Raw genomic sequence first — 72,089 nt, forward strand, 5'->3', positions numbered from 1 at the left:
GCGACATCACCTTCTTCACAATCCAGAGCGATCTTTCTATCACCGTGCACCGTGATGGTGCCTTTATGACCCGACATTTTAAGCTGTAAATAAACATAACAAGGTTGTACCATAAATTTGGCAGAAGCCGGCCGCCCGAATAAAGCATGATACGGGTTTTTGATCTTGGCCACCTCAAAGGTCAATTTCTCAGCTCTAGAATCATGGTCATTTCCAAAGGACACCTCCAGGGTTATCTTACCCACTGGATATGCCGACTTATCAGGCACCACCCCATGGAAAACTATAGAAGACGTCTTGAGATCTTTGTCAGTCAAATTCGTACGACGAAAAGTATCATAGTAAAGGATATTTATACTACTGCCCCCATCCATGAGCACCTTTGTAAGCTTGTACCCTCCTACCTGAGGAGCAACCACCAATGCCAATTGAACCGTATTGTTAACCCGGGGAGGGTGATCCTCATAGCTCCATGTGATAGGTTGCTCAGACCACCTCAAATATCGAGGCACCACCGGCTCAACTGAGTTCACCGCCCGCTTATGGATTTTCTGGTCTCCTTTGCAGAGACTCGTGGTGAATGCATGATATTGACCATTGTTCAACTGCTTTGGATTGCTCTGATAACCGGATTACTGTTGTTGATTCCCTTGACCAGATTGCTGATTAAAGCCACCTTGATTGCCTTGGCCCTGGAAACCAGAGCTTGAACCGCCACCTCCAAAGCTGGGCCCATGAGAGTCGGATCCTGAGCCGTCATGCGGGCCATGATTATTCTGGGAAAAAATAGAGTTTCTATACTCCCTCATGATGAAGCAATCCTTCCACAAATGGTTGGCCGGCTTCTCTTGGGTGTCGTGCTTTGGGCAAGGCTGATTCATAATGGCCTCAAGGTTGAACTTCGGCCCTCCAAATCGGGGTGCTGATGTTTTCCCCTTACAACGCTGATTATTATTCTGCGCATTGTTGTTAGCCACAAAATCTAAAATGCCGTTGGCCTTGCACTTACCGTTGCCACCTTGACTTGCCGCATTATGCTGCCCTTTGCATTACCACTCTTTTCCCTTTGCCGTCTTTCTCCTCATCAGACTCAGGGTCTTTAGTACTATCAGAGTCGGCATATTTGACGAGAGCCGCCATGAGCTCCCCCATATCATTGCAGTTGCGCTTAAGCCGCCCCAACTTCTGTTTAAGAGGAAGAAAATGGCAATTCTTTTCCAACATAAAGACGGTTGAACCGGCGTTGATATTGTCTGACGAGTGGATAACGGCTGAGATCCCGCGCACCCAATTGGTTGTTGACTCGCCTTCTCCCTGGACACAAGAGTCTAAGTCTAGAATCGACATAGGCTGCTTGCATGTGTCTTTAAAATGAATAAAGCGCGCCTTCAACTCAGCCCATGATCTAATGGAGGTAGTGGGCAATCCTTTCAGCCAGGTACGCGCCGGCCCATCCAACATCATGGTGAGTACTTAGCACATGCAGCATTGCTAACATCCAGCATCTCCATAGCCATCTCATAACTCTCAATCCAACCTTCCGGGGGTTGATCCGCCGTGTAATTAGGCACCTTACAAAGGGCCCTTGAAATCCTTAGGCAAGCGCTCGTTACGCAGAGTCGACACTAAACATGGCACACCAAGGGTTATGAAGGTCACACCTGCTTCTAGAGACGCCGATGGGTAAGCCGGAGATTGTTGTTGAGCCACCAACTCAGCCTCATGCCGCGCTCTGCCCTGGTCCACCAAAGCCTGAGCGTCATTACCAGCACGCGGTAGGTCAGGCCTACACGGCTGGCGCCGCCGCTCACTACCCGACACAACCGGCAAATCTATGTGCCTGCTATAACTTCGGCTTGGACGCGGGGTTGAGTGAATCCGTTCACGACTGTATGAATAAGCCGCCTGTTGAGCCACAACCGTCTGAAGAAGTTCTTCGGCTCGCCATATTTCCATCACAGCTGGTGACTCATCTTGAACAGGGAGATCCTACAATCAAGTAGTCGCGGCTATCATATTGTCCAGAGGGTTAGAATAATGACCCGGTGGCGTTGGAACATGCTGAGGAGGAGTCAAGTTCATCCGTGGGGGCTCTACAGCACGTGGCTGAACTGGCGCTCCAGCTGCCGGCGCTTCAATAGCCTGGTCCACCACGGGCGGGTTACTGGTTGCTGCCCTAGGTGTGTTAAAAAGGTTTCATGCATCGTACACCGGGGGTAAACGACTTGTATGCCTTCTTCTAAAGACAGCGTTCGATGCGTCCCGGTCCAAGCTCAAGCGAAAATTATCTGGTTGAATCCGCACTGCTTCCCTCTCCAAGGCAGCTCATTCTGCCGCCATCCGTGTGTTTTCAGCATTAAGATCCTCCTTAGCTTGAGTTATCTCATCACGTAATTTGCAACATCCACACTATGTTGCGCTTGGTTCGTCGGGGTTACCTCCACCGTCCGCAATGTTGCCAGAGCCTCCAACAGTTCAGATAAAACTTCAGCCGGTGGGCGCACAGGGCCTCCTGCCCCGACTGCCGTAGCAGTCGCTGAACCGGAGATAATTGCTGCCACAATTGAAGAATCCTTCCCCGGCTGCGTACCGGCCATGAAGATCGCAACACGGTTTGGCGGCTCATGGGGGTCCGGAATACTGTCGTCATCGGAACAGCCCCAAGCCTACCATCTTGCACTTGATACATGGAGTTGTTCGCGCCGGTTGAGGGCTCATCGCCTGAGTAGACGACCGTCTCTCCACCGGACACAAATCCTCCTTCCAAATCCACTCCTTAATAAAGCCAACAAAGACATGCTTCGAGGCGGCTTGAATCTTGGCGGCTCACGCGCGCTGAGCCGTTTCGACGATGTCGGTGCAGGTGCCTGGCTCAGCTTCCGACTCGCCGATCTTGCCGATGAAGACATGAATTCCGCCGAAGGGGACCCGGTACCCGTACCCGATTGAGTCGGCCTCGGGGCCCCAGCCTGCATCGTCGATGTAGACCTTGCGCGGTGACTCTTAGTCATCCGAACCACAGCGTATCCCTTGATCCCTGTGAAGTTGCCCTTCAAGAACTCAAACCACCGTGCACTGGCCCCACGATGGGCGCCAACTGCCGTGGACATAACACGGCAAATACCCTAGAAAGAGGACTTAGGTGTGAATCCATCACCGCTGGGTTAGCCAGAATGGGTTAAAACGGGACAAATGACACAAAGAGTTTTACCCAGGTCCGGCCCCTCTCAACGAGGTAAAAGCCTACTCCTGCTTTAGGTTGTATTGCTTGTGTTTCGATTACTAGGGAGCGAATACGCTTGACCTAGTTCTCGATCTCTTCTTTCTCATCCTAACCCGTTGCCGGATCACCTCTTTACATACACAGGCTGATACCCGGCGGCTTACAGAGTCCCGGCCGGCTCATACACAATGTGTTCGGCTCGGTGACTATCTAAACCTGCCTTACAATACAAGTTACATATATGGCGGTTTATCCTCTTGGGCCTCAAGTCGCCTCTGGGTCTTGGGCCTTCAACAGGCTTGCTTCATAACCCGCCATCTTCATCCTTGAGTCGCCAACGGTATGACCCGGCTCTCCTGGGCGGGTCATGCCCAATAGTTATATACCCAACAAATGACCACCGTGTTATCTGACTCGATTACTATTGGAAGATCAAAGCGTCGAAAGCTCGTTGATAGCCCCTCCAGAATAGCATTGACCTTCGCCTCGAGAGCATCCTTATAGTGGAACAAAAATCTGTAAGCAGAGAAAATTACAGAGCCATCAGAATTCCGGAGAACCATACTGGTACCAGCCTCACCAGTTTTGACATATTTGACCAAAGTTTCCACGAGTAATCATCGTATGTATGCAAAGAACACTGTCTTCATTGTGAGGGGCCTTGGCATGAAAAACTAAAAATTTCAGTAGATTTGGTAGTTGAAGTAGTGAAAGTATTATTCCAATATTGAAAACCCAATGTATTTTTTCCCTTCTACAGTTTGAGTGGAATGATGCTCGTTGCATTTTTCTTTCAACATTCATACACATCACAAAGAGAATAAGAGATGGGCACGGGATACGTTAGAAAATGTGTTGGACATGGACACCTCTTTTTCAGCGGCGAAGAAAATCGAAGTCGTGCGGGCTTGACCGGTCGTCCTCCCTAAATTCCGAGGCCTGAACGCTGCCGAGGCAAATCTTAATGATTGTCTTCTTCTATGGACTATAGTACGGAGTAGATCTTGTGGCAATTACTCCAGCCACAACCAGTGATGAACTGGAGCAGCCAGTTCCTTGGCCGGCTTTAAATAAAATAGTAATAAATCAGCGGCCTTGGAACCGAAATGAAATGAATTCCACCATCGTCTCAACCCTCAACCAGTGGGAGCGGGGGCAAATTTTACAATTTTGACCTCCGAACGAAATCAATTCACAGAATGAACTGGGTGTGAAACTATTTCACACCTCTGACCCTTTTGTGTAGCGCCCGCGACGCCGGCGCCACACCCTATGATGCAGCGCCCAGCTAGCGGGCGTTGCACGCCAGTCCACCGTGGCAGCCCTGGGCCCCGCACCCAGCTGTGCAATGCCTCAGTGCTAGGCGCCACACAATGTGCAGCGCCTAGCCGTCGGGCGCTGCACTGTGAGTTATGTCTAGCCGCGGCGGCCCTCTCCTCCCCCACCCACCCCATTGCAGCAGTTCCAGAAACAAAACAAGCCGTGGCGGCGGCCTTATCCACTCCCCCTCTCAATCCCCTCTCTCAAATCCTTCAAATCCGACAATTTGGTCCGTGGATTTCGTCACCAATCCATCCTAGAAGGTACTCTCCTCCGATCTGCTTCTTTCTATCCATAGAAAATATAGTATTTTGAAGATTTTGAAGATTTGGGGAACCTTTGTTTGATTTGATTAGATTATAATCTTGCATGTATTAGAACTCTTCATTGTTTGATTTCGGAACCCTAGTTTAGTTTATGTTTTCGAAAAAATATGGTTGGATACATAGGTTGACATGTTATTTCTATGGAAAATATATTTGTATGAAGTAGGCCTAGTTTAGTTTACTTGTGTGGAACTTATATTTGTTTTGACAAGAATGCTTTGGATACATATGCTTTGAATTTTGCATCTAGTAGGCATAGTTTAGTTTATTTGTATTGCAAAGATAATTGTGTTGACAAGAAAGTTTTTTTTTAAATTGTTAGGATGGTTTGCCTTCTCGATGATCACTGGGACAAACAACACGGGTCATATGCTATGTCGGTGGAGCAGCGAGTAATAATGAAAGTTGTCGGTGTTATGAATTTAATGTTTATTTAAACACAAATGCCCCATATGTAATGATTTGCTTGTTTGTTTGTAGGAGCTTGCACCTTTGAAGATTCGGTCTCACGGGGTCACCCTTGGGTGGATGCACTATGATGAGCGGTACACACCATATGTAAGGAGACAGGACTTCTCCCTTTCATTCAGTTGGTCAGCCAGTCGACGCCACCCAACAATGCTGCAGCACTCACCGCGCTTATTGATCATTGGAGGCCGGAGACACACACTTTCCATCTTCGGACCGGGGAGATGACTGCGACGCTCCAGGATATGGCTATGATCACCGGTCTTCCTATCGATGGGAACCCTTTGTGTATGAACACCGACTCTGAAGGCTAGCGTGCGCAGATGCATGCCCTTATCGGTATGGTTCCTCCGGAGCCTCGTGAACCATAAGCAGAAGACAAGAAGAAGGAAAGAGTCGCAGGCGGTGCTCCTTTCATGTGGATTCAATCGAACTTTGGTACTTTCCCTGAGGATGCTAATGAGGACTCGGTGAAGACATATGCTCGTGTCTACATGTGGTACGTGATATCCAGGACTATGTTTGCTGATGGCACAGGCAAGAATGCTCCATGGATGTGGCTGAAGGCGTTGACCGTCTTTGATAGCAAATGGAGTTGGGGTTCGGCGACACTGGCTTATTTGTATCGACAGGTATGAAGTTGTTCCTTTTTCACTTCATTGCTACATTATCAATGTGATCTTGCTGCTAATTCAACTATGTTCTCTTTTATGTGCGGCTGGATGAAGCCTGTTGTAGGCCATCTGGAGGTATTGGTGGTTGTATGCTCGCACTTCCATATGGAGCTGGGAGCGTTTGCCGGTTGGACGACCGAAGATCGTGAGGTATGAAGATTGGGACGACAAAAACGACCCATACGGCTCCCCACTTGGGCTCATAAGTGGGATGTGTTAAATGAGATGACGGATGATCCATCGTCATGTACAAGATGTACAAGAGCGAGCTGGACGCGATCACGCCTAAGCAGGTGAATTGACATTGCATAAGTGATTATCATGCTTCTATCGCAACTCGATATCAATTTTGCATTCTATCCCATTTTGCAGGTGGAATGGGAGCCGTATGGAAAAGGAGAGGGTTTTGGTAACCCTATAGAGTTCAGGCTGAATCCGATGTGCACTAGGGATAGGGATCTCTGGCATATGCGATGTCCACTCATATGCAACTGGGCGGTTGAGCTTCACCTGCCACATCGGGTGTTCCGCTAGTTTGGCTTGTTCCAGTCATTTCCGCCGCAGTGGGTGGACACGGACAAGGTGCTACACGGGTAAGATATAATTAACTGTGAGCACTTCGCGGTTTCTCGGCGGTTTCAATGGTGGTAATATTCTGTTTCTAACTTGCAGGTTGGATAGGAAAAAGCAGCGGAAGATCAAGGATTGGGCCTCGCATCACAGGAAGTATGTCGTAGAGTTCGCGCTTAGTGTGGAGCAAGCTAGGGCTGGAAAACGAGCGAAGCTTCGTGAGCACTGTGAAGACAACATATGCATAAAGTACTTCACGACAAATAGTAGTTCATAACACATAGTACTTCAACTTGAGGAGTAGTTCATACAACCAAATTTAGGAGGAAATACATAGTACTTCACGACACATACTAGTTCACAACCAAATCGAGAAGGCGGCATAGTTCATGACACATAGTAGTTCACAACCAAATCGAAGAGCATAGTCCACAAGCAAGTTGAAGTTGAAGATGACATAGCTCTATTGCGTAGAGCAAGGCCCCTTTCCCTTCTTCTTCTTCCTCTCTTCTTCCTCTTCCTCCTCACTTTTCCTTATGAGGTGAGCCTCCTTAACCACCCTCTCCATGAATATCTTGTTCTTCCTCTCCTCTTTTTCAGCTGCGAATGCCCAAAGTTTCATGGTTCTTTCTTCAAAATCCTTTTGACGCTTCTTCTGTGCCTCCTCACATTTCCTCACCAACGCTTGCTCCCTAGCCCACATCACATGTGTCGCTCTCTCTGTTTCCTTCCTCTCCTTCTCAATCTCCTCTTCCTTCTTCTTCTTTAGTGCGGCTTCATCTTCATCTCTAAGCTTCTTCGCAGCCTTCTCCCACCATCCCGCCATCTCATCTTCGCCATCCTCCTTCATTGTTGGTTTGTTGGGTTGGGAAGCCGCCATACCTACAATGAGTGAAACTAGGGTTTCTCCATGCAAATCTGTAGATCCAAACAAAACTAGGGTTTCCCCAAACTAGCAACAAATGAGCAATTTGATAACATTACTTGGATCAAAACAAGGGGATCAGAGAAGATTACCTTGAGGGAGGGTTTGACTTCGAAATCCACGGACAAATTCTTCAGATTTGCAAGATTTGGAATAGGATTTGAGAGGGGGAGAGAGTGGGAGAGGGGGGAAAGCTCGGGTTTGGAGTGGGAGGGTGTGTGGTGTGGGGGGGTGGGGAAGGGGGGGTCAGCCGGATAAGTCACAGTGCAGCGCCCAAGCACTAGGCGCTGCACTTTAAATGTGTGGCGCCTAAGCTGTAGGCGCTGCACATTGTGTGGCGCCTAGCGTCGAGGCGTTGCATAGCTAGGTGCGGGGCCCATGGCTGCCACGGTGGAATGGCGTGCAACGCCCGCTAGCTAGGCGCTGCACCGTAGGGTGTGGCACTGGCGTCGCGGGCGCTACACGAAAGGGTCAGGGGTGTGAAATAGTTTCACAACCAGTTCATTCTGTGAATTGATTTTATCCACAGGTCAAAATTGTTAAATTTGCCGAGAGCGGGACGGATCAGACGAAAACCATGGACGGACGTGCGTGCGTGCTCGCTTTTGCTGGCGGCGACGGGACGGCTCACAGCGTGCGTCCCTCCATACTTTTTTCTTACTAGCAAAAAGAGCCTGTGCGTTGCAACGGGAGAGAAAACATAACACACACTCTTAACCCAACAACCATCACCCAAGACCACAATAGGTCCATCTCCTTTATTTTTGCGAGGCATCATATTTGTGTTGCCGCTTATCCTCCTTCTCACCCTCGTCGGTGATGGCCTCGGTGTTCACACAAAACAAAACAAAACGTGTTTGAATATGTTTAATCCTAAGGCGTCTCTCTCTCCCTCTCTCATCCCTCTCCCTCCCTCCCTCCCTCCCTCCCTCCCTCCCTCTCTCTCTCTCTCTCTCTTTCTCTTTCTCTCACTCAGCAATGAGAAATATGTTGTTTTCCCCTGCGATATTTTTCAGAGGTATACATGTGTAGTTATCGATGTTTTCTTTTCCCTATATTGTTATAGTGGGGTATTTATTTGCAATTCGGGTCGCCGCCGGTACGAAAGGAAAACGGATCTTACGCTATAAATTATAAGTTTGCTCCCAAAACGATATTTTAAAAATATTTAACAGGTAAAATAAACATCATTTTAGATTCCACATATTTTTCTAATAAAATTCCATATATAATAATCGAAGTTACGGTTTAAAAGATACGGATAATTTAGAAAATCATTTATTTGACTTAAATATATTCCAAAATAATATCTAAAATTACTTAACAGGTGAAAGTAATCTCATATTCATATTCTACATATTTTTCTAATCAAATTTCATATATAACATGTTCAAATCGAAGTTACGGTTTAAAAGATATGGATGATTTAAAAAAACATTGTTTGATTTAAATATGATTCGCGGATGAATTACCTAAAACATCAGGGGGGTTTCGAAAAATGTAAAATAACGGTTCGGGTGTGACTTAAATCCGGACTGCGGGTTGATTTTAACAAAACACGGGAACTTTTGTGTAAAATATGAAAAAACAATTTGTTTTAACTTAAAACAAGACTGTGGGTTGAATTCTCTAAAATAGAGGAACTTTTCTAAAAAATGCCATGATGGATGAAAGAAACCCAATTTATTTTAGGGAAACGTTCTCAGCCGGCGCGCCGGTGGAAACGCTGTGCCGGACGCGCGCAGTCCGCGTGATATTGTTTAGATCGTGTGTTTCGTAACCGCCCGCTCACACAGGCCAGGCCCACAAATCTATTTTTTTAACACAACCTTATCTCATCACCAAGCAGCCATGTCCGTTCCTTCTTCTTCCTTGTAGCAACACAATTTCTTTCAGCTCACCTGAACCAGTGCTGGCAACGGCGGATGTCGGCCGCGACCGAGCCCCCGCTGACCCACCACCACGGATGAGCGGAGACACCGGAGTCGAAGCTCGCCGGCTCGTCAGTGCAGATGCAGCAAATCGGGGCAGGCATGGTTCTAGCAAAAAAGCGCCAAGTGACGGATGCAACAAATCGCATCCACCGTTCCAGCTCAGCGTGGTGACTTCGGCAGCTTGCCGCAAGCATGGTCCCAAATGCCATGGTGACCATCGCAGCTCTGCGCAGTGACCATCCCAGCTCGCGGTGCGTTGTAGCTTTTCCGTTTGCTGGTTGTAGCATTTTTGTCTGCGGGTTGTACCTTCCCTGGTGGTCGGTTGTAGCAGTCTACCGCCGCCGGCCACAATTTTCACCGTCTCCCATTGTAGCAAAAACGTTCGCCGGTAGTAGCTTTTTCCATTGCCGGTAGTAGCTTTTTTGCAGGCAGGGTTGCAACTTCTGTTCGACGCTTACAGCCGTCTGGCATCGTCGGTGGTAGCAAATCAATTTGCCGATAGTAGCTTTTTCGGCTGCGGGTAGTAGCTTTTTGCGGGCAGTTGCAGCTCCGGGCGCATGAGGTTGTAGGCTTGTAGCTCCACTGCCCCACTCCCCTTTCCAGCTCACTGACATGCCGGTTCCAGCAATTGGTTTCGCTGGTTCCAGCAAGATGCCTCGCTGGTCGCAGCAAAATGATGCTGCTGGGTCATGTCGCCTGCCGTCGTCAGCGTTGGAGCATCCCAGCATGGTCTCTGCCCTCGCAGCATCTCGGTGACAGCTGTGGCATCTCCGATGGGTGGAGGGTTGCAGCACTGGGCGGCTGCGGGCACGAGCGCCGCGGGCAGCCGGGGGCGACGAGCGCGGGCGGCGCCATGGCCGGGGCGACGAGCGCCGCGGCGGGCGGCCTGGTGATGAGCGCGGGCGGCGCCATGGCCGGGGTGACGAGCGCTGCGGGCGGTGCAACCAGCACGGGCAGCCCCATGGCCGGCAATCTTTTCAGGAAGACGATGAAGAAGGACAAAGCGAGGAGCGAGGAGGCACATCTGACGGCTAGCGCGTAGGAATCATACGGTCATAGATAGACCGGCCGAATCGTTGCGGCGGTGCGCCGGCGCAGAGTAGTGGCCTTTATTTTATTATTAGGTAAAGACTAGCTGCAGCTGGCAAGGCTGTGCGCGCTTGTCCTGTCCACACGTCGTACCTGCGATCGGTCGATCCATCCATCAACTTCCTCTCCTCTCGGTGCAGTTGCTTTCTTGGCGCCGGCCTCCAATGTCAGACGCTCCTCTGTCCGCCGTGAAAGCGCAATAAAGCGATCCACGTGAACAGGAATTGCACGTAGAAATGGAAGGGGGGAAAACTTGTGGTGGTTTGTGTAGCTGCAACCTGTGCCCGAGCATGCAGGCGGGTCATAGATGTGAACGGAGACGGATTCGAAACTGGCGCGGCTGAACCGAATGTATCTGCCTCTGTGATAAAAAAAGAATGTGTGGACGGCTTAGGTGTGATTAGTTAGAGCAAACGGTGTCACCTAAGGCTGGTTGTAATGGTAGTATCATAACTAGGATCATGCATGCCAACTAAGCAATTTTGGTGAGGTGTCGTAGCATTAAATGAAGAAAGAGAGGGTATACTATCATATCATGATACCGTATATATATTAAATGTTATGCTACTTTGTGTCATGCATGACAATAAATAGAGTACTACATGATACTAATATATAATACTATGCATTAGGAAGGTAGTATCATACACTAGTATCGTATGCATGATACTAGTATATGATACTTCCCGTTACAACCCGCCTAACAGCTTGGCAGCTAACATAATAAGAGAGTGTTTTCTTTACGGAGAGAGATGGGGTGGCGGCTTATTATAATCGCAGGCGCCTCGGGATAGGTGCTGACAGTCACATGCATGCTTGCCGGTGCGGCGATCCATCCATCCATCGCCCACAAATCTTATTTATACTCTTATTAATAACATAACACGGTACGATTGGCGAAGAGGTAGACAGCAGACATGTCCCTGCGACTACGATGGAAAGGAAGGAAGGAAGCGACTGCAGCCAACAATGAACCAAACCGATCCGTCAGTCCTTGGTTAATTAATTAGTAACAACTATAATAATGGTGCAATCATTTTTACTCCCTCCCTCTGTCCTCTCTCGTAGCACATAAATTCTTTTGTACCACGACACACACACCACAGTGCGCGCGCACAGCTTCAACGTAAAAAAGCAGCGAGAGAAGAGGAGGAGGAGGACCATCAGCCCGCGCATGCATTGCATGGCTCTGCAGAGTCCCGTCCTCTAAATCTAAAAAAGCCGACGTACTACGCAAAGCTTTTGTTTGCCGGCCGCCCCGCCTCCAGACAAACAAACACGCCGATTATTCCGTCCTTTTCCCATCCAGCCGAAGGAGGAGGCGCGTCGGCCTGCCTGCCTGCTCTAATCTCGCGCGTTTCAGGCCCCTTCGGGTACGCTAGATCGGGCGATCGCATCGTCCGTCCGTCAGTCCGATCGATCGTACCCAACAGACAGGGATCGCCGCTTATTACACCTCTGTTCTAAACCACTTATTGTCACGGCCGGCCCGGCCCGTCATGCATGGACCACCATCGTCTGGCAGGGAGGAGATCGGGGCCTGCCCCCTTTGGTTGCAGCTCATCATCGTCTGCTCCTTTGGTTGCAAGCAAAGAGCTCGATCGAGGCAGCAGGGGCAAAGGAACTGCCGGGGTGGTGGTTAGTTGCCATCTCGCCGGCAATCATTGGGACCCGGAAAGCCCAGCACCAAAAATTATGCTACTGCCTCCGCAACACCAAAAAAACGTCTTACATTTTGATGTAGAGAGGGCACTGCTAGATGGGAGTGACTGGGGTAGCTCGCCGGAGTGAGCCACAAGCAAGCGTCGTGAACAGGATAGGCAGTACTTGGGGTTGATGCCGGCTTTACATAGAAAAATGGCCCTGATCGGCAGTTTTCTTGGAGTTGATGCCGGCTTAGGGTTATTCCTTTGTACCCCTACTAACCTTGCATGATTAAATTAGGGGCCTGCATCCATTATACTACGTGTTTGCATGTACGTGCTTCCAATATAAGTATGGGGGTTCAAACTTGGGGAACGGATCTGGCCGCCATCATGAACCTTCTATCAGCACCGGGGAAGCCGTTGCCACTATTTGTTTATCAGAAGAGGCGTCTGTGCAAACTACTCTTAGAGCATCTCCAACAGACGCACGAAACGACGCGCGCGCGGTAAACGCTGCTTTTAGCGCGCGTGGGGCGTTTTGCCGCCAGGGCCAGCTCTATGATTTCGAAGGCCCCAGTGCGAACCCGACCAGTGGGCCCAATAGAGAGAAAAATCCAATTTGATACATGAAAATATAAAATTGCTATACAATCATAAAACTAATTTTTTTTACTAGAATCAAGCATATGTTATTTTCCCTGTCTTTGTTCCAAACTAAGATGTCTCCAATCCTTCAATCCCTCGGATGCTAGTAGACTTTTGCCTTTTCCATATTTAAACAATTTGCAACAAAGTAGACTTTATTCACGTGTTTAGAGTACACTAACCACCTCCTATCACTGAACTCGCCATTCCTTAACTTTCTTGTGTAGTAATCATATGAAAAATGCCTGCCACTAATTTCATCTTCGGGAAACACAAGATTGTATTCCCTTATAGGTCCTTTTTCAAACAGAATATCTCTTGATTTATTGTCGAGAATATTCCAAGTTCTAGGATCATATATATCAAAAGAAGAACCCTGCTCATCTGCATTTCAAAGATTCTCATGGTCACTAAAATTTTCCGTGTGCTGATCGGCATCATTTTCCGCAGCATTATTTTTCTCGACATGATTTTCCTCAACGGCATTCTTAGTATCATCAGGTTTTTCTTCACCATTTGTGATATATAATTGCTCTGAATTTGTAGCAGCACCAGTCCTCAAGACAAACATATCCATAGCGCCTTCCTGAGATTTAATCAACTTGTCTACTCTTTTCTTGTTGTTTCTTTTCACACAGCCAGATAGATGTTTTTTAGGTAACATGATTATGCTGCAAGTGAGAAACACGAATACAGCATCAGAGATTGAAGATGTTATGTTTTTAGATGAGAAGTTTCAGAATTGAGACCACCGGAAAATATTCGCCTATAGATTAGGATTTATGAATAGATTGATCTGAGAATTATTACCTTCTGAATGATGATCTTGATCAGTTGATCTCTTCCCTGAATTCTTGCCGATTTGATCCCCAAACTCAGCTCCAGGTTCGGTGCGGTGCACCGGTGTCGGCGTCAGGCGGCGTGCTACTGTGTCGATGCGTCTCCGTGCTCCGGTGTCGGTGCGTCTCCCTGGATCCAGGCGAACGACAGGGCAACGTGCGTTGCCTGGGCTTGGTTGGGCAGGCCCTAGTGGTGGTTGCGTGCTGCTTGCTGGGTGGGCTCAGAGCTACCTGGGCTGGACATTAGTCATTCTTTTTTTCCACTAATCCGTAATATATAATATATACTGTATATATACTATGGGCCCCCTTTTAGTCTGGGCCCCGGGCCATCGCACCTCTCGCACTGGTCCAAAGCCGGCCCTGTTTGCCGCGCTCCAGCGGTGGCGGTATAATCGCGCGCAGGGGAATCGTTTGCGCGTGCGCGAAAAGGCGCCAGCTCGCGCCTCATTTTTTGGGCACCGCTTCCGGCGCGCCTATAAAGTGCGGCGCGCGCCACGCGCCTCTCCACGCCTCTTCTTCCTTCCCTCTCTGCCACGCGCCGCTCCCGCGCTCCGCCACCGACGCGCCGCTCCAGCGCCCCGCCATGCCGCCGCGCCACCGAGCAGCGTCCGGCTACCGCGGCGTCCGCCTGCGCCCCAACGGCAGCTACTACGCGGAGATACGCTCCGGCGATCTCCGGCTCGGCCTCGGCACGTACGGGACGGCGCGAGAGGCCGCCCGCGCGTACGACGCGGCGGTGTGGCGCCTGGGCCGGCCGCGCGGCCAGATGAACTTCCAAGACGTGTACACGCTCCAGCAGGCGCACACCGAGCGGCAGCGCCGCCTCCTCGTCGCCCAGGAGGACGAGCGAGCCATGGCGGAGTGGCGCCGGCGCCACCCGGAGGACGTCACCGACGAGCATGCCTACTGGGCGGAGAGGACGGCAAGGCGCCGCGCGGAGCGGGCTGACCGGCGTCAGCGGAAGGCATTGGCGAACGAGCAGTGCGACATAGTTTCAGCAGGTGGGAGGTCGTTCTTCACCGCGGACGACGATCGTTGGGACGACATATGGATCTCAACCTCGGACGAACGAGGATGATGGTGATGGTAGCGACTTGGAGTAGTTTCTATCGCTGTATGCCGTAGTAGTTTCTATCTATCTATCTATGCCGTAGTAGTATGTCGAACAATCTATCTATCGATGTAAAATATCTTGTATTGTTTTTTTATCTATGCAAAAAAATGTTTTTTATATGAGAAATGAGCGCGCGCGCTGCATTTTTACCGCGCCTGCAGGAGCTGCGCGCGCGCGGCTTTACAGCGCGGCTGCTAAAGCAAACGCTGCACTCCGTGCCAAACCAGACGATGAACGCACGCCAAATCAGTTTTTAGCACGCGGCGCGTTCGGCGCCTGTTGGAGATGCTCTTAACGTTTGCTTCTTTTCTTCGCTGAAAACTTGGCTTCGGTCCCCATCCCTGGTTGGTCAAGCCCTGGTTTCTCTCCCCTTTGCCGGCAAAACCCTCAATCCCTTGTTGCGCCCCAGCTGTTTGTTGTGAGTGCCGCTGATGCATGCTCAAATTCAGACAGTTCAGTGGACTTTCTTGCGTCCTCCCGGAATTCACCATCCTTCACTTCGTCGCCTGTTTTTTTTTAAATAATACTTCGGCGCCTGTTTAATTAGCCGAGGCCCTATGGAATCTGGATGGACTTTACGTGCAACGGCACGACGACTAGCATGAATAATCATCAACCTCATCATCCCTTTCCTTCAGTAGATATATAAATTGGAGTTCCATCGGGAGTTCGTGGTTTCTGGCACTGCCACAACAGGCCGGGCACGCAGTGCATCCGAACGATATTAAAATGGCCCGTTGATCTGTTGCGCCCCTAGATGTAGGGGATTAGGGGTTAGCACTAGAGTAGTACTGTACTTTCATTAGGACAAGAATACCACCTCAGGCTCTCTCCTTTTCAAAAAAAAAAAGGTGATAGCAGCACTACCATCTTTGTAGCGTAGCTCTTAGTCGTATCAGTGTAGCGTAGCTGCACTTCCTCAGGGCTAGGCAACGTCCACCTCTTCTTTTCTTTTTTTTTGCGGGAGAAGGCAACGTCCCCCTCTTGCTCTGCGGAACAGCAAAAGCCAAGTTAAATCATGCAAGGGAAAGAAGAAATCTACTCTACCAGCTACGTCTTGATCCTACAGTACATGCATGTAGGAGTACGTAAGAGCATAGTAAAAGCCCATGTACAGTTACAATTACTATGAAGTACGTACCCTTGTAGTACCACAAACATGACAAGGGGACCAGGTAGAGTAGCCAGCCAGGCAACGTACTACGCTGGCGCGGGCCCGCATGGCAGCGGACTGGACGCAACAGTGGACACAGCTGGTCAAGGCACAGTAGATTCTCTCAGCACCGGGCTGGGCGACTGCTGAACTTGAGTGCATGGCCTCGCCTCTGCATGCATGCAGAGGGAGGGTACGCGTACACTGATACTACGCACTACACCGCGCGGTCCTTTTGGGCCTGAAATCAAGCCAGCAATCTGAAAAGAGGCCTTGGATCGTAGCCCAATCCGAGCTTGTCAAATTGATTTGACTCCACCAACCATGCACAGCACGCCCCCCGGCCCTGTCCCGTCACTGTAGCACGCTCACGCTTGTCCCGGGAACGTGAGGCACCCGAGACCACAGACTGTTGCTGGTTATGTTACTCTCTTTTCCGGGTAAAAAAATGTGTGGCATGGCCGAAGTTTTGGTGAAGATCAGCTTTTTGGTGGCTGATGGATGGACGGATAGATGCCCGTAGCAGTGGCTCTTGACGTCTGCGTGCATGGCTAGTTGGAGAAGGGAGGAGGAATGGCAGGAAAAAGGAGGTCTCGCAGCATCCACGAGAAAACGAGCATGGCCGCACATGAACAGGGCAGAGATCGATCGATCATGGTGATGACTGATGATGAGAAGATATCCACCCACAGTAGCAGCAGTGGCGCCCGCACGAAAAACAAGCCGGCGATCAGGCCATCTCCACCGCGCGATCCAAATCGTCCGCAAATGTCCGTTTGTGTCAAAACACGGCCCAACACTAGATCCCAAACGGACAAAATTGTCCGCAGATGTCCGTTTCGGTTAGGCCGACCCCAAATCTGGAGCAAAGTTGGGCAACAAATGGGTCTATGCGGACACAAACGGACGCTGTTCTCGTCCTCTCTTGTTCGCACCTGGCCCACGTATCAGCGACCCATGCATCGAGCCGCTGGTGACCTCGTCGTTCTTGTCTCCCCACGCCCGCCACCGCGCTCCGCCCGCCCACCACCGCGCTCCGCCCGCCCACCACCGCGCCCTCGCGCCCGCCGCCGCGTCCGCGGGGACGAGGCAGAGCGGGACGGGACGGGGCGGCGGGCGCAGGGCGAGTGCGGCGCCGAGGCAGAGCGGGATTGGGAGCGCGGGCGTGCGCGGGCGGGTCGGCGGCAATCGTGGAACGGGCCGGGGCGCGCAGGCGCGGGCACAAGCGGGCGGGGCGGCGGCGAGCGCGGGACGGGGCGCGGTGCGGGCGCGGGCGCAGGCCAGGCCGGCGCGGCTCGCGCGGGCGCGCGTGGGGCGGGGCACGCACGCACTGGCGAGCGCGAGGCTGCGGGGCGGCCCGGGAGCTCGGGGTGGGCGCGCTCCAGCGAGCGCGGAGCTGCGGGGCGGCCGAGGAGCTTGGGGCGGCGAGCGCGGGGCTGCCTGGAAGCTGGACAAGCGCGGGATGGGTCAGGAGCTCGGGGCGGGGCACGCTCCGATGAGGCAGGGCGCGGCGGCAAAGCGGAGCAGCTCGGCACGGGCAGGGCATGTCCGTTTGCGGTAAATTGCCTTCTGCGTTGGGCGTAGATGCTTTTGTTCGCCTATCCGTCGTCGGACGTCCACCAAATCGCACCTAAATGGACAGAAACGGACGTCCGTTTGAAGCGGTGCGGTGGAGTTGGCCTCAGCCTCGTCGCAGCCGAGCGATGCTCCGTCTCCGTCTCCTCTTGAACGCCTCGTGATCCGTGCATGTTTTTCGAGGCGATCGCGCCACCGGCGACGTCACCGGCTCTCTCGATCGGCGTCTCCTCTATGTAAATGCATGCCTTCCGTGTCGTTGTGCCTCTGCAGTGTGTGGCGTGGGGCCGGGATTAACAGGATCATTTGTCCTGCTTGTCCGTCAATCCATGGCGTCCGTGCGTGCGCGCCTCATTGTCGTCGATTTGGCATGTTCCGTACCCGTTTCCTCGATCAGAGGCATTGTTGAAGGGATCCTCCTCTTTATCATCATCATACTTAGGGGGTGTTTGTTTCCAGGAACTTTTTTGTGTAGGGACTAGAAAAAATCCTTTTTAAAGATTTTTTTTACCAAAAGGAAGAGACTTTTTAGGGACTAAACTAGGTATTTGAAACTAAATGAAGAAGACTCTCAAAGAGAGTCTTTTGGGACTTTTTCAACAATGCCCCTCCATGCATCTATTGACCCGCCACCCCATGGTGTTGTTTGATTGTTATTGTTCTATATACTAGGGGCAACATGGTCATTTAATAACCTTTAAAAAGGGAGTAGGGACTTTTTAGTCGCTGGAAACAAACAGGGAGGGACTTTTTAGGGACTAGAAACTTTTTAGTTGGGATAAGAAAAAATCCTAAGACTTATGAATCAAACAGGGCTTTACTGTCCTCTGCCAATTTTTGACCGGATGACTATACTGGGGCGACTATACTGTACAATTCTTGACAATTTTAAACGTGTTTCAGTGCTTGTTCGGATGCCCCTAGGGTGGCTGCATGCAACATCGTTTTGGGCTTTTGGCCACAATTTTTGACTGATCTGACTAGTACGTACGTGATGGATACTGAAAAGAAATAGACATCGGTGTGTGTGGCCTCACCAGCCACTAAACTCGTCGAGTTTCCGAGCAGATTGCGCCGATAATTTGACGCATCTATATAGGTTGTTGTACAATACTTCAGCATCACTAAATTAGAAGTGAATTTATTGGGTGTATCGAGACAGTCGACCAGAAAAAAGGATGCGTGGGACGTGGTGTTCACTGTACCCGCAGGCAGGCAGAATCAGGGCCGGCTCTATGATTTCGAAGGCCCCAGTGCGAACCCGACCAGTGGGCCCAATAGAGAGAAAAATCCAATTTGATACATGAAAATATAAAATTGCTATACAATCATAAAACTAATTTTTTTTACTAGAATCAAGCATATGTTATTTTTCCTATCTTTGTTCCAAACTAAGATGTCTCCAATTCTTCAATCCCTCGGATGCTAGTAGACTTTTGCCTTTTCCAGATTTAAACAATTTGCAACAAAAGCAGTAGACTTTATTCACGTGTTTAGAGTACACTAACCACCTCCGATCACTGAACTCGCCATTCCTTAACTTTCTTGTGTAGTAATCATATGAAAAATGCCTGCCACTAATTTCATCTTCGGGAAACACAAGATTGTATTCCCTTATAGGTCCTTTTTCAAACAGAATATCTCTTGATTTATTGTCGAGAATATTCCAAGTTCTAGGATCATATATATCAAAAGAAGAACCCTGCTCATCTGCATTTCAAAGATTCTCATGGTCACTAAAATTTTCCGTGTGCTGATCGGCATCATTTTCCGCAGCATTATTTTTTTCGACATGATTTTCCTCAACGGCATTCTTAGTATCATCAGGTTTTTCTTCACCATTTGTGATATATAATTGCTCTGAATTTGTAGCAGCACCAGTCCTCAAGACAAACATATCCATAGCGCCTTCCTGAGATTTAATCAACTTGTCTACTCTTTTCTTGTTGTTTCTTTTCACACAGCCAGATAGATGTTTTTTAGGTAACATGATTATGCTGCAAGTGAGAAACACGAATACAGCATCAGAGATTGAAGATGTTATGTTTTTAGATGAGAAGTTTCAGAATTGAGACCACCGGAAAATATTCGCCTATAGATTAGGATTTATGAATAGATTGATCTGAGAATTATTACCTTCTGAATGATGATCTTGATCAGTTGATCTCTTCCCCGAAGTCTTACCGATTTGATCCCCAAACTCAGCTCTAGGTTCGGTGCGGTGCGCCGGTGTCGGCGTCAGGCGGCGTGCTACTGTGTCGATGCGTCTCCGTACTCCAGTGTCGGTGCGTCTCCCTGGATCCAGGCGAACGACAGGGCAACGTGCGTTGCCTGGGCTTGGTTGGGCAGGCCCTAGTGGTGTTTGCGTGCTGCTTGCTGGGTGGGCTCAGAGCTACCTGGGCTGGACGTTAGTCATTCTTTTTTTCCCACTAATCCGTAATATATAATATATACTGTATATATACTATGGGCCCCCTTTTAGTCTGGGCCCCGGGCCAGTCGCACCTCTCGCACTGGTCCAAAGCCGGCCCTGGGCAGAATCGACACCACAACCTCCGTTCCCTCCCTGGCCTGTCGATCCGTTCATAGATCACGTCATCGCAACACCAAACCCGTGCTACCCTGTCTGATGCGTATAGGTGGCGATAGAGCACACTGTTTGATGTGATCCTCTCTTGTTTTGGGACGATAGCAGCCGTGGCTGATAGGCTCTGGATTTGGTAGTCATGAGCATTTAATTCGGAAGGGAAATGGGCAAGAATTGTCTTTCATGCCTCATGATTATACCCTCATTTCTCCTACGGGAAAAAGAAAGGGATTCATCTTTTGTGCATCTGTTTCTTTATATGGAATGGCTACATGCAAGTCGTCTGGCTTTTATATTTGGATTAGTCGACCATTTCAGACCGTTGGATTAAGATCCTACGACTTCTAACCATTTTTCTTCCTCAGCAGACTGCCGCACGGGCCGCCGGCCCCTGCCACCCGCGGCTGGCGGCGCTCCTGCGACCGCCTCGCGGCCACGCCCTCCCTTGCCACCGACGGTCCTAGGGCCCCCACGTTGAGTCTTCCGGCGAAGCCCCTTTCCCTGAACCCTAAGATAGATAATGAGGTGATGAAGGCGAGCCCTTCCTTCTCCTTCCTCCCCTTCAGCATTCCTCCGGCGAATTGCTTCGAGAATCTCAAAATCGACCGACCCATTGATAAAGTCAGTCGATTGACGTTCAACTAATGTGTCGAAAACGGAAACTTCTAAGACAGATGGTAGTAGTTTCAGACTGTGTCGGACGGATCGCAGTAATCCTCACTCTGAAGTTCTGTATTGTCCTTAAGAAGCTTATAATAAAAAGATAATATCCTTCCGAGGGGTGTTTAGATTTTAGAATGCACAATTCAGCTAGCCTAGCTTGCTTCCACTCGCTGCCTCGTTGGCGTGTCAGGGTCTCATCTCATGGACGGATCGAATTCGCCAGAGCGCGATGTAGATATACTGCTACTTAATAAAGCCGCGCCATGTTCGATTTTTTGTCTAAAAGGACTACCTGCCTAACGGTATTGACAAAAAGAACCACCTCTGAGATGAATTGCCAAAACAGACCAGTCTAGACGTGGCGGCAGGCGCGCCAGCCGACACGTGGCGCCTGCCGCCACATGCGGAGGCGGCAGCCCCTGCCGCCATGATGTGAGGCGGCCGGTGGCCGATTACAGGAAAATTACAACCCGGCGAGCCGTGACGGAAACAGGGGCAGAGCAGGCAGGCCCTGCCGCCATGCAGTCAGGCGGCATGCACTGCTGCCGTGCGCCAGGTCACTTTACTTCACTCCTCGTCGAAATAGACAACGATGGCAAAGTTGCGTGGATACATGCATGCATCAGGATTCGTTCTCTAGCGAGCAAGTGGTCCATTCATCAGGACATACATGCATCAGCAATGGCCCAAAACAAGGTACAGGTGGCCCGGCTCCCGTGCAGCTGCACCATCAGCGCATGCCGCCTAGATGCATGGCGGCAGGGCCCACTTGCCCTGCCCCCGTTCCGTCGTGGCTCGCCGGGTTGTATTTTTCATGTAATCGGCCACCGGCCGCCTCACATCATGGCGGCAGGGGCTGCCGCCTTCGCATGTGGCGGCAGGCGCCACGCGTCAACTGTCACGCCTGCCGCCACGGCTAGGCTGGTCTGTTTTGTCAATTCGTTTGGGAGATGGTCTTTTTTGTCAATACCGTTGGGCAGGTAGTCTTTTGGACAAAAAATCCGCCATGTTCTCGCTGCAAAGCGACACCCAACTTTGCCAGGCACGCAAAGGCTAATTAATCCCTATGCTTTTGAGCTCCGGAGACCGGCAAAAGAAGGCGAGTTTTGTATGGAGGATGTCGCCGCCTGCCCCGTCGAACACCTGTCATGCATCTCGTCCCGCGGCATCTTTCTTTGACAAAAGGAACCGAGACACGGTGCTCGCCAATTGGTTTACAGCTCCGTGTCATCCCAGATCTAGAGCCTTTCGTGTGTGTGTGTAATAAAATACGGATGTGTGCGTAGAGTGTGTGATGGCAATGTCTTGTCCCAACTCTCCTCTTATCTTTCATTAGTTTATTATAAATTAAATAAACAGGCACCGATCCGGTCTGGTTCGAAGCAAAGCTCAGGTTGACGAGTCATCGTGCATGCATGCATGCGGTGCAACTCATTACTGAAAGCCTGAAACCTGGACTGTTTTGTCCTGCGCTGCATCAGCAGACAGCAGAAGTGGTTGCAGGCTGCCAAGTGATTATGATTTCTGAACAAACGAACGGAGGGATCATTGAACGAATGAATGAGGCCTGAGATAAGTCTGGTCTATGTCAGGCAACGAGTTTATTACGGAGGTCCGTAGACTAGACGTAGTATAATACTGGTACTTACTGAACGGCTGTCAGTTAAAACGATGCTCTGTACGGAACCCGCCGTGAAAAACAAAAGGCGAACCTGCTGTTGAGGTTTACTTATTCCTGAACTCTCCACTTGTCAATGATTGCCTCGGGTTCCGCTTGAGGCGATCTCATCAGCAGGCAGCAGCTGCGTATAGACAAGACGGCGAATTGGGAGGCGACCAGTGGCACGGGGGCTGATTAGTCTGGTAGTTTTGTTATCTCTGCGCCATGTGGGATTATCCTCCGTGACAGGCCTGGAGCAGCAGGACTGACTTAGCAACCCCGACCCGAGAAAACATATTCAGGCGCAGGCGCGGCGCCCGGTCAAGATCTAATCCAACCACCGCCAGCGATCGATCTGCATCTCCAAGTCGGAGCCTCATCATCGGCGGACGCCTCCCGTCAGACCCCACCTATCGGATCGTATCATATTATATCATACGGATTACATATCATATCATCAGCGATCGATCGATGGCTATGGAGGAATTTGTTTTAAAACCTTTATTACTACTTGCAGAAGTAAATATTTTCCGACAGCAGCGGGTGCTGGATCCAATCCTGCCTCGTCCACTCAGCTCATCATCTTACGCGCGCGCAGTACAACTCATCACACGGTGTCAGACTAGAACGATGGCTTTGTTGTGCTAACCTTTTCTAACGGAGCAGCTTTACTTGATTAGTACCGATAGTTGGTGAAAGGTGCAGCACGCACGCACGCACCGGCGATCCACTGGCGGTGGATCGACGTGGAGAAAAGAATCGCCTTTTACCGGTGTCTTTCACACACACACTCGCCGGCAGGCAGACAGACATCTTGGTAACATGGGCTCCAATCATTGAGGTAACAGTGGTGATTAGAAAGTGGGCACTGCTGATACTGTGTAATTATTGGTTAGTACTAGTAAATACCTCAGCGCATGACGGCATGAGAGAGAGAGAGAGAGTGGTGGTAGGTGCGTGGGGTTAAATAGGGAAGTGTCTGTCGCAGTACATGCTCTGTCTGACGGCTAGGGTGGCAGAGGTAGAGTAGTACTGGTAGAGACAAGTGACAATGGACAGGGATATTATTGGGACTTGTTTCACTGAAGGAGGCAATGGCAGTGTAGACGGTAGGGTTCGTCTACCGTCTAGGCAAGGCGAGGCGAGGCGAGGCGAGGGCATCACCGATCAATCAGGAGGGGTGGTGGTAAAGAGAAACTGATCCTGATCGGTACAAGTTCAGTTACGCAACCGAGCGATACTGTGGCGGTGAGCACGCACGTAGAACATGCAAAGGCAGGCAGGGGGAGCACAGTGCGTGCGAGGACCGGTCCACGCCGTGCAGTCAAACACATGCATGCATGCGCTGCACGGACCCCGTTTATATTCTTACTGTCCTTGCAGTCGCAGACTTGAGCGAATGTCTCTCTCGCCGGACGACTCTGCCACGAAATTCAGTTAAAAGGAAATTCTCTAGCCAGCTGCACCTTACGCCAACTCCACCGCGCGACCCCAAACGGACGTCCGTTTTATCCGATTTCGGTCCATTTGGGTAGGTGTTTGGGGTCGTGTCCGGGCCTGTCCTGGAATGCGGTGGCCGTGCGCCCAGCGCACGGCCGCATCCATTTGCCTCATCCTGTCCGTGAGGGCCAAAAATGCCTAAATTTGCATCAAACTATTTCTAACCCAAATGTTTGTCTGAAAATTAAAATAGTTTTACAACCCAATAGAAATTGTCTTAAATAAAATAGTTTTACAACCAAATCGAAATTGTCTTGACTGAACATAAATTGGACCAATACATATATTGATTGCCAATGTGATCCCAGACGTGCTCAACCAAGTCATTTTGAAGATTCAAATGAGTGTGCCAATCACGCATCTCACGGTGGAATTGGACAAACTGTTCAAATGTGGCCGGGTCTTGGTGCAGGGGCTCAATATTTTCACCTTGATAGTCAAATCCTTGGTCGAAGATACTCTCATCACGCTCATCCTCGACGATCATGTTGTGCATGATCACACAAGCAGTCATCACCTCCCAAAGCTTCCTTTCATCCCATTGACGGTGCAGGGTTTCGAACGATACCCCACCGGGATTGAAGCACACCGAAAGCACGTTCCACATCCTTTTTAACACTCTCTTGCATTTGGGCAAATCTTTTTCTCTTCTCACCTTGGGGTTTCGAGATTGTCTTCACAAAAGTTGACCACTGAGGATATATACCATCTGCTAGATAGTATCCTTTGTTGTACTGGTGGCCGTTGATCTCAAAGTTGACAGGTGGGGAGTTTCCTTCTGCAAGCCTGGCGAAGACTGGAGAACGTTGCAGCACGTTGATATCATTGTGAGAACCTGCCATACCGAAGAAAGAATGCCATATCCAAAGATCTTGCGATGCCACCGCTTCTAATATGACAGTGCACCTGTTAACATGCCCCTTGTACTGGCCCTGCCAAGCAAATGGACAGTTCTTCCACTCCCAATGCATACAATCAATGCTGCCAAGCATGTCTGGAAAGCCTCTAGCTGCATTGATCGCCAACAATCTCTCTGTATCAGCGGCAGTTGGCTGCCTCAAGTACTCTGGGCCAAACACCTCGATCACAGCCTGGCAAAACTTGTACATTGACATCAGACATGTTGTCTCACTCATACGCACATACTCGTCCACCAGATCGCCTGGAATACCATATGCAAGCATGCGGATGGCCGCGGTGCATTTTTGGTAAGAGGAGAATCCAAGCTTGCCAAGGGCATCCGTCTTGCACTCGAAGTATGGGTCATGAGCAACCACCCCCTCTCGGATACGATTGAACACATGCCTTGCCATACGAAAACGGCGACAAAATTTATCCGGCTTGAAGAGCGGGGTGTTGGCAAAGTAATCGGCATAGAGCAGGGCGTGGCCTCTCTCCCTGTTGCGGTTCAGGTTGGGAGCCTTGCCAGGGAGTGACCCCCTGTACCGAGGAAGTTGTCGCTGAATATGGTCGTTCACGACCAGTGCAGCCACCAAAAGTTCTTCATCATCCGACGACGAATCGTCTGATGAACAAAGGAAGTGATGGAAGAAAAACTCGTCTCTACTGTCCATACCTTTGTTGGCAAAAGGTCGAACACCTTGCGGTCGCGGTGGCGAAGCGGCCGCGATGATCACCTCGACGTAGCAGGGGTGGTTGCCGGCCGGCTACTAGCCGCTCTGGAGCTCTCGTCGGAATCTGCCTCGGCCGCCGTGGTCCGTCGCCGGCAGCTGTGTCCCCTCCGGCACCGGCAAGGACGGCGACGGCCAAAACTACGGCGAAAGCGCGGGCGTGGTGGCGGCCATGTCCAGACGTGGTTTGTTAGGACGGCGGGGAGGCTGCGCGGTGAGGAGGCGGCCGGAGAATACGATGGCGCCGGCGGCGGGGCGGGGCGGGGAGAGAGGGTGAAGCGTTGGGGAGCGGAGGGACTGCTAGTGTCCCCGACAGGCGGGCCACGGGGGAAGGGGGGGCAAGGGCGTGCGTCGCGGTCGTCCGCGCGCGTCCGTTTCACCCCAAACCGAGCGCAAGTTTGGGACTGGGATGGGTCGAAAACGGACGAAATACGGACATTTGTCCGTTTGAGGCCGTGCGCTGGGCCGCCTCTTTTGTCTTTTTTACCCCAAACGAACGGAGCCCGACAGGATATGGTGCTCGAGAGTTTATTTTTCTCCCTCTCTTGAATTGCAGAAACATCACGTCACCGTCACGGGCACACACCACTAGCACCGGCACTAGCGCCACCGTCACCGTGGGATCGCACGAGTGGCCGCTTTTTACTGCAGGGGCAGCGCGATGTGTGGGTGCACAGTCGCCGGACGGCCATGGCCACGGCCACGGGAAACGGCACGCTTTGTCCGGTCTCTCCTCCCGCGGGGCTGGCGACGTGACGTGACGACGCGCGCGCGTGCGGTGCGGTGCGTTGCTCTCCGGTCTACACCACCAGTACGCACTGGTGCAGTCTACCGACGCATGCAGTCATCGCCCGCCGCTAGATTTTCGTAGCTCCCCGCGGCAGATTTTCTCCCGGAAAGGTACCCCTCGCCCTACGCCGGTGTGCGCCCGCTCGCCCGCCCGACGCATCCAATCGGTCGGCCCCGCCTTGGCCTTGACCCGCCCGCCTGTGGTCGTCCTCCTCGGGTTCGTTCGACTTTGTTCGTGTGAAATCTAGACAAGCAAAGACGTTCGTACGCACGCACGCATGCATGCATCGAGATGCTCTTGGAAACCTGGTCGAGACTCGACGCGAGAGGTCTGTCTTGACGACTGTCGACACAGCAGTCAGGCTTGCAATCCTGCGCGAGTTTCGGAGCATCTAAGCGCCGCTGCCCGACACCTCCTCGTCAGGTTGGTACGTATGTTACTGTTAGTGTGTGTAGAGTCGTTTGGTCAGGTGTCACTGCCCGTGGCGCTTAGCCGCATGCATCCGTGCGCGGGTGTCACTGCAGCAGCAGTCGCTCTGGGCAGAAATCACATATTTAGGCCCCGTTCGGTACAAGGGATTTCCACAGGAATTTCACAGGAAAGCTATTCCTTTGGAATATATCCCTTTGCTTGTGTCCGGAACGCAGGAATTATGAACAGTATTCTAGAGGGAAACTTCCTTTCCTACGCTGATTCCAAAGGATTAGAAAAATCCACTCCAGCCTCATTTTTTGGTGGATGCCCGAGGCAAGGCTCTGGCTGCCATCGCAGATTGTAGTATGGTTGTGAATAAAAAATTCCATCTGAGGGGATAGGTGACGACGCAATAGTGTGTGGCCAAATAAAATACTCTACCGTGGTTGTTAACTCTGAATAAAATACTCTACCGTGTTTGTTAACTTTGGATGTTTTCTTGTATGCTTTCTACCTCCGTCCCCAACACTACTTCATAGACATTTCCTCTATTTTTTCAATCCTATGTTCTGCATCAACCTTCCTTTTTCATTCCTCTGCTTCTCTAGGTTCCTTTGTTTTGCAAACATGTGATCCGAACAGGCCCTTAGGTGCTGTTTGGTTTCCAGCCACATATTGCCACACTTTGCCATACCTCATCTTAAGCAAATTTGACCAAGTTAGATGGGTGTTTGGTTCTAGCCACACCTAAGACAAGAATTTTTTATTAGCAGTGAATCCCACATGTCATAGAAACAAAAAGTGTGGCAAAATTCCTTTAGGCAAGCCGAAGTGTGTCTAACAATTTGAGCAACTCAAGTTAGGCAAGTGTGGCAGAAATAATGTGGCAACATAAGACAAACATAGTCACAATCCAAACAGCCCTTTAACCTAGGGGCGAAATTAAATCACAAACTGACCTACTTTCGAAAAAAAATCATAATGGTGACCCTTTCGTGTGGCGTCTCGATCTTAGGCGTCGCACCTCCTGCCAGCGTGGCAGCCCTGGTCCAGTTACGGCCCCACAGATAGCAGTGCAACGCCTAAGGTCTAGGCGCCACACTTGTGTGCAGCGTCCGTCTCTTAGTCGTTGCACTGTCTGTGTGCCACTTAGGCTGGCCCCACCCTCTCTCCCCTCCCAACCCCACCCCACACACCCCCACCCCACCCAAACCCTTAGCCCTGCGCCCCTCCTCTCTTCCCTTTCCCCCCCTCTCAAATCCTTCTCAAATCTTGCAAATCCGGAGTATTTGACCATGGATTTCGAAGCCAACCCCTCCCTTAATGTAATCTCCTCCGATCCCCTCGTTTTCATCCATAGGAATTGTCACATTTGCTCAAATCTAGCTAGTTTGGGAAAACCCTAGTTTTTGCTTGGATTTAGAAATTTGTGTTGAATCATATTATGTTTCTTTGCTAATTTGGTATGGTTAGGCTTTCATAGTATGCTAGGATTAGGGTTATGTGTGTTTGATGTTGGAGTTAGGGTTATGCTATGGTTAGGGTTGTGGTTATTGTTAAGTGGGGGTTACGGTTATTAATTCATATATTTGTTAGGGCATATGTATTTTGTGCAAATATTTTTGTTAAGTACTTACTTGATATAAGTGTGTTTTTGATTATTGCAGGGATGGGGAGAACATGTGTTTATGTTCATCATGTGGATAAAGAGGCCTTTTTAAAAGGCAATGTTGAGCCGGATCCGGATGAGCTTGATATGGTGTTTGAGAGTAGTCCTAGCTATGCGGAGCTCTTGAAACAAGTGAGGAATGATTTGAATTGGATGGACACAAGTGACGTTGTTGAGTTCGAGGGAAGGCATAATGTTGGTTTTGGAATGCACATCCGTTGGAAGACAATGCGTGTGAACTCCGAGCAACATTGAGTTGCATACAAGGAGACGGTTGCCGAATCTCTAGACAAGCCTCTTGAGTTATTTGCCTCCAAAAAAGTTGAGTCTACTTTGAATTTGGACTTGAACCGGAACCCCTCCCCGTTGGTTGCTAGCACTCCCCCACCCATGAACCAAGATCAAATGAGTGAACCTCATTTCACGCAACAAGATTGGTCAACATTGAGCCCGACTCCAAACAACCAAAATGAAGCTTTTGAAGAGGAGAATGATGAGTACGCGGAGGATGACAACGAAGTTGATCTCCATGACAACAGTGTGGGTGATCTCGACCAATATCATGTGCAAGAGACAATGGACCAATCCATCCCTTTTTCCCGTGCATATGCATTGGACTCGAATGACAATGGTCCCGATGAAGAAGTTGATGAGGAGGGGTTCACGCCGAAGGAGGCCCAAGCATTCAAGAAGGTATTCGGGCGGGATCACAAGACACCATTGTTCAAGGATCTTAGTCTCGCGGATGAAGCCGTTGTGGATGGTGGCAAATGCATATCTCTTGGAGCTAGGCCAAGTTCTCACCGTGATTTGGAAGACGGCAAGAACGGGATATATCCCGGTTGTGAGTTTCAATCCTTCTTGAAATTGAAGATGTGGCTCGACAACTACTCGGTTACACATTATCGTCCACATAAAGTGGCCAACTCAGACTTCAATGTGCGTTACACGGTCAAATGTGAAGTGCCAAGATGTTCATGGATTGTGCGTGCAAGGCCATGGAAAGGAGGTCCCACTTGGCGCATAGTGAGTTATCTACCAACTCACATGTGCCGTCACAAGAATGCGGATGGCGAGTTTGTGTACCAACAACACAGACAACTCACGTCCGAGTTCATTGCTTACAGGTTATCCAACCAAATATCCATACTTCCAATAATGAGCATCAAGAGTGTCATTGACCTTGTGAAAGCCATCTTTCATTACAAGATGAAGTACGGCAAGGCATGGAAGGCGAAACAATCCGCATTCAAGATGTTGTATGTCAATTGGGAGGAAGCATAAAACCGACTCCCTAGGTTGTTAGCTATGGCCGCCACAAATCAAGGCATGGTTCACGTGGTTGAGCCTCATGGGCACCAAACATTGATTCATAACGGGAGGACCGTCCGAGTATTTGGCCGTGCATTTTGGGCCTTTGAGCAATGCGTGAGGGCTTTTGTGCATTGTCGGCCCGTCATCGCCATTGACGGCACGTTCTTGACCGGACAATACAAGGACACTTTATTGGTTGCAATAGCAAGTGATGCCAATAACCGGGTGTTGCCTTTGGCTTTCGCTTTGGTTGAGGTGGAGAACAATGATAACTGGAAATGGTTCTTGTGTCAATTGAGAACAAGGGTATTACCGGCTGAAAGGGAAATTTATGTCATATCGGATCGCCATTCAGGAATTCTAAATGCGGTGTCCTCGTCGGGTTCGGTCAACTTTGTTCGTGTGAAATCTAGACAAGCAAAGACGTCCGTACGCACGCACGCATGCATGCATGCATCGAGATGCTCTTGGAAACCTGGTCGAGACTCGACCCGAGAGGTCCGTCTTGATGACTGTCAATACAGCAGTGCCCCGGCCAGTCAGGCTTGTAATCCTGCGCCAGTTTCGGGCAATCTATCTGGTCGCCGCTAACAGACACCCCCCGTCAGGTTGGTACGTATGTTACTGTTGGTGTGTATAGAGTTGTTTGGTCAGGTGTTACTGCCCGTGGCGCTTGGCCGCATGCATCCCTGCGCGCGTGTCACTGCCGGGCTCTGCACTCTCTGGAGGAGCAAACGGCATTTTAGCTCGCAAGTGAGAAAAGATCAGACGATCCACAGTGGATCACGCACAAGCAACATAGCTGCAGCGACACTCCAGAGCAGGGTGCATGGTATGGTATGGCATATGCATTCCTTCCTTCAAGCCGTAGTTTGTGGAGTCGAGAGTTGCTGCTCACAGAGCTGCAGGGTTTGTCCCTGTGACTGTGCCTGCGCGTCGGTCACAGACGCGCGCACTGTGGCCTGGCCGATACTACAGGCTTGAATGAAGACTGAGGGGGTGTTTGGTTTAGAAGTCCTAGGACTTTTTCTAGTCCCAGAGACTAATCAAAAAAAACTCTTCAGTAGAGTCTTTTTCTAGTCCCTGTAGAAAAAGTCCCTCCCGTTTGGTTCCTAGGGACTTCTTAGGGACTTTTTCTAATCTCTGGGACTAAAAAGTACCTGAATCAAACACCCCCTGAAAAGCTAGAAGCTCGTGGCGATGCCGCTGCCTGCCTGCCTGCCTGCCGCCGGAGCACTGGCGCACTGCGAGTGTTGGATAGTACTCCATGAACATGAAGAACATATATTCCACGAGGTGAGGCCCACGGGATCTCTGCCGCGACATGCGAGAATGTGAGACCGGTGTTCACATGATCATTCATTCATTCATTCTCCACTGATCACCGCACTGCATGCTCGACTTGTGCACGCAGTATAACATGCTGGTGCTCACTCATCATTAACAGCCGCACAGTCGAACAAACAGAAGATACTTGTGTTCTCACTACTAAGAGCTGAACAGCCATCAGGAGTGAAAAGATGTTTCGCGTGATATAGATCAACTGTTGTTCACAACGTTCCTTTGGTACAGCAATCTAACCAGTCTCTGTAACACTTTAAACATGATGGAAAATCGATCGAAAACGGCGGCCCTTTTTGCCGACGAACTCGCAAAAACACAAATCAAATTACATCCGAGTATGTATCAAAGCTCGCTGTCGTTGCTCTCCGTGGTGGCGCCAGCAGATGTCTTCCCATTCACAGCAATGAGCTCCGTGTCGAAAACCAGAGTTGCACCACCTATCATCAGAGTTCAAAACTACTAGTCAGCATTGCTGGTCAATGAAAGAGAGCACGGCGGCATGCCGTGTTTGGATCATATGATGCAGGCAACAAACACGCTAGAATGGCAATATCAAAGTTGACGATCCGAACAGTACACGAGATACAATTTCATGACAAGGACCATACCAGGCAAACATACAAATAACAAGCCATACCTGGAATCTTTGGTGGGGAGCCTCGCTCCCCGTAACCCATCTTTGCGGGTATTCTCAGCTTCCGCTTTTCGCCGACGCACATACCTAGTAAACCTTGGTCCCAACCTACACACAGATGAAAACAATAATGTAGGTTGGCGCCATTGCGAAGGTTTCTGATAAGAACAGTATAGGCCGTTTCTCCACGTTTCTTTTTTGTAAAATATATTGTTGTTCGTTCAAGTCAGTACAATATGGACCACAGATAAACCAATAATCGCATGCTGCTCAAGGAAAAGAGAATAACCTTTTATCACCTGCCCATTCCCAAGAGTGAATTCGAAGGGATCACCTCTGTCATAGCTAGAGTCAAATACTGATCCATCAGTGAGTGTCCCCTGCACGCAGCATAGTCAAGCTTTCAGCTGAATGACAAAACTGTGGAGACAAATCGCTACAGGAAAAGCATCAAAGAGTTTCTTTGACGCAAACATGACAAACAAACCAGGTAAAGAACGCAATAAAGGCCATAAATTACTAGGGTTACTCTGACATGATGTTTCTCACTTTCTCTGCAAGGCATCTCAACTGGTTCATGTTAAGAGACATCGCGTTAAATAGCTATCACAACTGATTCATTATAAAGTTGCCGCACAAATGAGAGTATGTATCGTACATTTGGACTATGTTGTTCATAAAGTCATTGTAAGGAACAGTGTGAAGGTTACAGTAAGGGGAACTCAGTGGCCCTTGCTTCTGAGACTTGGAATTGCAGGCTTGTTATAACTAGCTACAGTCATTATTTCTTTTGACTAGAGTACTATCAAGTATCATAAGGGAATAGCATTGCTAACTTCAGATAAAAGTGTCGGTCAATTACTTACACGATAATGCACTTTAATCTTGTCGCCTTTGTGAGCCTGTAGGGTACATGATTCAGGCTTGTACTGAAAAGAGGATGAGCCAAAGAAAACAGTGTCATGTGAAGCCACAGTGATACTATCATTGTAATGTAATAAGAATGAAAGCATAACCTGTATATGATTGCCTTAGAACTATATAAATCGAATGTTGCACAATTGTAGATTAAGACTTAATGAGTGACTGAAAGCTAGGCATGTAGATACAGAAAACCTCACTTTCTAAAAAAAGATACAGAAAATCTCTGCCCTCCACAGTAAGGCTGTTCATCAGCATTTTCCATTCAAACCATCTGAGTACAACTAGATCTTGTATGCATCTGATAATGCTATTCAAAATTAGTACTCCTGTGTTGCAAACGCAGCAGGTATCCTGACTGTCCAAATCCATTAGTTGGCCAACAACTAATCCGACAGTACATGGGTTATGCTATAAGTATAAGCTCATACCATTAAATTTGCACTTAAAAGCACTTTCTTGTGACTAGTTTTATAGCTATGAATGAAATACAGATACAGGAATTTGCTGTCAAAATTGAACATCAGACAGGCAAAATACAGCCTACTACAACTGAGAGAGTACTACCGCGCATGCTTCAATGGTATGGCCAAAATGTGATGAACACCCCTATCCCACACTCTGGTTTGTGATCGAATACTGGAGATTCAATTTCTAAAATAATGTATGAACCTTAGCAGCAAGTACATAATTTTTCAGTTTGAAACTTCATAGCAGAAGTATCACAACAACATAGGTTGTCCACTTCTCTGCTCAGCTTTTAATTTACATCCTGTGTAATATGACTAGTCCCCACAGAAGGGATCTTGGCCAGTATTGGGACAGCATTCCTTAGAAGACCAAATGTTACTTCTGAGAGATATCCATCATGGTTTCTTGTTAATACATCAATATAAAAGCACACACTGGTTGGTTAAACAACATTCCTTAAAACTACACAAGTAAATTGCTAATTAGCCTCCCCTCAATTTTTATTTGTACTAATTAGCTCTAGTGAATAAACTGCAGTCTGAATCTCACGCCCTATGTGTGAAGGAACAATAGCTTATTTTGCACTTGGATCTTCATCTGGAAATCTCATAAACCTAGCAATCTAGCATCATCCCTGAACTCTGCACCGAAGGATCTCAGATCCGCCGGAACACAGAAAGCACACAAAGCAATACTAGAGCGCAGCAGAGATTGCGGTTTGGTTACAACCCTGCGGAATACGGACCTTGACGCCGATCTGGAGCTGTGTAACATCCGCGGACTTCTTGGCCGAAGCTGGAGAACCAGATCGAGAAACCGAGTGAGCAAAACCAAATCGAGAGAAAAACAGAACATATCTTTACACGACGCAACAGGTCGATAGAGCAGGTGGAGGTTAGGTTGCGGCCCGCGTTTTACCAGTCAGAAGGACGGCCGCGACGGCGACGGCAACGACGGCGAGGCAGAGGAGCCGCGGCTTCTTCGTCCCCATCGCTCTTCCCTGCGCTCGCTACCGGGTCAGCGGCCGAGGTACAGTTTCTTTGGATCGTATACGGTTTGGACGGGACTACAACTCGGGTACCGTTAATACAGAGGTAATAATACACTGTAAGTCTTACAACTTGCACGTTTAGTTTTGGTCTCGAGATGTATCTGTCGAGTTAAAAAACTATAGCGAGAGCCACATTGATGTGGTTGTCAAGAGCAATATTCAGGATTTGACTTGGCGTTTCACTGGTTTTTACGAAGCTCCGCGAGCAGAAGATAGGCACCATTCCTGGCGGTTCTTGCGCACACTTCATACGTTACCACATGCTGCATGGTTGAGCATGGGAGATTACAATGAGACACTATACCCTTTGGAGCATTTTAGTAGATCAGCGCGATCTGAAAATCATATGCGTGCTTTTCGGGAGGTGATAGATGAGATCTCTTTCCAAGACCTGGGCTGGTCCGGTACGGCCTATACTTGGGATAATCATCAAGCTGGAGGAGCGAATGTCAAGGCTCGGCTCGACCGCGCTTTTGCAAATGAAGCTTTCAGGCAACTATTTCAGCATATACGTGTCAGGCATATTCCTTCGGTGGAGTCTGACCATTGTTTCGTGATTGCGGAGATTAAGGAGAGCCTGCCATCATCAACACCAAAACGGAAACAGTTTAGATACGAGAACGTTTGGCAGACTCATACAGATTATGACCGACTGGTAAGCGATACCTGGCGGGGCATACAACGCACACCAGGGCTCCGGGGCGTGGCGTCCGCTTTGACTACCTTGCAGGCAACGCTGGGACCCTGGGGCTTCAAGGAGTTTGGCAGCCTGTCACGTTCTGTCAGGCAGTTGCAGAAGCGGTTGGATCGCCTTCGATGCCGGTCCATTGGTACAGGTCCGACGGTGGAGGAGGAAGCTGTTGTCAAGAAACTAAAGGAGGCCTTGCATCAGGAGGAAATCTGGCTTCGACAACGTTCTCGTGTTCCTTGGCTTCGGGATGGTGACCGAAACACTTCCTACTTTCAAGCTCAAGCAGCCCAACGCAAACGCATGAACAGGATTTCGGGCTTAAGAAGAGCCGATGGTTCTACTTGTGCCTCTGAAAGTGAGGACAAGGAAGAGGTACAAAACTTTTACCAGAATTTGTATCGCTCCCAGGGTTGGGGAGACTCCAGCTTGCTATTATCACATGTGCCAGAGAAAATCACCCAAGCCATGAATGATGATTTGATCAAACCCTACACGGGAGAGGAGGTAAAAACCGCGCTGTTCCAGATGGCGCCTTCCAAAGCCCCTGGTGTGGATGGTTTTAATGCAGGGTTTTACCAGCGTCACTGGGATTTGCTAGGAAACGAGGTAACCTTGGCAGTTTTGGACTTTCTTAATGGAGGAGAACTACCGGCTGGACTGAATGATACGTCCATAACATTGATACCTAAGGTACGTCATCCCCAATCGATCACGCAGTATCGGCCTATTGCCTTATGTCCGGTGCTTTATAAGATTGCAGCCAAGGCTATAACAAACCGGCTAAGAAGCTTGATGGATTTGATAATCAGCGAGGAGCAAAGCGCTTTCGTTCCCGGACGTCTTATTACAGACAACGTTCTTGTGGCTTATGAAAGTATCCATACGATGAAAAGAAGAAAGAAGGGAAAGAACTTTTCTTGCGCGGTTAAGCTTGATATGATGAAAGCATATGACCGTGTCGAGTGGCATTATCTCGAGGCAATATTGTCCCGGTTGGGTTTCAGTATGGATTTTGTTAGACTAATAATGAAGTGTGTTTCCTCTGTCCGGTTTTCTGTACGAGTCAATGGGGAACTACTTCCTTATTTTACACCCACCAGAGGTTTTCGGCAAGGAGACCCAGTGTCACCATATCTTTTTCTACTTTGTGCCGAAGGGTTCTCATCATTGTTGAAACACTACAATGGGGGCACCATTGATAGGGGACTACGGGTGAGTTATAGATCGCCGTGGGTCACCCATTTGCTTTTTGCGGGTGATAGTCCCATCTTCATCAATGCAAGCAACCCAAGTGCTCTCCGGTTAAATGATATCTTGAGGATTTATGAGGAGGCCTCGGGCCAGTGTATCAATAAGGAGAAAAGTGCCATATACTTCAGTTCAAATACTCCCACAGATCTGAGGCAACTTTTGAAGACAACCTTGAACATCCATGTTGAAGCATTCAATGAGAGGTATTTGGGTCTCCCTACTGCTGTGGGACGGATTACGAGTGGGACATTTGATCATATCAGTGAAAGAGCCAGGGCTAGAATGCAAGGATGGTCGAAAAAATTACTCGCCTGTGCAGGTCGTGAGACATTGTTGAAATCAGTGGTCCAAGCAATTCCGACCTATCCAATGAGTACTTTTCTGTTAACCAAAAAAGTTTGTAAGAGTCTGACGTCTCCTATGGCCAAGTATTTCTGGAGTAGTTCTCTTGACAAAAGATCAATGCATTGGGTGTCGTGGAAAGAGCTTGCAACGCCCAAGTGCAAAGGCGGTATGGGTTTCAGAGACCCACACATGTTCAATCTTGCCATGTTGGGGAAACACGGATGGCGTTTTCTAACAAATCCCGAATCCCTCTGTGCAAGAGTATTGAAGGGACGGTATTTTCCTGATACGGATTTTATGCATGCGGCCTTACCCAAGTCGGCTTCGGCCACTTGGAAAGCTATTATAGCAGGAAGAGAAGCCCTTCGGACAGGCTTGATCTCCCGTGTTGGAGATGGCACTACTATTGATGTTTGGAATGATAAATGGATTCCAGGTACTATCTCTATGTCACCTATCTCAAGACCACCGGTCACTGCAATCCAACGGGTGGAAGAGCTCATTGATACATCCAACTGGACTTGGAAGCATGAGGTGGTCCGGGATAATTTCATTGCCCCGGATGCTGAGGCCATTCTTAACATTCCTATTCGGCAAGGGGGAGGGTATGATTACCTTGCTTGGGCATTCGAACGATCAGGCAACTACACTGTGAAGTCGGCGTACCGTGCTCTTGTGAATCAGAACGAGCGTTTGGCTCTAGATGAAGGGACGGCTACCGGTACCTCCAATGATGAACAACAGATGTGGAAAGCCTTGTGGAAATTGAATGTTATCCCAAAAGTGAGAGTCTTTTGGTGGAGAGTTCTTCGTGGGATTCTACCAGATGAAGCTACTCTCAACCATAGACACATTGCAGAAATTCGCCGATGCAAAGTTTGTCTTGCTATAGATGAGGATCTAAAGCATGCATTAATACACTGCTCGCATGCTAAGCGCTTTTGGGAGGAGGCGTGTGCATGGTTCGGGCTCCGGCTTCCACGGCTACATCCGGACTCGTGGGCTCGCGACATTTTATGTGACTCACGGTTTACGGATGACGACCGTGCAAAGATCACCACTATTATGTGGTCTATTTGGCATTCCAGGAATCATATCAAGCACGGTGAAGAAGGTCGAGACCCTACAGCGACGATCAGAGCAACAAAAGAGGCTATTGCACTTCTTCACTTGCCACGCAAGGATACGATGATCTTACCTGGCTATGGGTGGCGGCCTCCTGATGATGGGTTTGTGAAGATCACAACCGATGGAGCTCTAAACTTAATGGATGGTAGGGGAGGCGCGGGAGGCATTGCTCGATCCCCTACGGCTCTCCTGGGTGCCTGGTGCAAACTATATGTGGGGATTTCGGATCCCTTGATCATGGAGGGACTTTCCTTGCGAGATGGTGTTCGATTCGCTGCTCTTCGTGATTTCTCGCATGTGATAATGGAAGTCGATTGCTTGGAGTTGGTGACACTCTGGACCACTTGCCACAGTTCCCGTTCAATTGTGGCTCCTTTACTTTTAGAGATCGGAGAGCTTAGTTCTCATTTTTCCTCTTTTGTTATCCAACATGTAAACAGGTCAGCCAATTTACCGGCTCACTTGTGTGCCAAACATGCTTGCGCACTCAATGTGACCGATAGTTGGCTTGATGAGACTCCTAGCTTCTTGGTGTCCAGCCTTCTGGCCGATTGTCCCAAGAATGCGTTTACTTAATAAAGCTCTCTGAATTTCCCCGCAAAAAAAAGTTTAGTTTGATGCATAAACTAAACGTTTAGGTGACCTGTACTTTGTTCTTTATGATATGAATGGGACACGTATTACCATGCAAAAAAAAACTTGCGCGCAATGTTTAGTTTGGTGCATAAACTTATAATATACATTTTTTCATGATAATATGTGTCTCATTCATATCATAAAGATTAAAATACAACTCATGTAAAGACCGATATGACAAAACTAAAAAAAGTAGCGGAACATCTCTAAGCTTACCCATCACCTGCCCCCGGCACCATGACAGGAGCCACCAAAAAAAAGAATGATGGATCACCTCCTCACTCGAGCTTGACGCGGCTTCATCGCTGATATGCAACTTTGCGGACCTCCAAGGTGGCTCACCAAAAGTGAAGCCCTTACCGTTGAACGAATCAGACCGGGGCAACACCCCGGACACGCCATCGAACTAGATCTGGCACCGCACCGCGGCTAAGACGCTCTAGAAGGAAACCATACCTGCCATTCACGAACCACAGACCCAGCACATGTTCCGTCTTTCAGATGTCGTCGATGCAGACCACAATATGCATCCGCTCCTGGACTACCTACCAAGCTCCGCGCCGACACTGGAGCAAACGTCCTCGCAACGGCGAAGTCCAAGGACATAGATCCACCACGAGGATGCCGCCGCCGCCACGCCATACTTGCTTGAACCGACTGGTTTCCAAATCCACCCCCAACGGACGATGCTTCGGTGCCTTAAGGCACCTACCTTTGTGTCTATGACATGTGGGCCCAACAGGTGGCTGGCCCACATGTCAGTGACCCAAAGGCAGGTGCCTTTAAGGCAACGAAGCTGCGTCCATCCCCAACCATAGGACCGATGGCCTTGTCAAGGAAGGATCTGAAGAATCTTTATTCAATGTTGTCATCGTTGCAGCCAAAGTAAAGATGATGAACAACCTAAAAAACCTAGACTACGAGGGAGTAAAAACGATCCACACGCGTGGATTCGACGACCCCCCTCACCACCACGACCGAGGTCACCAGCGGAGGGGAGCCGCCGGATGACGATGCTGGAAGATTGGGCTCTCCGGGCGGCGGCTAGGGTTCCAGCCGCCAGGGACAGGGTGGGCGATCGCTCTCTGCTCTGCTGGATCGATAGCAACAACCACGAGTACAAACTTATAATATACATGTTTCTAGTCATCAAACTGGTGTGGGTGTATAAATACGATCACATTTTTCGTATTTGGGTGTATTTGCTGCCTACAGGGCACGCCAATGTGGCCAGGGCCCATTGTCAGTGGTGATACGTCTCTAACGTATCTACTTTTCCAAACTCTTTTGCCCTTGTTTTGGACTCTAATTTGCATGATTTGGATGGAACTAACCCGGACTGACGTTGTTTTCAGCAAAATTGTCATGGTGTTATTTTTGTGCAGAAATAAAAGTCCTCGGAATGACCTGAAACTTCACGGAGACACCTTTTGGAATTAATAAAAAATACTGACGAAAGAATCAATCAAAGGGGCCCACACCCTGGCCACGAGGGTGGGGGCGCGCCCTACCCCCCGGGCGCGCCCTCCTACCTCGTGGGTCCCCTAGACCTCCACCGACCTCAACTCCAACTCCATATATTCACGTTCGGGGAGAAAAAAATTAGAGAGAAGGATTCATCGCGTTTTACGATACGGAGCCGCCGCCAAGCCCTATTCTTCCTCGGGAGGGCTGATCTGGAGTCCGTTCGGGGCTCCGGAGAGGGGGATTCGTCGCCATCTTCATCAATAACCATCCTCCATCACCAATTTCATGATGCTCACCGCCGTGCGTGAGTAATCCCATTGTAGGCTTGCTGGATGGTGATGGGTTGGATGAGATTTACCATGTAATCAAGTTAGTTTTGTTAGGGTTTGATCCCTAGTATCCATTATGTTCTAAAATTGATGTTGCTATGACTTTGCCATGCTTAATGCTTGTCACTAGGGCTCGAGTGCCATGATTTCAGATCTGAACCTATTATGTTTTCATGAATATATGAGTGTTCTTGATCCTATCTTGCAAGTTATAGTCACCTACTACGTGTTATGATCCGGCAACCCCAGAGTGACAATACTCGGGACACTTCCTGGTGATGACCGTAGTTTGAGGAGTTCATGTATTCACCAAGTGATAATGCTTTGGTCCGGTTCTCTATTAAGTGGAGGTCTTAATATACCTTAGTTTCCGTTAGGACCCCGCTGCCACGGGAGGGTAGGACAAAAGATGTCATGCAAGTTCTTTTTCATAAGCATGTATGACTATATTTGGAATACATGCCTACATTATATTGATGAACTGGAGCTAGTTCTGTGTCACCCTATGTTATAAATGTTGCTTGATGAATGCCATCTGACATAATTATCCATCATTGATCCATTGCCTACGAGCTCGTTTCACATTTATCTTTGCTTAGTTACTTCTCCGTTGCCACTGTTACGATTGCTACAAAACTGCTAGTGTTGCTTTTGCCACTATTACCATTATTTCCATACTAATTTGCTACGAAATACTTTGCTGTAGATATTAAGTCTTTCAGGTGTGGTTGAATTGACAACTCAGCTGCTAATACTTGAGAATATTCTTTGGCTCCCCTTGTGTCGAATCAATAAATTTGGGTTGAATACTCTACCCTTGAAAACTGTTGTGATCCCCTATACTTGTGGGTTATCAAGACCATTTTCTGGCGCTGTTGCCGGTGAGCATAGCTCTATTCTTTGAGTCACTTGGGATTTATATATGTTGATCACTATGAGGAATCTGAAAGACAACAAAACCAAGATCTATCCCTCAACTACGAGGGGAGGTAAGGAACTGCCATCCAGCTTTGCACTAGATTCACCTTCTGTTTTGAGTAAACTTGAAACACCTACACCTGCTATTGATTCCGATATGTCGTATGTTACTGATGATGCCACTTCTGCTACGCATGATGCTTATGATGATACTACTTCTCTGCTTGATAATACTGTGCCACTAGGTGAATTTCTTGATGAACAACTTGCTAGGGTTAGAGAGAATGAAATTACTGAAACTGATGATATTAATGAAAGTGATGATGAAGATTCTCCCCCTAGATATGAATTGCTTATTGTGCCTGAGGGTTATATTATGGATGAAAAACTGCTAGAGACTTTTTTGCTTACAATGATAGATATGATCTTAAGATCCTGAGTTCTCTGTTACTTCACCTATCTCTGTTACTGATAAGCAGGATTATGAATTCTCTGTCGATCCTGAGTTAATTACTTTGGTTGAATATGATCCTTTCTATGGTTATGAATCTGAAACTTTTGTGGCACATCTTACTAAATTAAATGATATAGCCACCCCATTCACTCATGAGGAAAAAATTCGCTATTACTACATTCTTAAATTGTTTCCTTTCTCGTTAAAGGGTGATGCTATAATATGGTTTAATTCTCTTGCTCCTAGTTGTGTGCATAGTCCCCAGGATATGATTTATTACTTCTCTGCAAAATATTTTCCCGCTCATAAGAAAGAGGTTGCCTTACGGGAAATATTTAATTTTGTGCAAATTGAAGAAGAGAGTCTCCCACAAGCTTGGGGGAGGCTTCTCCAGTTACTTAATGCTTTGCCTGATCATCCTCTCAAGAAAAATGAAATACTTGATATCTTTTATAATGGACTAAGTGATGCTTCCAGAGACCACCTGGATAGTTGTGCTGGTTGTGTTTTCAGGGAAAGAACTGTTGAGCAAGCTGAATTGCTATTGAATAATATACTGAGTAATGATAATGATTGGACACTTCCTGAACCAACTCCTAAGCCAACTCCAAAGAAAAGGGGTATTCTATTTCTCAGTCCTGAAGATATGAAAGAGGCAAAGAAATCTATGAAAGAAAAAGGTATTAAAGCGGAAGATGTTAAGAATTTACCGCCTATTGAAGAGATACATGGTCTTGATAACCCGACACAGGTAGTAAAGGTAACTTCTCTCTATAGATTTGATGAAGGTGATATTCCTCATAATAAGTCTGCTAGTCAATGCTTGGATGAGTTTGACAACTTTATTGTTAAACAAGAAAACTTTAATGCTTATGTTGGTAGACAATTGAAATGTAATGCTTATATGGTTGAACACTTGAGTAATTATATGTCTAGAGTTAAAAGTGATGTTAAGCTTATTAGTAAATATGCTTCTGTGGTTACTGCTACCTCTTGAGCATGTGTTGGTTTCCCTTGAAGAGGAAAGGGAAATGCAGCAAAGTAGCGTAAGTATTCCCCTCGGTTTTTGAGAACCAAGGTATCAATCTAGTAGGAGGCTACACTCAAATCCCTCGTACCTGCACAAACAAATAAGAACCTTGCAACCAACGCGATAAAGGGGTTGTCAATCCCTTCACGGCCACTTGCAAAAGTGAGATCTGATAGAGATAATAAGATAAATATTTTTCGTATTTTTATGATATAGATTGGAAAGTAAAGATTGCAAAATAAAATAGATCGGAAACTTATATGATGGAAAATAGACCCGGGGGCCATAGGTTTCACTAGTGGCTTCTCTCAAGATAGCATAAGTATTATGGTGGGTGAACAAATTACTGTCAAGAAATTGATAGAAAAGTGCATAGTTATTAGAATATCTAGGCATGACCATGTATATAGGCATCACGTCCGCAACAAGTAGATCGAAATGATTCTGCATCTACTACTATTACTCCATACATCGACCGCTATCTAGCATGCATCTAGAGTATTAAGTTCATAAGAACAGAGTAACGCATTAAGCAAGATGACATGATGTAGAGGGATAAACTCAAGCAATATGATATAAACCCCATCTTTTTATCCTCGATGGCAACAATACAATACGTGCCTTACTGACCCTACTGTCACTGGGAAAGGACACCGCAAGATTGACCCCAAAGCTAAGCACTTCTCCCATTGCAAGAAAGATCAATCTAGTAGGCCAAACCAAACTGATAATTTGAAGAGACTTGCAAAGATAACAAATCATACATAAAAGAATTCAAAGGAGATTCAAATATTGTTCATTGATAATCTTGATCATAAACCCAAAATTCATCAGATCTCGACAAACACACCGCAAAAAGAATTACATCGAATAGATCTCCAAGAAGATCGAGGAGAACTTTGTATTGAGATCCAAAGAGAGAGAAGAAGCCATCTAGCTAATAACTATGGACCCGAAGGTTTGTGGTAAACTACTCACACTTCATCGGAGAGGCTATGGTGTTGATGTAGAAGCCCTCTGTGATCGATTCCCCCTCCGACGGAGCACCGGAAAAGGCCCCAAGATGGGATCTCACGGGTACAGAAGGTTGCGGCAGTGGAAATAGGGTTTGGTGGTGCTCCTGGATGTTTTCAGGGTATATGAGTATATATAGGCGAAGGAAGTCGGTCAGGGGAGCCACGAGGGGCTCACGAGGGTGGGGGCATGCCTACCCCCTGGGCACGCCCTATGCCTCGTGGCCTCCTCATTTCTTTCTTGACGTCCACTCCAAGTCTCCTGGATTGCGTTTGTTCCAAAAATAACTCTCCTAAAGGTTTCATTCCGTTTGGACTCCGTTTGATATTCCTTTTCTGCGAAACACTGAAATAGGCAAAAAAACAGCAATTTGGACTGGGCCTCCGGTTAATAGGTTAGTCCCAAAAATAATATAAAAGTGTATAATAAAGCCCATTAAACATCCAAAATAGATAATATAATAGCATGGAACAATAAAAAATTATAGGTACGTTGGAGACGTATCAAGCATCCCCAAACTTAATTCCTGCTCGTCCTCGAGTAGGTAAATGATAAAAATAGAATTTTTGATGTGGAATGCTACCTAGCATAACTCTCAATGTAATTTTCTTTATTGTGGTGTGAATATTCAGATCCAAAAGATTCAAGATAAAAGTTTAATATTGACATAAAAGTAATAATACTTCAAGCATACTAACAAAGTAATCATGTCTTCTCAAAATAACATGGCCAAAGAAAGTTATCCCTACAAAATCATATAGTCTGGCTATGCTCTATCTTCATCACACAAAATATTTAAATCATGCACACCCCCGGTTTTAGCGAAGCAATTGTTTCATACTTTATTATTCTCAAAAATTTTCAATCTTCATGCAATACATGAGCGTGAGCCATGGACATAGCACTATAGGTGGAATAGGATGTTGGTTGTGGAGAAGACAAAAAAATGAGAAGATATTCTCACATCAACGAGGCATATCAACGGGCTATGGAGATGCCCATTAATAGATATCAATGTGAGTGAGTAGGGATTTCCATGCAACTGATGCACTAGAGCTACAAGTGTATGAAAGCTCATCAAAAGAAACTAAGTGGGTGTGCATCCAACTTGCTTGCTCACGAAGACCTAGGGTAATTTGAGGAAGCCCATCATTGGAATATACAAGCCAAGTTCTATAATGAAAAATACCCACTAGTATATGAAAGTGACAACGTAGGAGACTTTCTATCATGAAGACCATGATGCTACTTTGAAGCACAAGTGTGGTAAAATGATAGTAACATTGTCCTTTCTCTCTTTTTCTCTCATTTTTGTTCTCTCTCTCTTTTTTTGGATTTCTTTGGCCTCATTTTTTATTTGGGCTTCTTTGGCCTCTTTTATTTTTCATAAAGTTCGGAGTCTCATCCCGACTTGTGGGGGAATCATAGTCTCCATCATCCTTTCCTCACATGGGACAATGCTCTAATAATGGAAATCACCACACATCTATTTATTTACAACTCAAGAATTACAACTCAATACTTAGGACACAATGTGACTCTATGTGAATGCCTCCGGCGGTGTACCGGGATATGCAATGAATCAATAGTGCCACAAATACGATGTCAACTACATGATCATGCAAAGCAATATGACAATGGTGGAGCGTGTCATAATAAACAGAACGGTGGAAAGTTGCATGGAAATATATCTCGGAATGGCTATGGAAATGCCATAATAGGTAGGTGAGGGAGTCCTGGATTAGGGGGTATCCGAACAGCCGGACTATATACTTTGGCCGGACTGTTAGACTATGAAGATACAAGATTGAAGACTTTGTTCTGTATCTGGATGGGACTCTCCTTTGCATGGAAGGCAAGCTTGGCGATTCGGATGTTAGATCTCCTTCTCTGTAACCGACTCTGTGTAACCCTAGCCCCCTCCGGTGTCTATATAAACCGGAGGGTTTAGTCCGTAGGACAGAAACAATCATAATCATAGGCTAGCCTCTAGGGTTTAGTCTCTACGATCTCGTGGTAGACCAACTCTTGTAATACTCATATCATCAAGATCAATCAAGCAGGAAGTAGGGTATTACCTCCATCGAGAGGGCCCGAACCCAGGTACAACATTGTGTCCCTAGTCTCCTGTTACCATTAGCCTTAGACGCACAGTTCGGGACCCCCTACCAGAGATCCGCCGGTTTTGACACCGACATTGGTGCTTTCATTGAGAGTTCCTCTGTGTCGTCGCTGTAAGGCTCGATGGCTCCTTCAATCATCAACAATGACGTGTTTCAGGGTGAGATCTTTCTCCCCGGACAGATCTTCGTGTTCGGCAGCTTCGCACTGTGGGCCAATTCGCTTGGCCATCTGGAGCAGATCGACAGCTACGCCCCTGGCCGTCAGGTCAGGTTCGGAAACTTGAATTACACGAATGATATCCGTGAAGACTTGATCTTTGACGGATTCGGGCCTATGCCAGGAGCGTCGAACAGTCATGGCGAGCACGACTTAGATCTGCTGTCGGACAGTATTCGGGATATCGCACCTGCAGCAGCTCCGGACCTAAATCCGGGGCAGATCGCGTCGTCTGAGGACGGGTGGATGGACCCCGCCACAGAGGCCGCATACTCTTTGGCGGTAGAGCCGAACACAGATTCCACCGTTAAGGAAATCTGTGTCACCGGACCCCTGGACTTGTGTCCGGATGTGGGTTCCGAACCGCGTGCGCCCGGGCCCATCGAGTCCGGTTGGGCTCCAGTAATGGAGTTCACCGCTGCGGATTTCTTTCAGCACTCCCCCTTCGGCGACGTACTGAATTCATTAAGGTCTCTCTCTTTGCCAAGAGACTCTTGGCTGAACTATGTTCGGCTCGAGTGGGAAGCAGGCGACGAAGAAATTCGTTACCCACCCACCACCCACTTCATTGCCAATGTCGATGATTTGACAGACGTGCTTGACTTCGACTCTGAGGACATCGAAGGTATGGGCGACGATGCAGGAGAAGAACAGGAACCACCGCCCACAGGGCGCTGGACAGCCACCTCCTCATATGATATATATATGGTGGACACTCCCAAAGAAAACGATGGCGATGAGGCAATAAAGGATAATCCCTTAGGAAGCAATCAAAGCATGGGCGTCATCGACGCCGATCTAAGCCCCGCCACAGCAATACTGGCACAGGAGACGAAAACAATCCGGATGGTGCCGAAGAGGACTACAATCCCGATCAGCCTACCTTCAAGCAGGCCGAACAGGAATACGGGCAGGTTAGCCCAGATGAACAGGCAACTGAAGGATACTTGGAGGATGACAACTATATGCCTCCCTCCGAAGACAAGGTGAGCCTCGGCGACGATGAATCCGGAGTGCCTGAGGATCCCATAGAGCAGGAGCGCTTCAAGCGCCGGCTTATAGCCACTTCAAGAAGCTTGAAAAAGAAGCAGCAGCAGCTCCAAGCTGATCAAGATCTGCTCACAGACAGATGGACCGAGGTCCTGGCGGCCAAGGAATACGGACTCGAGCGCCCCACCAAAGGTTACCCAAAACTCGAGGAGGAGGCCCCAGAGCCTACACTACCAGAGCCTACACTACCAGCACAGGACGAGGCTGACCGGCCACCTCGTGGCCGGGATAAAACGGCATATCATCCCAAATACCAGCCCGCACCCCGATGCCAATATGCTACGGGCCGGGGCAATACGCAGGACCTGCAAGACATATTGGAAAACAAACCAGGACCGCAAGATTGATCAACGGATCGCGGGGGCGCGCCCTGATACATCTCCAACGTATCTATAATTTTTGATTGCTCCATGCTACTTTACCTACTATTTTAGGCAATATTGGGATTTATTATCCACTTTTATATTATTTTTGGGACTAACCTATTGACCGGAGGCCCAGCCCAGATTCGTTGTTTTATGCCTATTTCAGTGTTTCGAGGAAAAGGAATATCAGACGGAGTCAAAACGGAACTAAATCAACTTAGGAAGTAAGGAAACCAACCTGATGGGCTTGGAGTGCACGTCAGGGGAGTCTCGGGCTGCCCACGAGGGTGAGGGGCGCCCCTTGCCTCGTGAGCACCCCGGAGGTCCACCGACGTACCCCCTGCACCCATATATACCTATGTACCCTAAAACTTCCAAAACAAAAGATAGATCGGGAGTTTCGCCGCCGCAAGCCTCTGTAGCCACCAAAAACCAATCGGGACCCTGTTCCGCCACCCTGCCGGAGGGGGATCCCATCACCGGAGGCCATCTTCATCACCCCGACGCTATCCATGACGAGGAGGGAGTAGTTCACCCTCGGGGCTGAGGGTATGTACCAGTAGCTATGTGTTTGATCTCTCTCTCTCGTGTTCTCTCTCGTGTTCCTCTATGGCACGATCTTGATGTATCCCGAGCTTTGCTATTGTAGTTGGATCTTATGATGTTTCTCCCCCTCTACTCTCTTGTGATGAATTGAGTTTCCCCTTTTGAAGTTATCTTATTGGAATGAGTCTTTATGAGAACACTTGATGTATGTCTTGCCGTGATTATCTGTGGTGACAATGGGATATCATGTGCCACTTGATGTATGTTTTGGTGACCAACTTGCGGGTTCCACCCATGAACCTATGCATAGGGGTTGGCACACGTTCTTGACTCTCTGGTAGTAGCTTTGGGGCACTATTTGAAGTACTTTTATGTTGGTTGGATGAATCTGAGATTGTGTGACGCATATCGTATAATCATGCCCACGGATACTTGAGGTGACAATGGAGTATCTAGGTGACACTAGGGTTTTGGTTGATTTGTGTCTTAAGGTGTTATTCTAGTATGAACTCTATGATGGATTGAGTAGAAATAATAGCTTTATGTTATTTTACTACGAACTCTTGAATAGATAGAACAGAAAGGATAACTTTGAGGTGGTTTCGTACCCTACCATAATCTCTACGTTTGTTCTCCGCTATTAGTGGCTTTGGAGTGACTCTTTGTTGCATGTTGAGGGCTTGTTATATGATCTATCTATGTTATTATTGTTGAGAGAACTTGCACTAGTGAAAGTATGAACCCTAGGCCTTGTTTCCTATCATTGCAATACAATTTACGCTCACTTTTATCGCTCGCTACCTTGCTGTTTTTATTATTTCAGATTACAAAAACCTATATCTACTATCTATTTTGCACTTGTTTCACCATCTCTTCGCCGAACTAGTGCACCTATACAACCTACCATTGTATTGGGTGTGTTGGGGACACAAAAGACTCTTTGTTATTTGGTTGCAGGGTTGTTTGAGAGAGACCATATTCATCCTATGCCTCCTATGGACTGATAAACCTTAGGTCATCCACTTGAGGGAAATTTGCTACTGTCCTACAAACCTGTGCACTTGCAGGCCCAACAACGTCTACAAGAAGAAGGTTGTGTAGTAGACATCAAGCTCTTTTCTGGCGCCGTTGCCGGGGAGGCTAGATAAAGGGTACTCACACTCCGTGAACTAAGCTTTTTATTGGCGCGGTGAGTGCTTGAAGGTATATCTTTATATCTTGCAATCGAATCTTTTTGTTTCTTGTTTTAGCACTAGTTTAATTTATAAAAGAAAACTACCAAAAAAATGGAGTTAAGTTTGTCATATACGCTTCACCTTTTTAATATCTTTCGTGAGTATGATGGAAAGGATAATTGTGCTCAAGTGCTAGAAGAAGAAATCTATAGAATGTTTGGAACTAAATATTTGAATGATGAGCATGATTGCAATGTTGTTAGTAAGAATTCTTTGAATATCCATGATGCTAATGATGATTGCACTAGTTATGATGAAAATGTCTCCTATAAGCATGTTGATTTTTGTGGAGTAGATTGGATTTGCATGGACACACCAAATAGGGAAGATAGATATTGCAAGAGGCATAAGTACTTAGAAACTAAATTGTTTCAAGAAAGGCTAGATGTTTGTGTTGAAGATTTAAATTATCTTGGCCGTACTTGTGGACTTTGCAATGAAAGTGGTCATTTAGCTATCCGATGCAAATTGTTTCATGATCTAATCGTGTCCAAAAATTGTGATGACTTGATTTCCCTTGCACATTATAATGAACTTAGTTTGCTTATGGGATATGAAGAAATGAAACGTATAACCAACTATCTCCCAGACTTTGCCCGTTATAAACTTCTTGGTTTTGATCTAGAGGAAATTTATATGTATTGTGCGGTGAATTGCATTGAAAATCCTTATATTGCCAATTACATAAAGAAAAGAAAGCAAATGGAAGATGATAAGAATACTAATGCAAGGGAAGAGGCTTCCCAATCTCCTCCTATTATTTCTTATGATGAATCAGGTAACGATGAGGAGCTTTCTATTCAACCAATCCCATCAATAAGGAGCTCAAAGAGGAAGGTTGAACCTACACATAATGTGAAGAAGAAAAAGAAAAGAAGGAGAAACAAAGGTAGAAAGGTATCCCTCCCAAGTGATGTTGCTCCTACTACTCATTGTGATAATGATAATTGCTATACTATTGGTGCTATCAATATTTTTAATGATGAGAGTGATTATGCTTATGATATGAAAGGGCCCAAGCTTAGGGAAGCTATGTTTGATTGGGATGAAATATTTGAGAATATATTTGCTGTAATTAATGTTTGTCCCAAGCTTGGGGATGCTATGTTTAATGAAGATGATATTTTTAGCATCCCAAGTTTTGATATGCAAAGTTGTTATGATGATAGCATGCCTCCTAACTATGATGATTATATTGATGAAAGTGGGTTCGGAAGAGAGTCAACTTTAGGAAGTAGTGATCCCACTATTTTGGAGGATTTTGAATTTTATTGTGATGAATACGAAAGTGGATTTGGAAGAGTGTCAACTTTATTTAGTGATTCCACTATCTCGGGAGAGGTTTCAATCGATTATGATGAGAATGAAGTTGCTACTTATGATGATTATTGTGATGAAACTTATGCTATAAAAAATAGTGATGATTATATTTACAAATCTTGTCATGATTATGATTACCCTTTTTCTTAACATTACTCTTTTAATGTGGAAACAATTTTTAGTGTTCAAGTCTCTCATGATACTCCCACTACTATTCATGAGAAGAATTTTGCTTATGTGGAGAGTAGTAAATTTTATATGCTTGTAGATCATGAAAAGAATATTTTAGGTGCTGGTTATATTGTTGAATTCATTCATGATGCTACTGAAAATTATTATGAGAGAGGAACATATGCTTGTAGGAATTGCAATAAGGTCAAGTTTCCTCTCTATGTGCTTAAAATCTTGAAGTTATGCTTGTGTTACCTTCCTGTGCTAGTTGATTATTGTTCCCATAAGTTGTTTGCTCACAAAATCCCTATGCAAAGGAAGTGGGTTAGACTTAAATGTGCTAGTCATATGCTTCATGATGCTCCCGTTATGTTTCAATTCTTATCTTTTATGTGAGCATCATTGTCATCATTATGCCTAGCTAGAAAGGCATTAAAGAAAAGCGCTTGTTGGGAGACAACCCAATATTTATCCCTACTGTTTTTGTGTGTACACATGATTATGCTACAGTAGTAATCATGTTTTATAGCTTTTGTTTCAATAAAGTTCCAAGTAGAACCTTTGGGAAGACTTGGGTGAAGTTTATGTGATTTTGCTGTGAAAAACAGAAACTTTAGCGCTCACGAGAATAGCTGCCATTTTTTTACTGGAGAGTGCTTTTAGGTTGATTATTTTTGCAGATGATTAATAGACAAATTTCTCAGGTCCAGCAATTTATTTCATAATTTTTGGGGTTCCAGAAGTATACGTTTGATACAGATTACTACAGACTGTTCTGTTTTTGACAGATTCTGTTTTCATTGTGCTGTTTGCTTATTTTGATGCATCTATGGCTAGCATCAAGTGGTATGAACCATAGAGAAGTTGGAATACAGTAGATATTACACCAATATGAATTTATAATGAGTTCATTACAGTACCTAAATGGTGGTTTTATTTTCTTATACTAACAGAGCTTACGAGTTTTGTGTTGAATTTTGTGTGGTTGAAGTTTTCAAGTTTTGGGTAAAGATTCGATGGACTATGGAATAAGGAGTGACAAGAGCCTAAGCTTGGGGATGCCCAAGGCACCCCAAGGTAATATTCAAGGACAACCAAGACCCTAAGCTTGGGGATGCCCCGGAAGGCATCCCCTCTTTCGTCTTTGTTCATCGGTAACTTTTTTTTGAAAGCTTAAGACAGTGAGGGCAGCCCCCCACTGACTTTATATTACTTCAACCAACACAGCCTACAACACACATTCACCCTAGGGCTACATGGTTCCAACTATGTTACAACCCCCTCCAACCCCGAGGGTGAGGGTAAGTAGAAAGGCAGAAGAAATTAAGAAAAAACAACGCTGGTTACAACTTAGATGGAAGCAACTAAATTGTCCACAAACGGGACCAAGGCCTCCTTGATTCTATGCCGCAGCATCCCAAAGTCATTTTTGAATCTTAGGAGCCAACTATCAACCGAGGGCGTTACACCTCTAAAATGCTTGTTATTGCGTTCCTTCCACAGGCTCCAAGCCGCGACGTCGAAGGCTTCCATAAACATGGGGCCCGACCACCTGCCCTTCGCCTCATGCACAAGCTATATCATGTTCCCGCCATCAGCCCACACCACCCCCAGTTTTCTCCAGCATCTTTCACTAAAAGGATAGTTGAAGAAGAGGTGTTCCACCGTCTCTTCAGGTGGATTAACACATAGGATACAGGTATACACATCATCTCTCAGCTTCATGCCCCTCCTCTTTAGCCTGTTTCTAGTGTTTAGCCTGTCCGCCAGGAGCAACCAAGCGAAAACCCTCCACTTGTTGGTGCATTTTGATCGCCATATCCATTTGAACGCATCATCGGCCACCACCTCACGGAAGCAGTGCTCATAGTATTTGTTGGCTGCAAAATCCCCCGACCCCCAAGTACACCTCCAAACGTCAGCATTATCATTTATTTCGGTTTCAGCCAGGCATCCTTGGAGGTCGTGCAACTCCTCTCTGGCTTGAGGGGAGAGTGGCAGATGGAAGTTATGACCGAGGGTTGGCGCAGTCAGCAGCGTTTTCACCGAGACATCCTCATGCGCAGCAAAAGAGAACAGACGGGGGTGGCTATCACCGATTATCCTGTCATGCCATAGGTCTTTCCAAAAGAGGACCGTGTCCCCTCGTCCCACTTCCACCATCGTGACCCCCCTGTAGGCTGGTGTGAGCTGAATAATGTCACGCCACCAGAACGAGCCGCGGTGCTCAGTTGCATGCGGGACCAATCCCTCATAGTATGTAGACCAAATCAGGTCAACCCAGGGTACATCACGACGGTTGTAGAATTTGTGCAGCTACTTAAGCAGCAGGGCCTGGTTCTCGGTCTGCAGATCAATGACCCCCAGCCCTCCTTTCTCCTTGGGACGACATACCAGGGTCCATCCTGCCAAGGAAACAGCCTTGTGCCTGTCATCAGTGTTCTTCGCCCAGAGACAGTAACGCGTAAGCTTGTCCAGGTGTTCCAAGATTTTTGGAGGGAGTTTGATGGAGCACATAGCATAAATCACCAGGGATGTGATCACCGAGTTGACCAGCGTTAGTTTTGACCCGAGGTCCAGCAGCGATGCAACAGTAGAGAGTCTGCGCTCGATCGAAGCCACAAGCGGCATTAGGTCAGCCACAGTTGGCCTAGCCGTGCCCATGGGCATGCCCAGATACGTGAACGGCATCTTGCCCACCTTGCATCCAAAAATCTCAGCCAAGCGATCTGCTGCCTCATCCGCCATGTTGACAGTCATCAGCATGGATTTCTGGAAGTTGATGCGCAGGCCAATGGAGGAAGCATAATCTTGCAGAATGGATTTGATCGTCGTCGCTTGTGCCTGATCAGCCGACATCACCAGGATTGTGTCGTCTGCATACTGTATCACAGGATAGTCATTCTCCACTGTCGGCAGCGGCAACTGAATACGCCCACTACGGTATGCGTCATTGATTGCTGCTTGGAGGAGATCAGCCGCCAAAACGAAAATGAGTGGGGACAGCGGGTCACCCTGACGCACACCCCGTTTGCAGAAGAACTGACGGCCAGGGGTCCCATTAAGCAGCACTGAGGATTTGGCAGTCGAGAACAAGCAACGGATCCACCCCAACCAGCGGTCATCAAAACCCATGCACTTCATAATCTGCAACATCGGATCATGCTCAATCGTGTCGAAGGCCTTCGCGAAATCAAGTTTGAGGATGGCGATTTCACGACCCGAAGTTTGGCACTGGTGTATGAATTCGTAAGCCCATGCCACGCAGTCTTGGATCGACCTGCCCTTCAGGAAGTCGTATTGGTTATGGTGGATAACCCTAAGGACCACCAGCTGCAGCCGATTGGCCAAGAGCTTCGTCAGAAGTTTGAGACAGCAGTTTAGGAGTGTAATAGGGCGAAAGTCATCATCTGTCTCAGGAGACTGCGTCTTCGGGATCAAAGTAATGAAGCCAGTGTTCAGGCTTTCCAAGTCCAAAGTACCTACGTGAAAGTCAGAACAAAGCCTATAGAAATCCTCCTTAATGATATGCCAGCAGGCTTTGATGAAACTGCCACTGAAACCATCCGGTCCGGGGGCACGGTCCAACGACATCTCCTTGACCACTTGATCAATCTCGTTCCGAGTGAATGGTCGAGATAACTCCTGCAGTCCATCCACCCTCTTGATGATACGATCAAGATCGAACTTCAAGTTGGTAGGGTTGGAGCATCCTAGCCGATCTTTATAGGTTTGGAGAAGGACCGCCTCTTTGCCTACATGATCATAAACCACAGTGTCGTTCGGTAGGTGAAGCGAGGCAATGTTGTTTCTACGGAAACGCTCGGTCGCAACCCTATGGAAGAACTTTGTATTGCCATCCCCAAACTTAAATTGTCTGATGGTGCATTTGCACTCCAAGAGATGCAGGAGATGTGCTTTAAGGATTTTTCTAAAGTTCGATTCTGGCACAGTCAGGCAACGACGATCATCCAGGGCATCAAGCTCTAGGAGGGTATTATTACAGTTTTCAATCAGCACAGACAGCTTCGAGATCTTCTTGCTCCACTGCTTCAGATCATACCAAAGGGTTTTGAGTTTTTTACATAGGAGCATAGCTGTTTTTGGGGTGTAGCAGCGTTTATTCCAGGACCGCTGAACCACATCAAAGAAGCCCGGCTGCTTGATCCAGTAGTCCTCGAAACGAAACAACTTGGTTTTGGGAATTTTGGACTGGATGCTGACATAGCACGGTACGTGATCCGACGTGGATTTCCCCAAGGGCATGACAACAGTGTTTGGGAATTTGACAGCCCAGTTGACAGAGGTAAAATGCCAATCCAACTGTTTGAGTAGCGGGTTAGATTGCATGTTGCTCCAAGTGAATGATCGGCCTTTGATTGGCAGCTCCACCAGCGATTGTTTACGTATGAATTCATTAAATATGAGCATATCGTTAGCATCACCTCCCCCACGGTTACGGTTATCAGGTGCCCTGATGTAGTTAAAATCGCCCAAGGCAAGCCAATCTTCACTAATGGGTATTTGGAGATCAAAAAGCCACGCCGTGAACAGTGACCTATTCGGATCGGAGCAAGGACCATAAACGTTAACGAGCGTCCACACGTCATTTGATTGAGTTGAGGTAAGCCTAACACCGAGCGCAAACGATTCAGAAAAGACATACACACCCGTGAACACTGAACTCATCCACGCGGTTAACAAGCCACCAGAATTACCAACCGATGGCACAAATTCAAACATATCAAACTTCTTGGGGCAAAATAACTTAACAAACGATGCATCAAAAGATTCACGTTTTGTTTCTTGAAAGCAAACTACCGAACTACCACTAATCTCGATCGTGTTGCGGATCGCCAACTGCTTCTTTTCAGAATTGATTCCACGAATGTTCCAACAGAGAACATTCCAATGTTTATTTGCTGCCATCTGAACCTAGTTCAGCTCTGGATCAGCACCACGGTCTCCAGCCAGGAGCTTCTGTGCGTAGAGATCTTCCGCTAGAATCCCACATTGCTCAATACCCACACGCTGCAATTGTTGGATCAGAGTTGGTGGTGGTAGTTCATCAGACTGGCCCGCGACAGGCTGCAGCAGAACTGGGCAGGGATCAGTCGCCTTGGAGGAGCAGGCAACCACTAGAGCACCCCTAGCCTTGACTTTAGACTGTGTATTTTTGGCGTCAATAACAAGATTAACCTTGAAGCCATCGTACCTCATTGCCCTGGAGCTGCGCCGCAAGGAGGTTGTATCAATTGGCATCTTCTCAGCAAGAATCATCCTCTGGATGTGCTTGTTCAGTGGCTTGGCATTGTTAACTATCCGATCTTCCGAGGTAGCAGCCGTACCACCACCAATCGGTCCATCGGAGGCAACCCAGGCAGAAGAGTGCGCAGTACCAGACCAAAATTCAGCAGGAATAGTGATAACATCCGGGAGAGGAGGTAACAGTTCGGTCCATGGGCGAATCTGCATATTCAGATAGCGCACTCCCTCCAGAACAGCAACAGAAGCATTGAGAAAAACAGCAAGAGGATTCAGAGGGAATATAGCATTCGACAGATCTTCCTCAGGCACAGCAATACAACGGGTGTACCTCCCAAAGGAAATCAGCCAAAGAAACTGCAGAAAATCTTGCCCCAAATCAGACTACACCTCAATAGCAAGAGAGCCACCGTTAGCTCGCACAAAACGTATCCCAGAGGTAGGTGTGCCATTAATCAGTGCATCCGCCGCTTCAGTAATATCCAAGTACATCGACCATTCATCCCGAGGATCATCAGAGATGTTGCTGTCCTGTTCCACTCCATCCATGAGAGAGGGCCCTGTATACTGAAAAAGCGTTCTGAAGCTGAATCCTCTATAGGGAGGAGGAGCAACTAGCCAGACCCCCCATCCATCATTCTGTGTCTGCTGCTGCTGTGGTAGTTGCTACTCCCAAGCCGCGTCAACTTGCTGCTGCAACCAACGCTGGTGGTCAAGAGCCCACTGTTGCGCCACAGTCAGGTATAGGAGATCATATGGATGCGGGGAGGCGTTCATCGGCGGAGCTTCATCCTCATTCCCTACCAGGTCAGGGATTGTGTGCCTGCCGTTGAGCACATAAACAGGTACAGACCAGGACCGCCCCATATCAGGCAGCGTGCCAATGGGCTTGATCACCAGACTGTGAGGAACCTGCGCGATATCGCTAATGATAACCCGCACCAGCACGTGTTCCTTGTTGTGCCCAGCCTGTGCTAGAGATCTAACTTCCCAAAGCAGGACACCGCCTTGTTGATATAGTGGTCATTCTGGTAATCCATGGGGAAGGCAAGAAACAAAACCCAGGCACCATACTGAAACGGACAATGGCGCATATTTTCTCCCTCGTCATGCGGCACAAAAGAGAAGGTCATATCATCATCAAGAGGATCTAGTTGGTGCAGACTTTCCTGAATGTACTGATCCCTCAGAGCCACATCCGCAAACGCCACCATCCCCACCCCGATAGGATAAACAAAAGCATCAGGTACCTCAAGGTGAAAATCCTCAAACATGATACGAACCACCTCATCTAACACCATTTGCCTCTGATGATCTGGGACGGGGGGAGCCGCGGTGACGATGGCATACCTCTCGTGGCTAAGCGGCGGGTCGTCCACCACCATCATGTTGCGAGCCAACCTATGGTCCGGCCCACGCTCAATCCGAGCTCCCATCGGCACGAACTGGAACGGCCTCGCCGGGAAGTTAGCCATTGCTTTGGTTGTTGCGGTGGTGGTCGCAGCAGTCAATGGTGGAGCAGGGGAGGAGGAAGAGGAGGTCTTGTCTCTCTGCTCTTTGGCTGTCAGGGTGGGCAGGCTAGGCAAATGGTGTGCAGGGCAAAGCGGAATCGTCCGCCCAATGGAAATCGGGGAGGGGGCCCAGCATCTGGTTTTTTCCTTTTTGGACGCCATATCAATTTTTTATTAGGAAAAGTAGGATTCTGTGATTGAGGGAGCGTTGCAAGCCTTGGCAGCGGATCCAAATTAATTCGAGCTTGCCTTTCCACCTTCCTCGGACACCAGAGGAGACGAGGTACCGATTTGGAGCCGCACCAGTATCCCTCATGGCCCAGAAAATTACAGCGCTTGCACCAAAGAAGCCCAGGGCAAAAATCTCTACATGATATGTGTTTTGCTTGGAGCGTCATTTTATATTGTTAGTTTTTGCTTTCTGTTAGTTAGAATAATGTTTTGCATCTTTAAGTCTCAATAAAAAAGTCAAGGATAGCCTTTGCCATGCTTATTTTGCTAGTTTGCATGTTGCTGTTTGAAAACAGAAAGTTTACCGCTGTTGCAAAAATTCCCTAGAAAAGTCAGAGAATGGTATAACGTTGAATCTTTTTGCATATTAAGCTCTGATAAATTTATTACAGTGGTAATTTTATTTCATAATTTTGGAATCAGGTAAGTATTGATACTCTTGCATTCTTTACAGATTGTACTGTTTTGACAGATTGCTGTTATAGTTGCATTGTTTGCATATATTTGCTTGTTTAATGATTCCATTTGATGATAGGAGTATTAATTATACAGAGGCATTTAGTATGCAATGTTGAATAATAATATTAGTGATTTGTTACAGTAGAATATGATAAGGTTTTGCATTGGCTTATACTAACCTATCTCACGAGTTCTTGTTGAGTTTGTTGTGAATGAAGCTTTTCATAAAAAGAGAAACCATGATATGAGAGGAATTAAGGAGACACAAAAGCTCAAGCTTGGGGATGCCCAAGGCACCCCAAGATAATATTTCAATAAGTCTCAAGCATCTAAGCTTGGGGATGCCCCAGTAGGCATCCCACCTTTCTTCTTCAACAACTATCGGTTAGTATCGGTTGAGCCTAAGTTTTTGCTTCTTCACATGAGTTGTGCTGCATTGTAGTTTTCTTTAGCTTTGCTTGCTGTTTTAATAAGATACCAAGATCTGAAATTCTTTAATGAGAGAGAGCCATACACAAATTGGAATTTTCTAGAATACTCTTTGTGCTTCACTTATATCTTTTGAGCTTGATAATTTTTGCTCTAGTGCTTCACTTATATCTTTTATAGCACGGTGGTGGATTTGTTTTAAAGAAACTATTGAACTCTCATACTTCACTTAGATTATTTTGAGAGTCGTTAATAGCATGGTAATTTGCTTAATGTTAATATACTTGGTATTCAAGATATGTGAAACTTTCTTTTGAGTGCGTTGAATACTAAGATAAGTTTGATGCTAGATAATTGTTTTGAGATATGGAGGTGATAATATCAAAGCAATGCTAGTTGGGGTGATTATGAATTTAAAGAATGCTTGTGTTGAAGTTTGTGATTCGCGTAGCATGCACGTATGGTGAACCGCTTTGTGATGAAGTCAGAGCACAATTTTATTTATTGATTGTCTTCCTTATGAGTGGCAGTCGGGGACGAGCGATGGTCTTTTCCTACCAATCTATCCCCCTAGGAGTATGTGTGTAATGCTTTGGTTTTTGATGACTTCTATATATTTGCAACAAGTGCATGAGTTCTTTTGATTAATGTTGAGTCCATGGATTATACGCACTCTCACCCTTCCACCATTGTTAGCCTCTCTAATACCGCGCACTTCTCGCGGGTATCATACACCTACCATATACCTTCCTCAAAAAAGCCACCATACCTACCTATCATGGCATTTCTATAGCCATTCCGAGATATATTGCCATGCAACTTTCCACCGTTCCGTTCATATGAGATACATTACTTTTGTCATATTGCTTTTTGCATGAACATGTAGTTGACATTGTATTTGTGGCAAGGCCACCTTCATAATTTTCATACATGTCACTCATGATTCATTGCATATCCCGGTACACTGCCGGAGGCATTCATATAGAGTCATATTTTGTTCTAAGTATCGAGTTGTAATTGTTGAGTTGTAAGAAAAAAATAAAAGTGTGATGATCATCATTATTAGAGCATTGTCCCAGTGAGGAAAGGATGATGGAGACTATGGTTCCCCCATAAGTCGGGATGAGACTCTGGACGAAATAAAAAAAAAGAGTGGCCATAAAAAAAGGAGAAAAGGCCCAAATAAAAAAATGAGAGAAAAAGAGAGAAGGGACAATGCTACTATCCTTTTTCCACACTTGTGCTTCAAAGTAGCACCATGATCTTCATGATAGAGAGTCTCATATGTTGTCACTTTCATATACTAGTGGGAATTTTTCATTATAGAACTTGGCTTGTATATTCCAATGATGGGCTTCCTTAAAAGTGCCCTAGGTCTTTGTGAGCAAGCAAGTTGGATGCACACCCACTTAGTTTCTTTTGTTGAGCTTTCATATACTTATAGCTCTAGTGCATCCGTTGCATGGCAATCCCTACTCACTCACATCAATATCTATTGATGGGCATCTCCATAGCCCATTGATACGCCTAGTTGATGTGAGACTATCTTCTCCTTTTTTTGTCTTCTCCACAACCACCATTCTATTCCACCTATAGTGCTATGTCCATGGCTCACGCTCATGTATTGCGTGAAAGTTGAAAAAGTTTGAGATTACTAAAGTATGAAACAATTGCTTGGCTCGTCATCGGGGTTGTGCATGATTAAATACTTTGTGTGATGAAGATAGAGCATAGCCAGACTATATGATTTTGTAGGGACAACTTTCTTTAACCATGCTATTTTGAGAAGACATGATTGCTTTAATTTATATGCTTGAAGTATTATTACCTTTATGTTAATATGAACTTTTGTCTTGAATCTTTTGGATCTGAATATTCATACCACAAATAAGAAGATTTACATTGGAATTACGCCAAAGTATCACTCCACATCAAAAATTCTTTTTTATCATTTACCTACTCGAGGACGAGCAGGAATTAAGCTTGGGGATGCTTGACACGTCTCCAACGCATCTATAATTTTTGATTGCTCCATGCTACTTTACCTACTGTTTTAGGCAATATTGGGCTTTATTATCCACTTTTATATTATTTTTGGGACTAACCTATTAACCGGAGGCCCAGCCCAGATTTGTTGTTTTATGCCTATTTTAGTGTTTCGAGGAAAAGGAATATCAGACGGAGTCAAAATGGAACGAAATCAACTGGAGAAGTTAATTTTGGAAGGAAACCAACCTGATGGGCTTGGAGTGCACGTCAGGGGAGTCCCGGGCTGCCCACGAGGGTGGGTGGGGGGGCGCCCCCCTAGGCGCGCCCCCCTGCCTCGTGAGCACCCCGGAGGTCCACCGACGTACCCCCTGCACCCATATATACCTACGTACCCTAAAACTTCCAAAACAGAAGATAGATCGGGAGTTCCGCCGCCGCAAGCCTCTTTAGCCACCAAAAACCAATCGGGACCCTGTTCCGGCACCCTGCCGGAGGGGGATCCCATCACCGGAGGCCATCTTCATCATCCCGGCGCTATCCATGACGAGGAGGGAGTAGTTCACCCTCGGGGCTGAGGGTATGTACCAGTAGCTATGTGTTTGATCTCTCTCTCTCTCGTGTTCTCTCTCGTGTTCCTCTATGGCACGATCTTGATGTATCCCGAGCTTTGCTATTGTAGTTGGATCTTATGATGTTTCTCCCCCTCTACTCTCTTGTGATGAATTGAGTTTCTCCTTTTGAAGTCATCTTATTGGATTGAGTCTTTATGAGAACACTTGATGTATGTCTTGCCGTGATTATCTGTGGTGACAATGGGATATTATGTGCCACTTAATGTATGTTTTGGTAACCAACTTGCGGGTTCCACCCATGAACCTATGCATAGGGGTTGGCACACGTTCTTGACTCTCCGGTAGTAGCTTTGGGGCACTCTTTGAAGTACTTTTATGTTGGTTGGATGAATCTGAGATTGTGTGACGCATATCATATAATCATGCCCACGGATACTTGAGGTGACAATAGAGTATCTAGGTGACATTAGGGTTTTGGTTGATTTGTGTCTTAAGGTGTTATTCTAGTATGAACTCTATGATGGATTGAGCGGAAAGAATAGCTTTATGTTATTTTACTACGAACTCTTGAATAGATAGAACAGAAAGGATAACTTTGAGGTGGTTCCATACGCTACCATAATCTCTACGTTTGTTCTCCGCTATTAGTGGCTTTGGAGTGACTCTTGTTGCATGTTGAGGGCTTGTTATATGATCTATCTATGTTATTATTGTTGAGAGAACTTGCACTAGTGAAAGTATGAACCCTAGGCCTTGTTTCCTATCATTGCAATATAGTTTACGCTCACTTTTATCGCTCGCTACCTTGCTGTTTTTATTATTTTAGATTACAAAAACCTATATCTACTATCTATTTTGCACTTGTATCACCATCTCTTCGCCGAACTAGTGCACCTATACAATCTACCTTTGTATTGGGTGTGTTGGGGACACAAGAGACTCTTTGTTATTTGGTTGCAGGGTTGTTTGAGAGAGACCATCTTCATCCTATGCCTCCTACGGATTGATAAACCTTAGGTCATCCACTTGAGGGAAATTTGCTACTGTCCTACAAACCTGTGCACTTGCAGGCCCAACAACGTCTACAAGAAGAAGGTTGTGTAGTAGACATCAAGCTCTTTTCTGGCGCCGTTGCCGGGGAGGTTAGGTAAAGGGTGCTCACACTCCGTGAACTAAGCTTTTTTTGGCGCGGTGAGTGCTTGAAGGTATATCTTTAGATCTTGCAATCAAATCTTTTTGTTTCTTGTTTTAGCACTAGTTTAGTTTATAAAAGAAAACTACCAAAAAAATGGAGTTAAGTTTGTCACATACGCTTCACCTTTTTAATATCTTTCGTGAGTATGATGGAAAGGATAATTGTGCTCAAGTGCTAGAAGAAGAAATCTATAGAATGTTTGGAACTAAATATTTGAATGATGAGCATGATTGCAATGTTGTTAGTACGAATTCTTTGAATATCCATGATGCTAATGATGATTGCACTAGTTATGATGAAAATGTCTCCTATAAGCATGTTGATTTTTGTGGAGTAGATTGGATTTGCATTGACACACCAAATAGGGAAGATAGATATTGCAAGAGGCATAATTACTCTGAAACTAAATTGTTGCAAGAAAGGCTAGATGTTTGTGTTGAAGATTTAAATTATCTTGGCCGTACTTGTGGACTTTGCAATGAAAGTGGTCATTTAGCTATCCGATGCAAATTGTTTCATGATCTAATCGTGTCCAAAAATTGTGATGACTTGATTTCCCTTGCACATTATAATGAACTTAGTTTGCTTATGGGATATGAAGAAATGAAACGTATAACCAACTATCTCCCAGACTTTGCCCGTTATAAACTTCTTGGTTTTGATCTAGAGGAAATTTATATGTATTGTGCGGTGAATTGCATTGAAAATCCTTATATTGCCAATTACATAAAGAAAAGAAAGCAAATGGAAGATGATAAGAATACTAATGCAAGGGAAGAGGCTTCCCAATCTCCTCCTATTATTTCTTATGATGAATCAGGTAACGATGAGGAGCTTTCTATTCAACCAATCCCATCAATAAGGAGCTCAAAGAGGAAGGTTGAACCTACACATAATGTGAAGAAGAAAAAGAAAAGAAGGAGAAACAAAGGTAGAAAGGTATCCCTCCCAAGTGATGTTGCTCCTACTACTCATTGTGATAATGATAATTGCTATACTATTGGTGCTATCAATATTTTTAATGATGAGAGTGATTATGCTTATGATATGAAAGGGCCCAAGCTTGGGGAAGCTATGTTTGATTGGGATGAAATATTTGAGAATATATTTGCTGGAATTAATGTTTGTTCCAAGCTTGGGGATGCTATGTTTAATGAAGATGATATTTTTAGCATCCCAAGTTTTGATATGCAAAGTTGTTATGATGATAGCATGCCTCCTAATTATGATGATTATATTGATGAAAGTGGGTTCGGAAGAGAGTCAACTTTAGGAAGTAGTGATCCCACTATTTTGGAGGATGTTGAATTTTAATGTGATGAATACGAAAGTGGATTTGGAAGAGTGTCAACTTTATTTAGTGATTCCACTATCTTGGGAGAGGTTTCAATCGATTATGATGAGAACGAAGTTGCTACTTATGACGATTATTGTGATGAAACTTATGCTATAAAAAGTAGTGATGATTATTTTTATAAATTTTGTCATGATTATGATTTCCCTTTTTCTGAACATTACTCTTTTAATGTGGAAACAATTTTTAGTGTTCAAGTCTCTCATGATACTCCCACTACTATTCATGAGAAGAATTTTGCTTATGTGGAGAGTAGTAAATTTTATATGCTTGTAGATCATGAAAAGAATGTTTTAGGTGCTGGTTATATTGTTGAATTCATTCATGATGCTACTGAAAATTATTATGAGAGAGGAACATATGCTTGTAGGAATTGCAATAAGGTCAAGTTTCCTCTCTATGTGCTTAAAATCTTGAAGTTATGCTTGTTTTACCTTCCTATGCTAGTTGATTATTGTTCCCATAAGTTGTTTGATCACAAAATCCCTATGCATAGGAAGTGGGTTAGACTTAAATGTGCTAGTCATATGCTTCATGATGCTCCCGTTATGTTTCAATTCTTATCTTTTATGTGAGCATCATTGTCATTAAAGAAAAGTGCTTGTTGGGAGACAACCCAATATTTATCCTTACTGTTTTTGTGTGTACACATGATTATGCTACTGTAGTAATCATGTTTTATAGCTTTTGTTTCAATAAAGTGCCAAGTAGAACCTTTGGGAAGACTTGGGTGAAGTTTAAGTGATCTTGCTGTGAAAAACAGAAACTTTAGCGCTCACGAGAATAGCTGATATTTTTTACTGGAGAGTAATTTTAGGTTTATTATTTTTGCAGATGATTAATAGACAAATTTCTCAGGTCCAGAAATTTATTTCATAATTTTTGGGGTTCCATAAGTATACGTTTGATACAGATTACTACATACTGTTCTGTTTTTGACAGATTCTGTTTTCATTGTGTTGTTTGCTTATTTTGATGCATCTATGGCTAGTATCAAGTGGTATGAACCATAGAGAAGTTGGAATACAGTAGATATTACACCAATATGAATTTATAATGAGTTTATTACAGTACCTAAGTGGTGGTTTTATTTTCTTATACTAACGGAGCTTACGAGTTTTGTGTTGAGTTTTGTGTGGTTGAAGTTTTCAAGTTTTGGGTAAAGATTCGATGGACTATGGAATAAGGAGTGGCAAGAGCCTAAGCTTGGGGGTGCCCAAGGCACCCCAAGGTAATATTCAAGGATAACCAAGAGCCTAAGCTTGGGGATGCCCCGGAAGGCATCCCCTCTTTCGTCTTCGTTCATCGGTAACTTTACTTGGAGCTATATTTTTATTCACCACATGATATGTGTTTTGCTTGGAGCGTCATTTTATCTTGTTAGTTTTTTCTTGCTGTTAGTTATAATAATGTTTTGCATCTTTAAGTCTCAATAAAAAAGTCAAGGATAGCCTTTGCCATGCTTATTTTGCTAGTTTGCATGTTGCTGTTTGAAAACAGAAAGTTTACCGCTGTTGCAAAAATTCCCTAGAAAAGTCAGAGAATGGTATAACGTTGAATCTTTTTGCATATTAAGCTCTGATAAATTTATTACAGTGGGAATTTTAGTTCATAATTTTTGGAGTCAGGGAAGTATTGATACTCTTGCATTCTTTACAGACTGTACTGTTTTGGCAGATTGCTGTTATGTTGCATTGTTTGCATATGTTTGCTTGTTTAATGATTCTATTTGATGATAGGAGTATTAAATATACAGAGGCATTTAGTATGCAATGTTGAATAATAATTTAGTGATTTGTTACAGTAGAAATGATAAGGTTTTGCATTGGTTTATACTAACCTATCTCACGAGTTCTTGTTGAGTTTGTTGTGAATGAAGCTTTTGATAAAAAGAGAAACCATGATATGAGAGGAATTAAGGAGACACAAAAGTTCAAGCTTGGGGATGCCCAAGGCACCCCAAGATAATATTTCAAGAAGTCTCAAGCATCTAAGCTTGGGGATGCCCCGGTAGGCATCCCACCTTTCTTCTTCAACAACTATCGGTTAGTATCGGTTGAGCCTAAGTTTTTGCTTCTTCACATGAGTTGTGCTATCCTTGCATTGTAGTTTTTTTAGCTTTGCTTGCTGTTTGAATAAGATACCAAGATCTGAAATTCTTTAATGAGAGAGAGCCTTACACAAATTGGAATTTGCTAGAATACTCTATGTGCTTCACTTATATCTTTTGAGCTTGATAATTTTTGCTCTAGTGCTTCACTTATATCTTTTAGAGCACGGTGGTGGATTTGTTTTAAAGAAACTATTGAACTCTCATGCTTCACTTAGATTATTTTGAGAGTCGTTAATAGCATGGTAATTTGCTTAATGTTAATATACTTGGTATCCAAGATATGTGAAACTTTCTTTTGAGTGCGTTGAATACTAAGATAAGTTTGATGCTAGATAATTGTTTTGAGATATGGAGGTGATAATATCAAAGCAATGCTAGTTGGGGTGATTATGAATTTAAAGAATGCTTGTGTTGAAGTTTGTGATTCCCGTAGCATGCACGTATGGTGAACCGCTTTGTGATGAAGTCGGAGCACAATTTTATTTATTGATTGTCTTCCTTATGAGTGGCAGTCGGGGACGAGCGATGGTCTTTTCCTACCAATCTATCCCCCTAGGAGTATGCGTGTAATGCTTTGGTTTTTGATGACTTCTAAATTTTTGCAACAAGTGCATGAGTTCTTTTGATTAATGTTGAGTCCATGGATTATACGCACTCTCACCCTTCCACCATTGCTAGCCTCTCTAATACCGCGCACTTTTCGCCGGTATCATACACCTACCATATACCTTCCTCAAAACAGCCACCATACCTACCTATCATGGCATTTCCATAGCCATTCCGAGATATATTGCCATGCAACTTTCCACCGTTCCGTTCATATGACATACATTACTTTTGTCATATTGCTTTTTGCATGAACATGTAGTTGACATTGTATTTGTGGCAAGGCCACCTTCATAATTTTCATACATGTCACTCATGATTCATTGCATATCCCGGTACACCGCCGGAGGCATTCATATAGAGTCATATTTTGTTCTAAGTATCGAGTTGTAACTGTTGAGCTGTAAGAAAAAATAAAAGTGTGATGATCATCATTATTAGTGCATTGTCCCAGTGAGGAAAGGATGATGGAGACTATGATTCCCCCATAAGTCGGGATGAGACTCCGGACGAAATAAAAAAAAGAGTGGCCATAAAAAAAGGAGAAAAGGCCCAAATAAAAAAAATGAGAGAAAAAGAGAGAAGGGACAATGCTACTATCCTTTTTCCACACTTGTGCTTCAAAGTAGCACCATGATCTTCATGATAGAGAGTCTCATATGTTGTCACTTTCATATACTAGTGGGAATTTTTCATTATAGAACTTGGCTTGTATATTCCAATGATGGGCTTCCTCAAAAGTGCCCTAGGTCTTCGTGAGCAAGCAAGTTGGATGCACACCCACTTAGTTTCTTTTGTTGAGCTTTCATATACTTATAGCTCTAGTGCATCCGTTGCATGGCAATCCCTACTCACTCACATCGATATCTATTGATGGGCATCTCCATAGCCCATTCATACGCCTAGTTGATGTGAGACTATCTTCTCCTTTTTTGTCTTCTCCACAGCAACCATTCTATTCCACCTATAGTGCTATGTCCATGGCTCACGCTCATGTATTGCGTGAAAGTTGAAAAAGTTTGAGATTACTAAAGTATGAAACAATTGCTTGGCTCGTCATCGGGGTTGTGCATGATTAAATACTTTGTGTGATGAAGATAGAGCATAGCCAGACTATATGATTTTGTAGGGATAACTTTCTTTAACCATGCTATTTTGAGAAGACATGATTGCTTTGATTAGTATGCTTGAAGTATTATTATCTTTTATGTCAATATGAACTTTTGTCTTGAATCTTTCGGATCTGAATATTCATACCACAATTAAGAAGATTTACATTGAAATTATGCCAAAGTATCACTCCGCATCAAAAATTCTTTTTTATCATTTACCTACTCGAGGACGAGCAGGAATTAAGCTTGGGGATGCTTGATACGTCTCCAACGTATCTATAATTTTTGATTGCTCCATGCTACTTTATCTACTGTTTTAGGCAATATTGGGCTTTATTATCCACTTTTATATTATTTTTGGGACTAACCTATTAACCGGAGGCCCAGCCCAGATTTGTTGTTTTATGCCTATTTCAGTGTTTCGAGGAAAAGGAATATCAGACGGAGTCAAAATGGAACGAAATCAACTGGAGAAGTTAATTTTGGAAGGAAACCAACCTGATGGACTTGGAGTGCACGTCAGGGGAGTCCCGGGCTGCCCACGAGGGTGGGGGGCGCCCCCCCTGGGCGCGCCCCCTGCCTCGTGAGCACCCCGGAGGTCCACCGACGTACCCCCTGCACCCATATATACCTACGTACCCTAAAACTTCCAGAACAGAAGATAGATCGGGAGTTCCGCCGCCGCAAGCCTCTGTAGCCACCAAAAACCAATCGGGACCCTGTTCCGGCACCCTGCCGGAGGGGGATCCCATCACCGGAGGCCATCTTCATCATCCCGGCGCTATCCATGACGAGGAGGGAGTAGTTCACCCTCGGGGCTGAGGGTATGTACCAGTAGCTATGTGTTTGATCTCTCTCTCTCTCGTGTTCTCTCTCGTGTTCCCTCTATGGCACGATCTTGATGTATCCCGAGCTTTGCTATTGTAGTTGGATCTTATGATGTTTCTCCCCCTCTACTCTCTTGTGATGAATTGAGTTTCCCCTTTGAAGTTATCTTATCGGATTGAGTCTTTATGAGAACACTTGATGTATGTCTTGCCGTGATTATCTGTGGTGACAATGGGATATCATGTGCCACTTGATGTATGTTTTGGTGATCAACTTGCGGGTTTCCGACCATTGGAACCTATGCATAGGGGTTGGCACACGTTCTTGACTCTCCGGTAGTAGCTTTGGGGCACTCTTTGAAGTACTTTTATGTTGGTTGGATGAATCTGAGATTGTGTGACGCATATCATATAATCATGCCCACGGATACTTGAGGTGACAATGGAGTATCTAGGTGACATTAGGGTTTTGGTTGATTTGTGTCTTAAGGTGTTATTCTAGTATGAACTCTATGATGGATTGAGCGGAAAGAATAGCTTTATGTTATTTTACTACGAACTCTTGAATAGATAGAACAGAAAGGATAACTTTGAGGTGGTTTCGTACCCTACCATAATCTCTACGTTTGTTCTCCGCTATTAGTGGCTTTGGAGTGACTCTTTGTTGCATGTTGAGGGCTTGTTATATGATCTATCTATGTTATTATTGTTGAGAGAACTTGCACTAGTGAAAGTATGAACCCTAGGCCTTGTTTCCTATCATTGCAATACCGTTTACGCTCACTTTTACCGCTCGCTACCTTGCTGTTTTTATTATTTTAGATTACAAAAACCTATATCTACTATCTATTTTGCACTTGTATCACCATCTCTTCGCCGAACTAGTGCACCTATACAATTTACCTTTGTATTGGGTGTGTTGGGGACACAAGAGACTCTTTGTTATTTGGTTGCAGGGTTGTTTGAGAGAGACCATCTTCATCCTATGCCTCCTACGGATTGATAAACCTTAGGTCATCCACTTGAGGGAAATTTGCTACTGTCCTACAAACCTGTGCACTTGCAGGCCCAACAACGTCTACAAGAAGAAGGTTGTGTAGTAGACATCAAGCTCTTTTCTGGCGCCGTTGCCGGGGAGGCTAGGTAAAGGGTACTCACACTCCGTCACTAAGCTTTTTTTGGCGCGGTGAGTGCTTGAAGGTATATCTTTAGATCTTGCAATCGAATCTTTTTGTTTCTTGTTTTAGCACTAGTTTAGTTTATAAAAGAAAACTACCAAAAAAATGGAGTTAAGTTTGTCACATACGCTTCACCTTTTTAATATCTTTCGTGAGTATGATGGAAAGGATAATTGTGCTCAAGTGCTAGAAGAAGAAATCTATAGAATGTTTGGAACTAAATATTTGAATGATGAGCATGATTGCAATGTTGTTAGTACGAATTCTTTGAATATCCATGATGCTAATGATGATTGCACTAGTTATGATGAAAATGTCTCCTATAAGCATGTTGATTTTTGTGGAGTAGATTGGATTTGCATTGACACACGAAATAGGGAAGATAGATATTGCAAGAGGCATAATTACTCTGAAACTAAATTGTTGCAAGAAAGGCTAGATGTTTGTGTTGAAGATTTAAATTATCTTGGCCGTACTTGTGGACTTTGCAATGAAAGTGGTCATTTAGCTATCCGATGCAAATTGTTTCATGATCTAATCGTGTCCAAAAATTGTGATGACTTGATTTCCCTTGCACATTATAATGAACTTAGTTTGCTTATGGGATATGAAGAAATGAAACGTATAACCAACTATCTCCCAGACTTTGCCCGTTATAAACTTCTTGGTTTTGATCTAGAGGAAATTTATATGTATTGTGCGGTGAATTGCATTGAAAATCCTTATATTGCCAATTACATAAAGAAAAGAAAGCAAATGGAAGATGATAAGAATACTAATGAAAGGGAAGAGGCTTCCCAATCTCCTCCTATTATTTCTTATGATGAATCAGGTAACGAGGAGGAGCTTTCTATTCAACCAATCTCATCAATAAGGAGCTCAAAGAGGAAGGTTGAACCTACACATAATGTGAAGAAGAAAAAGAAAAGAAGGAGCAACAAAGGTAGAAAGGTATCCCTCCCAAATGATGTTGCTCCTACTACTCATTGTGATGATGATAATTGCTATACTATTGGTGCTATCAATATTTTTAATGATGAGAGTGATTATGCTTATGATATGAAAGGGCCCAAGCTTGGGGAAGCTATGTTTGATTGGGATGAAATATTTGAGAATATATTTGCTGGAATTAATGTTTGTTCCCAAGCTTGGGGATGCTATGTTTAATGAAGATGATATTTTTAGCATCCCAAGTTTTGATATGCAAAGTTGTTATGATGATAGCATGCCTCCTACTTATGATGATTATATTGATGAAAGTGGGTTCGGAAGAGAGTCAACTTTAGGAAGTAGTGATCCCACTATTTTGGAGGATGTTGAATTTTATTGTGATGAATATGGAAGTGGATTTGGAAGAGTGTCAACTTTATTTAGTGATTCCACTATCTTGGGAGAGGTTTCAATCGATTATGATGAGAACGAAGTTGCTACTTATGATGATTATTGTGATGAAACTTATGCTATAAAAAGTAGTGATGATTATATTTACAAATCTTGTCATGATTATGATTACCCTTTTTCTGAACATTACTCTTTTAATGTGGAAACAATTTTTAGTGTTCAAGTCTCTTATGATACTCCCTACTATTCCGAATGAGAAGAATTTTGCTTATGTGGAGAGTAGTAAATTTTATATGCTTGTAGATCATGAAAAGAATGTTTTAGGTGCTGGTTATATTGTTGAATTCATTCATGATGCTACTGAAAATTATTATGAGAGAGGAACATATGCTTGTAGGAATTGCAATAAGGTCAAGTTTCCTCTCTATGTGCTTAAAATCTTGAAGTTATGCTTGTTTTACCTTCCTATGCTAGTTGATTATTGTTCCCATAAGTTGTTTGATCACAAAATCCCTATGCATAGGAAGTGGGTTAGACTTAAATGTGCTAGTCATATGCTTCATGATGCTCCCGTTATGTTTCAATTCTTATCTTTTATGTGAGCATCATTGTCATTAAAGAAAAGTGCTTGTTGGGAGACAACCCAATATTTATCCTTACTGTTTTTGTGTGTACACATGATTATGCTACTGTAGTAATCATGTTTTATAGCTTTTGTTTCAATAAAGTGCCAAGTAGAACCTTTGGGAAGACTTGGGTGAAGTTTAAGTGATCTTGCTGTGAAAAACAGAAACTTTAGCGCTCACGAGAATAGCTGCATTTTTTACTGGAGAGTGATTTTAGGTTGATTATTTTTGCAGATGATTAATAGACAAATTTCTCAGGTCCAGAAATTTATTTCATAATTTTTGGGGTTCCAGAAGTATACGTTTGATACAGATTACTACAGACTGTTCTGTTTTTGACAGATTCTGTTTTCATTGTGTTGTTTGCTTATTTTGATGCATCTATGGCTAGTATCAAGTGGTATGAACCATAGAGAAGTTGGAATACAGTAGATATTACACCAATATGAATTTATAATGAGTTTATTACAGTACCTAAGTGGTGGTTTTATTTTCTTATACTAACGGAGCTTACGAGTTTTGTGTTGAGTTTTGTGTGGTTGAAGTTTTCAAGTTTTGGGTAAAGATTCGATGGACTATAGAATAAGGAGTGGCAAGAGCCTAAGATTGGGGGTGCCCAAGTCACCCCAAGGTAATATTCAAGGATAACCAAGAGCCTAAGCTTGGGGATGCCCCGGAAGGCATCCCCTCTTTCGTCTTCGTTCATCGGTAACTTTACTTGGAGCTATATTTTTATTCACCACATGATATGTGTTTTGCTTGGAGCATCATTTTATCTTGTTAGTTTTTTCTTGCTGTTAGTTATAATAATGTTTTGCATCTTTAAGTCTCAATAAAA

The 72,089-nt window shown here is 45.8% G+C and overlaps 1 protein-coding gene across 1 annotated transcript; it reads right to left on the reverse strand.

Annotated features, from left to right (window-relative positions):
- Positions 1-31,241: 31,241 nt before the first annotated feature.
- Positions 31,242-34,266, reverse strand: LOC123071956 (peptidyl-prolyl cis-trans isomerase FKBP15-1). Its single transcript, XM_044495536.1, has 6 exons — positions 34,021-34,266; positions 33,848-33,897; positions 32,577-32,639; positions 32,000-32,090; positions 31,714-31,818; positions 31,242-31,513 (listed from the first exon to the last, which is right to left on the reverse strand). The coding sequence occupies exons 1-6, from the start codon at positions 34,091-34,093 to the stop codon at positions 31,419-31,421; spliced, it is 477 nt and encodes a 158-aa protein (XP_044351471.1). The 5' UTR covers positions 34,094-34,266; the 3' UTR covers positions 31,242-31,418.
- Positions 34,267-72,089: the final 37,823 nt, after the last annotated feature.

The sequence above is a fragment of the Triticum aestivum genome, chromosome 3B (assembly GCF_018294505.1).
Source record: "Triticum aestivum cultivar Chinese Spring chromosome 3B, IWGSC CS RefSeq v2.1, whole genome shotgun sequence".
Taxonomy (NCBI): Eukaryota; Viridiplantae; Streptophyta; class Magnoliopsida; order Poales; family Poaceae; genus Triticum; species Triticum aestivum.

Bases quoted from the DNA above. Each gene is read 5' to 3' on its own strand.
- LOC123071956 (XM_044495536.1), bottom strand. From the start codon at position 34,093: ATGGGGACGAAGAAGCCGCGGCTCCTCTGCCTCGCCGTCGTTGCCGTC. The intron at 33,898-34,020 runs GTAAAACGCGGG...CTGGTTCTCCAG, and splicing joins CGCGGCCGTCCTTCTGACTG to CTTCGGCCAAGAAGTCCGCG. The intron at 32,640-33,847 runs GTCCGTATTCCG...TCCTCTTTTCAG, and splicing joins AGCTCCAGATCGGCGTCAAG to TACAAGCCTGAATCATGTAC.